At 42.6% G+C, this 72089-nt stretch overlaps 1 protein-coding gene across 1 annotated transcript; it reads left to right on the top strand.

Annotated features, from left to right (window-relative positions):
• Positions 1–35252: 35252 nt before the first annotated feature.
• Positions 35253–61065, top strand: LOC134614486 (cytochrome P450 2U1). The gene is made up of 5 exons (XM_063458369.1): positions 35253–35775; positions 50698–51330; positions 55523–55684; positions 56961–57128; positions 59774–61065. Exons 1-5 carry the CDS (start codon positions 35292–35294, stop codon positions 59950–59952), a joined length of 1626 nt encoding a protein of 541 aa, XP_063314439.1. The 5' UTR covers positions 35253–35291; the 3' UTR covers positions 59953–61065.
• Positions 61066–72089: the final 11024 nt, after the last annotated feature.

The following is a 72089-nucleotide window of genomic DNA, read 5'->3' as shown; positions in this document are numbered from 1 at the left end:
GTGTTGTGCAGAGAGGCACTGAGGCTAGTGGTGTTGTGCAGAGAGGTACTGAGGCTAGTGGTGTTGTGCAGAGAGGCACTGAGGCTAGTGGTGTTGTGAAGAGAGGCACTGAGGCTAGTGGTGTTGTGAAGAGAGGCACTGAGGCTAGTGGTGTTGTGAAGAGAGGCACTGAGGCTAGTGGTGTTGTGAAGAGAGGCACTGAGGCTAGTGGTGTTGTGAAGAGAGGCATTGAGGCTAGTGGTGTTGTGCAGAGAGGCACTGAGGCTAGTGGTGTTGTGCAGAGAGGCTTGAAGACTATGGTGAGGCCGAATAGAAAGCAGTTGTTGGTGGGGGATTCCATCATAAGAGGTGTGGAGATGGACAATGGTGGTCTTGTGAGGTGTCTTCCCGGAGCTACTGCTCACAGAGACAGGAGACGTATCTGTAATATTGTTAAGCAAGCAAAGCAGGAAGGGGAATTGGATGTACTTGTCCATTTAGGGACAAATGACTTGGCTTGCAATGAGGTTTCAGAGGTTAAGGAAGTTTTTAGTGTTTTTGCCAATGATATACGGCAGGTTGCTTCCACATTGTCATTCTCTGAAGTTCTGCCTGTGCATAACACTCAGAATGACAGGCGGATGCGTATTAGGGACTTTAACTTGTGGCTTGGTGAATGGTGTCGGGAGCAAGGATTTGGCTTTATTGCTCATGGTAGCTCTGTTTGGAATGGAAATAAACTGTACAAAAAAGATGGTTTGCATCTTTCTCAAAAGGGAACAAATGTTCTCAGTGAGCAGTTCAGAGGTTTTGCTAGGATGTATTTAAACTAGGAGGGGGGGGCAAAAGGGTGATAAAACATCAATCCAATTGTCCCCCAAAACAAGGACAGAAGGTGCCTGTAGCAAGTGTGTTAAAAAATGCTAAGCTTAGAGTCATGTCTACAAATGCTCGCAGTTTAGGGAATAAGATCCATGAACTTGTGGCAATAATGGCAACTGATAGTGTAGATTTAGTCGCTGTTACTGAGACATGGTATAATGAGAAAAATGACTGGGACATAGCAATACCAGGGTACTCTTTATATAGAAAAGACAGGGAAGGCAAGAAAGGGGGAGGGGTGGCCCTGTATGTAAAGAATAGCATAAAATCTAGCCTAATAAAGGTTAGTGAGGCGAACATAGAGTCAGTTTGGGTTACGTTAGAATTTGGTAATCACACAGTAACTCGTGTAGGTGTGATTTATAGGCCCCCAGGACAAATTGAAGAGTTAGATAATCTACTAGTTGAAGAAATAGCTAAAATGACAATGAAGGGGGAAGTTATCATCATGGGTGACTTTAATCTTCCTGATGTAAATTGGAAAACAAAAATAGCTACTTGTGCCAGGAGCACACATATTCTAAACTCCCTACTGGGATTGTCTCTAAAACAAGTCGTTGAGGAGCCAACTCGTAAAGAGGCCATACTAGATTTAGTGTTAACAAATGGAGATTTGGTATCAGATATTACTGTAGGTGAAAGTTTAGGATCCAGTGATCATCAGTCAGTGTGGTTTAATATAAGAACAGTGACTGAGTCACACCACACAAAAACAAAAGTTTTAGACTTTAGAAAAACAGACTTTTCCAAAATTAGAATATGTGTAAAGGAGTCATTATCAGACTGGAGCAATTTAAATGGAGTCCAAAAGAAATGGGATTATTTAAAAGTTGCACTACTGAAGGCAACAGAAAATTGCATTAGGCTTGTCAGTAAAAGCAAAAAATTCAAGAAACCACTGTGGTACTCCACAGATGTAGCCAAAATAGTAAAAAACAAAAAGTTAGCCTTTAGTAATTATAAAAAAACCCAGAGTGAGGAAGACAGAATGACCTATAAGATTAGGCAGAAAGAGGCTAAGCAAGTTATAAGAGCTTCCAAATCACACACAGAAGAGAAAATAGCACAGTCAGTAAAAAAGGGGGACAAAACCTTTTTTAGATACATAAATGAGAAAAGAAAAGTAAAACAAGGATTAGTTAGATTAAAAACAAAAGAAGGAAGGTATGTAGATGAGGATAAAGGTCTAGCTGACTGCCTCAATGAATATTTTTGTTCGGTATTTACAGATGAAAATGAAGGAAAGGGACCTCAGTTAAGAAAAAGGATAAATGAGTCATTTATTACACGTGAGTTTACAGAGGAAGAGGTTCTATTTCATCTGTCAAAAGTAAAGACAAATAAGTCAATGGGACCTGATGGAATACACCCAAAGCTATTAAAAGAGCTTAGTGGTGTACTAGCAAAACCATTAACAGATTTATTTAACCAATCATTGATAACAGGAGTAGTCCCAGAAGATTGGAAGTTAGCGAATGTTGTGCCCATTCACAAGAAAGGTAATAGGGAGGAGTCGGGCAACTATAGGCCAGTAAGCCTAACTTCAGTAGTGGGGAAAGTGATGGAAACCATGTTAAAGGATAGGATTGTTGAACATCTAAAAACACATGGATTTCAAGATCAGAGACAACATGGGTTTACTTCAGGGAGATCATGCCAAACTAATCTTATTGATTTTTTTGATTGGGTAACTAAAATTATAGATCAGGGTGGTGCAGTAGACATTGCTTACCTCGATTTCAGTAAGGCTTTTGACACTGTTGCACATAGAAGGCTTATCAACAAACTACAATCTTTGAGTTTGGATTCCAATATTGTTGAATGGGTAAGGCAGTGGCTGAGTGACAGGCAACAGAGGGTTGTAGTCAATGGAGTATATTCGAAGCTTGGGCTTGTCACCAGTGGGGTACCTCAGGGATCTGTACTTGGACCCATTCTCTTTAATATTTTTATTAGTGATATTGCAGAAGGTCTTGATGGTAAGGTGTGTCTTTTTGCGGATGATACTAAGATATGTAACAGGGTTGATGTTCCAGGAGGGATAAGCCAAATGGAAAATGATTTAGGTAAACTAGAAAAATGGTCAGAGTTGTGGCAACTGACATTTAATGTGGATAAGTGCAAGATAATGCATCTTGGACGTAAAAACCCAAGGGCAGAGTACAGAATATTTGATAGAGTCCTAACCTCAACATCTGAGGAAAGGGATTTAGGGGTGATTATTTCTGATGACTTAAAGGTAGGCAGACAATGTAATAGAGCAGCAGGAAATGCTAGCAGAATGCTTGGTTGTATAGGGAGAGGTATTAGCAGTAGAAAGAGGGAAGTGCTCATGCCATTGTACAGAACACTGGTGAGACCTCACTTGGAGTACTGTACACAGTACTGGAGACCCTATCTTCAGAAGGATATTGATACCTTAGAGAGAGTTCAAAGAAGGGCTACTAAACTGGTTCATGGATTGCAGGATAAAACTTACCAGGAAAGGTTAAAGGATCTTAACATGTATAGCATGGAGGAAAGACGAGACAGGGGGGATATGATAGAAACATTTAAATACATAAAGGGAATCAACACAGTAAAGGAGGAGACTATATTTAAAAGAAGAAAAACTACCACAACAAGAGGACATAGTCTTAAATTAGAGGGACAAAGGTTTAAAAATAATATCAGGAAGTATTACTTTACTGAGAGGGTAGTGGATGCATGGAATAGCCTTCCAGCTGAAGTGGTAGAGGTTAACACAGTAAAGGAGTTTAAGCATGCGTGGGATAGGCATAAGGCTATCCTAACTATAAGATAAGGCCAGGGACTAATGAAAGTATTTAGAAAACTGGGCAGACTAGATGGGCCGAATGGTTCTTATCTGCCGTCACATTCTATGTTTCTATGTTTCTATGTTTATTCTTATTAATGCCCTGGCGGCATTTTTTGACTTTTTAGTCGTGTCAAATGTTCTACGAAACGCTGTGAGGAAGCTAGTGAAGTCGTGTACCATAGGCCCATTAGCCTCCCAAATAGGATTTGCCCATTCTAGTGCCTTATCCGTAAGCTGGTACATAAGAAAACCCACCTTAGATCTATCAGTGGGAAATGAACGTGGGTACATTTCAAAGTGGAACTCCACTTGATTAAGGAATCCCCTACATGTCTTAGCGTCCCCTCCATACCTAGGTGGCGGGGTTAGATGTGCTGAAGCATTAGGCATATTAGCAGTGTCTGGTATAGGGTTTACAGGAGGCGCAGGCACAGGTACCGGAGCTGATCTGGATAACAGTGTCTGGATGGCTTGAGCCATTTGATCCATACGGTGATCCTGTTCTGCGAATCTAGCCTCATGAGTGGCCATCTGTTGTCCTAAACCTGCGGGGTCCATGGCCCTATCGTAATGTCACGGTAATATACCCCAACACGCAGGAATAGTTCAATAGTCAAGAGACAAGAAACAGAGTTCGTCTTACCGGACCTTAGAATGGCCGGACTAGGACGAGAGAAAGACAGAGTCAGAACAAGCCGAGGTCAAGGGAACTGAGAGACAGCGTAACGTAGAACAAGCCGAGGACTGGTACACAGAGGACAAAACAGCGGATAAGCAAGCAAGGATAAGGAGAGAGCGGAGTCAGGAACAAAGCCAAGGTCAAGCACCAAAAAACCAACTGAACGATACAAGCACTAAAGGGAACTGGACAGAAACCACGATAGGGCAAGGAGCAAGGGAAACAGGTGAGTATAAATACCCTAAGGTTCACTTTGATTGGCCCTTGTCATATCCACGCCCCCAAAACGTGAGTGTATGGGGAATGTGGCCTGACAGGGGCCAATGGGAGACTGATTCTAATTTAGTCTCCCACTGTCCCTTTAAGAGCGCGCCCGAGACGCGCGGCGCGCTCTTAGTGTCGGGCGGGACACGTGAACGCTTCTCGCGGTCACTGCCCGCCTGACTGATCTTATCGTTGGCTGAGCCGCGCGCGGCTCGTGCAGGAGCAGGACCGCGCGCGGCGAGAAGAGAGGACCCCGGCCGGCCCCTGGAGAGGGTAAGTACCGCTACATTATGGTGTTTACAAAGTCACCGCAATACTTACTAATTGTAACCTAATGTCTTTAAAAAACAAAATCTCATCATCAGTTGCGCTAGTTTTACAAATACTGCATAATTATTCACTTATCTTGAATTTCCATATTTTCTTTCTATTTTTGAAGCTGCCGGGACAAATAGGAGTCCATCAAATCCATGGGATACATTAATGGTGAGGAGTCATAGAAAATCCCAGAAAGCATGTGAACATGAAAGCTTTAAATCAACAGAAGATGTACTTATTATAGTTAATGGGTTGCATTTTAAAGCACTTCAGAAGTGTCTGGTGGTTCTTAAAGGAACACTTTAGTGTTAGGAATACCAAAAGAAACATTGTAGACATACATGGATATTGCCCTGCCCACTATTCCAATGCTTTTGATAGAGAAGAATTACACCCTGACTCAGTGTCCGCTATCAGCCTGCTGACACGGGATATCAGACCAATTGGATCTAGCTTGGTCTGAAGTTCCTAGTGTCTGACAGTCAGTAGAAGCGTGGAATCTACAATATGTGTAATTTCTCAGAAATGGCAGTGTTTTCAACAGCAAAGGCTAGAAGGGCAACGTCTGTGCTCTACTGCATGTATTTTGAAAAACACAAACCACATGGAAAAATGAATTGGAGAAAATATACAGTTGGTTATTTTTACCTTATTTGAAAACAGGATTTGCTCCATTTGGGGTCTGGGTTGGTCAATGAGATTCATGGGGCACTAAAGGAAAGGGGCAGAAGATTTTGCTACCAGACAAGAGCCTGCTTCTTTTCAGGTGTCCCGACCACCTATTACCATCACATCCTGAAGAGGTAGTAAAGATATATGAGGTGATTAAACCCTCAGCTAACAAGCTTACTGCAAGTTCCCTGCAACCCTCCCAAGATATGAAGCAAGTATAGTTAAATTAATATATATTTATTCATAAGAAGCAGACCTATTCTGGATAAATACAATTATTAAAAGAAAGAAAAGATTGGAGGTTACATAAAAGTTACAGAATAGCATCCAGTAGTCATTGTTCTTTATGTTTCCACATGTTTTGCAGTGACATGGGTAGTTGATAAACTCACTGAGTTAAGATTATTGGTACAGTGGTTATATCGTAGTGACTAGGACACAGGCACACAGTTCCCTTGGCCATAAACCATTGTGTCCATTGCATGGACAACATATGTAACTCTGACCTTCAGAATCCTTCACACACACACACACACACACACGCAAGGTTCTGGAGGATTTATGTCCCAAGTCTCCTGAAGGCATGTGTGTGTGTGTATTGGGGAAAATGAGATGGAACTGGGATTTAGGGAAATGCATGGGGATACGATGTATTGGGAATGGAAATGGTATTTGGTTGAAATCACATTGTAATGGAAGTTGGTGGACACAGGAATGAGGATAATAGCTGGGGAAAATGCATTGGTACTGGGGACATGATAAAGACGTGTGGAATTATGGCTTGGGAGTAATGAATTGGAGTATGCCTCAAATGTTTTGCACTAGAGGAATGTGATATTAAGCAATTTGCATTTGCCAATGTGTTGTCTTACTCATGCAGAACCAAAGTAAAGAATTGAAAAAAAAAAACTGCACTCTCATTGTCTAGTATCTACTACATGATGTAGTTCCTTTAAGAAAAAAATGCCGTACCCTGATCATTAAACAGCTTTCAACAGTACTAACTGAGACATGACAAGCAGAATTTCCTGCTGCCTTCTAATGCAATTTTGCTAATCTCTTCAACTGCATATTGTACCTGGAGGTTTCATTGTGACATGCATCTGCAGCCAAGAACATGCCGTTTAATGTTCATTATCGGAGAACAGCGCTAAGCACGCTTATCATTTAATGGTGTATTATACATGCATTATTCTTGATGGAGCACTGTGCAGTAAGGATATGGTCTCCTGCTTCCAACATTGCTAATGCTGACCGTCTCGGACTAGAGTTCAGTTTAATTATTACACTGCAATTAAAGTAAAAATGTATTGTTAAAATATACCAGTTGGTATTTATTATATAGATAATGCATTTAAAAAAATAAAAAAAAAGGAAAAAAATAAATCTTACCTTTCAATTCTCGATAAATGCTATAATTAATGGGTATATTCACTATCCAGGAAGAGACGTTTATCCTGTAAACCACTGCCCTGCAAAAGTCATACCACAGATACCAACAAGTTACCTATAGTTCAGTATATTCACTATAGCAGCATTCTTAAAGGGACACTATAGTCACCAAAACAACTTATTGAAGCAGTTTTTGTGTATAGATCGTAATCCTGAAGTTTCACTGCTCAATTCTCTGCCATTTAGGAGTTAAATCACTTTTGTTTTTGTTTCTGCGGCCCTAGCCACACACCGTGGCTGTGACTGACACATCCTGCATGAAAAGAAAATGGGCTCACTTTCAATCAGATGTAACTTACTTTAAAGGTCTTTTTCTCTTGCTCTGCAAATTTTACTTTAATCACATACAGGAGGATCTTGCAGGGTCTAGCAAGCTATTAACAGAGCAGGAGATAGGAAATTCTAAATTGAACAGAATGTGCAATAAAGGAAGTATAAACAATAGATAACTATTTACATGAAGTGTTTAGGGAGGCTGTGTAAGTCACAGGCAGGGAGGTGTGACTAAGGCTGCATAAACAAAGTGATTTAACTCCTAAATGGCAGAGATTGAGCATTGAAATTGCAGGGGCGTGATCTATACACCAAAACTGCTTTATTAAGCGAAAGTTGTTTTGGTGACTACAGTGTCCCTTTAAGTGCTGAGATATGCAAATGTGTTAAGCTCCAGAAGTTGGACAAAATTGATCTTCCCAGCCATGAACATGAATTAAACCTATTTTAAATTGAAAGCCATTGATGACTTAGTAGCGTTACCAGATAAAAACACAGTTCCATAATATTTGAATTGTGATCAAATTAAAAAACACTAATTCACAGTAATTCAGAAGACCTTATCGATTAAATAACGATGCAGGATAGTGATCGGTTCCCTTGTCTGCCATGACAAAGGCGCTGGAGCTCTAAAATATATTTTATGATTTTATAAGGTATACATTTACTTTTTAATTGCACAATAAAAATATTTGATTAAAGCTTGCTGCTTGGAGTCCCGGTTTCATCGCAAGGTGGACACAGTGTTACATCCTTAATAACATGGTGCTGTTGTACTTTGAGTCAGTCCCAGGAGGCTCATCCTCATGTGTGTGTATTTCCGTACCTTATTGTGTGTTTACTACATTACACTATTAGGAGTTCTCTATGTATTTTATTTGTATTCCTGGAGATCAAGAGGTGTGGTGGAACCTCAATGAATCCACTAGATGCCCTTATTTCAGAGCCAGATTTCATTGATCTAGATATTGTGCATGCACATTGTAAAATCACTTTCATTTTAGCATAATAAACAGTACTAATCTATATTATCTCTTATTGTTGTTTGTCTTTTGGGTATCATGTATTATTGAGTTTATCTAGTTAAGATTGTTGTTTAAAAGAGCGTTAAAAGCTAGGTCTCTGCTCACAGGCTGGGCCCTCTTTACCTTTTGTATTGGTCTCTGAATATTGTACTGTCTTATCCCCAATTCTACAAATGTTGTGGCATATGTAAGTGCTTTATAAATGTCAGTGATAATAATAATGCCTAACAATCTCATGTACAGTGCCATGCAAAAGTATTCACCCCCTTGACTTTTTACCTATTTTGTTACATTACAGCCTTAAGTTCAATGTTTTATTAATCTGAATTTTATGTGATGGATCAGAACATAATAGTCTAAGTTGGTGAATTGAAATGAGAAAAATATATACCTAAAACTATTTTTTAGAAATAGAAAACAGAAAATTGGCATGTGCGTATGTATTCATCCCCTTTGTTATGAAGCCTATAAAAAGCTCTGGTGCAACCAATTACCTTCAGAAGTCACATAATTAGTGAAATTATGTCCACCTGTGTGCAATCTAAGTGTCAAATGATCTGTCATTACATATACACACCTTTTTTGAAAGGCCCCAGAGGCTGCAAGAGGCACCACTAACCAATCACTGCCATGAAGACCAAGGAACTCTCCAAACAAGTAAGGAACAATGTTGTTGAGAAGTACAAGTTAGGGTTAGGTTATAAAAAAATATCCAAATCTTTGATTATCCCCAGGAGCACCATCAAATCTATCATAACCAAATGGAAAGAACATGGCACAACAGCAAACCTGCCAAGAGACGGCTGCCCACCAAACCTCATGGACCGGGCAAGGAGGGCATTAATCAGAGAGGCAGCACAGAGACCTAAGGTAACCCTGGAGGAGCTGCAGAGTTCCACAGCAGAGACTGGAGCATCTGTATATAGGACGACAATAAGCTGTATGCACCATAGAGTTGGGATTTATGGCAGAGTGGCCAGAAGAAAGCCATTACTTTCAGCAAAAAACAAAATGGCATGTTTTGAGTTTGTGAAAAGGCATGTGGGAGACTCCCAAAATGTATGGAGGAAGGTGCTCTGGTCTGATAAGACTAAAATGTAACTTTTCGGCCATCAAAGAAAACGCTATGTCTGGCGCAAACCCAACACATCACATCACACAAAGAACACCATTCCCACAGTGAAATATGGTGGTGGCAGCATCATGCTGTGGGGATGTTTTTCAGCAGCCGGGACTGGGAAACTGGTCAGAGTTGAGGGAAAGATGGATGGTGCTAAATACAGGGATATTCTTGAGCAAAACCTGTACCAATCTGTGCGTGATTTGAGGCTAGGACGGAGGTTCACCTTCCAGCAGGACAATGACCCCAAACACAATGCTAAAGCAACACTTGAGTGGTTTAAGGGGAAACTTGTAAATGTGTTGGAATGGCCTAGTCAAAGCCCAGACCTCAATCCAATAGAAAATCTGTGGTCAGACTTAAAGATTGCTGTTCACAAGCGCAAACCATCCAACTTGAAGGAGCTGGAGCAGTTTTGCAAGGAGGAATGGGCAAAAATCCCAGTGGTAAGATGTGGCAAGCTCATAGAGACCTAGGCAAAGCGACTTGGAGCTGTGATTGCCGCAAAAGGTGGCTCTACAAAGTATTGACTTTAGAGGGGTAAATAGTTATGCACATTGACTTTTTCAGTTATTTTGTCCTAATTGATGTTTGCTTCACAATAAAAAAAAAAAAACATCTTCAAAGTTGTGGGCATGTTCTGTAAATTAAATGATGCAAATCCTCAAACAAGCCATGTTAATTCCAGGTTGTTAGGCAACAAAACACAGAAAAAGCTAAAGGGGGTGAATACTTTGCAAGGCACTGTAGGTATTTTTGGCAATATAGTGTAATAACAAGACAGAATATTTTCACAGTTATTTTTAAAGGAACACTATAGTCACCTGAATTACTTTAGCTAAATAAAGCAGTTTTAGTGTATAGATCATTCCACTGCAATTTCAGTGCTCAATTCACTGTCATTTATGAGTTAAATCACTTTGTTTCTGTTTATGCAGCCCTAGCCACACCTTCCCTGGCTATGATTAACCTGCATGAAAAAAAACCTGGTTTCACTTTCAAACAGATGTAATTTACCTTAAATAATTGTATCTCAATCTCTAAATTGAACTTTAATCACATACAGGAGGCTCTTGCAGGGTCTAGCAAGCTATTAACATAGCAGGGGATAAGAAAAACGTAATTAAACAGAACTTGCAATAAAGAAAGCCTAAATAGGGCTCTCTATACAGGAAGTGTTTATGGAAGGCTGTGCAAGTCACATGCAGGAAGGTGTGACTAGGGTTCATAAACAAAGGGATTTAACTCCTAAATGGCAGAGGATTGAGCATTGAGGCTGCAAGGGCATGTTCTATACATCAAAACTGCTTAATTAACCCCTTAACGACAGGTGACGGACGAGGTCCGTCACTCAGGGGATTGCCTTAACGACGAGTGACGGACCTCGTCCGTCACCCGTTAAAATTAACCCCAGATCGCTGCAATCGCGGCGATCGCGGGGTTAATGGTGCTCCGGTCTGCCTCTGTATTAGAGGCAATTCGGGAGCACCGACTTGCGCTGTCCCAGCACATGTGCCCGCTCTGACAGCATGTCAGAGCGAGCACATGTGCTGTGTATACTTACCTTCCGCCTCCCTGCACTTCCGGGTTCACTGTGAAGTGCAGGGAGACGGATCATCAGTGATCCTGCCCCCTGTCAAAAAAAAATAAAGTTTAATTAAAATACCACCCCCCTTTACCCATTTTAATAAAAAAATTAACCCCTTCCCTGCCAATTGATCACTGACTACAGTGATCAATTGGCAGGGATTCCATTTTACTATAATCTGATTTTTTTTTAACCCCTGAGGGTTAATTCTTTTTTTTTTTTAACCCTCAGGGGTTAAATTTATTTTATTAATTAATTTAAATATTTTAAAATTATAAATTTAGCTAGCTGGGGAGGGTGGAAGTTAGTGGGGAATTAGGGGATTTAGTGTTACGCTAACTAGGGGTTAACGTTAAAAAAAGTTTTAAAATAAGCTTTAAAAAGTTAAAAAATTAAGTTAAAAAAAGTTTCAATAACGTTTAAGTAAAAAATAAATAAAAAAATAAACCCTTTACCCAGTCCAAATAAAAATTAACCCCTTCCCTGCCAGTCGATCACTGCCTACAGTGATCAAAATACAGATCACAGTATTATACTGTGATCTAATTTTTTTTTAACCCCTGACGATTAACTTTTATTTATTTTTTAACCCTCAGGGGTTAAATTTATTTAATTAACTAATTTCAATATTGTATAATTAAATATTTTGCTAGCTGGGGTTGGTGGGAGTTATGGGAAAATGGGGAATTTACTGTTAGTGCTGCTTACTGCTAGTTAGGGGTTAACGGTAAAAAAAAAAGCTTAGAAAAATGTTAAATCTGTAAAAAAAAGTTTTACGAACGTTTAGGAAACTTTCAAAAAATTAATAAGCAAAACAAAAGTTTAAAATTTTTTTTAAAAAGTAAAAAAGTTTTAAAAAGTAAAAAAATACATTTAATAACGCTCATTACCACTACACTTGGTACAAGCTAGCGGAAAAATTATCCCACGCTAAGGTTCAAAATATGCCTTTTGAAATACCCTGGGATGTCTTCTTTAAGAAATGGTATGGCTTTATGGGGTATTTGGATTATATAGCCTGGTAAAATACTCTAAAATGGGACATGGGCACAGCGCAAAAATTTAAAGTTTGAAAAAAAAAAGTGTCCCAAATGTGTACCTCCGATGTCCACATATACCAGGCAAAGGTACATACGGGGTATTTTTGTACTCAGCAGACATAGCTGAGCAACATATGAAGTATTATACAGTGATAGTACACATAAGGTTTGCAAAATATACTGTGCAAACTCACTTTGTGTGGCAAAAAGGCAGGAAAAAAACGCTTATTACCACTACACTTGGTACACGCTAGCGGAAAAATGATCCCACGCTAAGGTTCAAAATATGCCTTTTGAAATACCCTGGGGTGTCTACTTTAAGAATGGTAGGCCTTTGTGGGGTAGTTTGAATTTAAAACCTGCGAAGATGCTTGGAAATTGCACATAGGCCCAGCGTCAAAATTCAAAGTTCGGCAAAAACTGATATGGCTTGGTCTCCTATATGGCACTGTAGCTTCACGAAATAGTGCCAAAGACATTCATTGGGGGTGTCTTTTTACTCAGAAGACTTAGCTAAGCATAATTTGGGGGTTTTGAACTTAGTGGCACATATGAAATATACAAAATGGCCAGCAAAAATGCAATCCGTATGTGAAAAAATGGCCAAAATACTTTTTTACCACATACTTTGGCATATATTGGTGGAAAAATGGGGGCATGCTAAGGCACAATATGCACCTTATGAAATACCCTAGAGTGTCTACTTTTACAAATGGTAGGCCTTTGTGGAGTTTTTATGAACAGTCAAACTGTTATAATACCCCAAATGGAAGCATAGGCTCATTAAATCCGTCGCTCAAAACTCTACTGTGAATACTGAGAAGGACAGGTCTCTTATATGGCACTGTAGCTTCACAAAATAGTGCCAAAGACATACAATGGGGGTGTCATTTTACTCAGCAGATGTAACTGAATACAAAATAAAACTTTGTACAGAAATAGCACACACCAACTTTACAAAATACACATGAGAGGTTCTGTGTTATAAGTTTGTGTGCCAAAACCCCCCCAAAATACAATTTGACTCCAATATTTAGCAGAGGTTGGCGGTGAAATGGCTACGTAGAAAGTGTCAAAACAACCTTAGGTAAATAGCCTGTGGTGTCTACTTTATATAAATATATACTTTTGTGTGGCAATTTTGTTTTCTTTTATGGCTATTAAGCTTACAAGACAAACATACCAAATTCTAAAATCGCTCCACATTAAAAGTTTATTTTACTCCTTGTGTTTTGTGACCTGTAACTACCAAAAAAAACTTAAAATCCCAGACACATTATATATTCTGTAAATCAGAACAACTAAATGAATTTATTTTTAATTACTTTCCTTAACCTGCACTAATTGTGCACACATTATTATTGCAAAAACTGTAAAAAAAAAATCAAAATTTTTCATTATTTTTGCATTTTTCTGTATTTTTTTTATAATAAATAAGCATTTATGTACATATATGTTACATCAAATTAAAGCCATTTCTGTCCTTTAAAAAAACGGCATATAATATGCGTCGGTGCAATAAATGAGTAAAATGCAAATTGCAGAGGAACGCAAACAGCAAAAAATGCAAAAAATGCCGTTGTCATTAAGTGAAAGACAAGCTTCTGAAAGCTTAACCCCTTAAGGACCGGACTGTTTTTGCGATGTTGTACATTTGCGACCAGACATCTTTTTACACTTTTGTGGTGTTTGTGTTTAGCTGTAATTTTCCGCTCTCTCATTTACTGTTCCCATACAAATTATATATTGTTTTTTTCAGGACAAAAGGGGCTTTCTTTACATACCATTATTTATATAATCTCATGTAATTTAATTTTTAAAAAATGAAAAAATATGATGAAAAATTGAAAAAATTATGTGAAAAATCTTTTACTCTTCTACAAAAGCGAATGAAAAAAACTGCTAAATAGATTCCAAATTTTGTCCTGAGTTAAAAATACCCAGTATTTACATGCTTTTTTGCTATTTTTTGCATGTTATAGGGCTATAAGTACAAGTAGGATATTGCGGTTTCAAAAGATACATTTTTAAAATGTATCAATAGTGACATTGTAACACTATTATCTGTCATAAATCGCTGAATAACACCCCACATGTACATATTTTTTTAAAGTAGACAACCCAGGGTATTCAATATGGGGTATGTACAGTCTTTTTTAGTGGTCACTTAGTTGCAAACACTGGCCAAAGTTAGCGTTCATATTTGTTTGTGTGTGAAAAAAGTAAAAAACTAAATTGAACGCTAATTTTGGCCAGTGTTTTTGACTAAGTGGTTACTAAAAAAGACTGGACATACCCCATTTGCAATACCTTGGGTTGTCTTCTTTTGCAAATGGTATGCCATCATGGGGGTAATTCTCATTCCTGGGCTACCATACGCTCTCAAAGGCAACGTAACCAACCTGGCCATTTTCAATGTAAAAATATTTGACCCATATATTTGACCCTGTAACTTTCAAAAACGCTATAAATTCTGTACATGAGGGGTACTGTTATACTCAGGAGACTTTGCTAAACACAAATATTAGTGTTTCAAAACTGGAAAATGTATCACAACAATTATATAATCAGTAAAAGTGCTGTTTGTGTGTGAAAAATGCAAAAAAAGTAACTTTCACTGACAGTATCATCGCTGTGATATGTTTTACTGTTTTGAATCACTAATATTTGTGTTCAGCGAAGTCTCCCAAGTAAAACAGTACCCCCATGTACAGGTTTTAGGGTGTCGTAGAACTTTACAGGGTAAAATACAGTGATAGCAAATTAAATTCTCTGGACTTTCGGCCTGGGTTGGCAGGCAGGTCCCTTAAATTGCAATCAATAAAATAACTTAATTATGTAAAAATATTACATAAATACGCAAGTAGAATTTAAATATATATGCATATTTATATATTTGAAGTCTACGTGTATATTTATATAATTATTTATGTAATTTTGTATATGGCCATATGAATAGTTCATATTCTTTTTATTTATTTATTTATACATAGATATATATACAATTTCATTCTAAGTGTATTTTGATATAAATATATATATATATATAAATATCAAAATACAGTTAGAATAAAATTTCATATAGATATATAATTTTTTAAAAAATGTTATTATTATTTTTAGATGTTTAATTTAATTTAAATTACTTATTATTTGTATTTTATAATAATATATATATACAATATATATAGTTATTATATATATTATATATATATATATATATATATACACGTGTGTAATTTAATTATAAGTGTATTTTTATATTAATCTATGTACATATTAATATAAAAATACACTTAGCATGACATATATATGATATATAGACATATATTATATAGATATAATATGTCTATATATCATATATATATATATACACATATATAATTATTATTATTTTTTTAATTAACATTAACTTTTTTTTTTTTTAATGATTTTACAGTTGCAGGGAGACTGCCTGTCAGCACAGATAGTCCCCCTGCAGGCAGACACATGGACACCTATTGTGACCATGTGGTCACACTATTGAGCGATCACATGGCCCCAGGGGTCCTAATCTGCCATGGGGAGACTGTCTGGGCTGCAGGCAGTCTCCCCACACCGGGAGCACCGCCGATCGCCGCCGGGGGAATGACGGCGATCGGGTAAGTACATCTTAAAGTTAGGACGGTTCAGGACCGTCATCGGTCGGCAATGCAAAAATGCTGATGACGGTCCTGAACCGTCCTTCGTCCTTAAGGGGTTAAGGGATTAAGGACTGAGCCAAATGTACACATTGTGAACAAAACAAAACATAAACAAAACCTGGCATTTGCGCTACATGTCTGTCCAACCGTAATTCACCTCTTTCATATTAAATGCACCCACACTTAATATATATATCATTTTATTCAGGGGAAACAGGGCTTTCATTTAATATCAAATATTTAGCTATGAAACATAATTTAATATAAAAAAAATGGGGGAAAATAAGATTTTTTTTTTTTTGGTTCTACATGACATTTTAACTGTCAATGTCATAATACTGTTTGCTTTTACTGCAATAAAATACACATAATTGTATTCTGCAAAGTCTCACGTGTAAAACAGTACCCCCTATGTACAGGTTTTATGGTGTTTTGAGAAGTTACAGGGTCAAATATAGCAAGTTACATTTGAAACTGAAATTCGCCAGATTGGTTACGTTGCCTTTGAGACTGTATAGTAGCCCAGGAATGAAATTTACACCCATAATGGCATACCATTTGCAATAGTAGACAACCCAAGGTATTGCAAATGGGGTATGTCTAGTCTTTTTTAGTAGCCATTTGGTCACAAACACTGGCCAAAGTTAGCGTTAATATTTGTTTGTGTGTAAAAATGCAAAAAACGCCAATTTTGGCCAGTGTTTGTGACTAAGTGTTTGTGACTAAGTGTTTGTGACTAAGCGTTTAGAGCCGCTTAGAATAGGGCGTAATAGTACGCCCTCCGGTTTTAAGGGGTTAAAATGCTAAAATTATATACAAACACCAACTCTACACACCTGCTCCTAAGTACGGTACTACAATCTGCTTATACCCAAAACAAAAAATTGCCAGAAAAGAAAACATTATGCTCTGCTAATTAAAAGGTTTGTGCAATGGCGCAATTTTTTTAGAGGGGTGGGGGGGAGGGGGGGAGAAGGGGATGGTTCCACGATGTTGGTGTTGGTATACTATGTCAAAGGGTTCCACAGGAAAAAATAATTGTGAACCCCTGCACTAGAGAAAAGAGAATGATGAAACACAAATCTCTCTGAATAAGACTTAGACGTATGTAGATTCCTATCTAGTGGTGAAATGTTAAACTTGAAAATGCATAAGATATGTATCTGGATAAACTGCATGTTGTATATATAATCATTCTTATATCTGCCTATATATTTGTTATAGATCTAGATTATGGGAGACTTGGTAATTTTAGAAAAAGTATGGCATATTAGAACATAGGAGAAAGTAGAAGATTTTTTTGAATAGGTAAGTTTCCGGAGTGAATGTAATGCAGTTGTATATTAGGAAATGTCTGGCAGAGCTAGATAAGGAATTCCATTTGATATCTAGCAGTAGGGATGTGCATGGGCAAATAATTGTGTTCAGTTCGGAAATTCGGGTAAGTAAAAAAAATTGTCTGCTTTAGCAATTCGGACCAATGGCATTTGGCTCAGCACTTTGGAACTTCGGCAATTAGGAACTTTGGCAATTCGGTTTGGTTCGGCACTTTGGAAATTCGGCAATTCGAACTTCGGACATTCATAAGCATCCGAATGTCCGAATTTCACGAAATTCGTCCGAACGAAACAAATTGCACATGTCTATTTAGCAGTCAAGGTTAAGAACTTTGAACTAAGTTGCAAAGATTCATAAAGGATTACTGTGTGCGGATTAGCACTTTGGTTGTTTCTGTTGTTAAAAATGAACAGTTGGGGGGCGGAGCTAAGCAACGGAAGAGAGCGGTCGCATGTCGGCTCGGCTCTGAGCGAAGAAAGTGAATTTGACCCAATATACCCACCTCTAAAGGTTCGAATCTCCCCAGAACCATCCCTAAGCCCACACGCTCCCAATGGGGAAGAAAAACAAAAAGCTCAAACCGGAGAAGCCTGCGGCCAGCATGAACATCGACGAGATGTGGCGGCAGGCCCGAGGAGCCGCGGGTTCAAACATGGCGTCCTTACACGGCGGATGCTCGGATTTCTATACCGAGACGTCGGATGAGGAAGGAGGGGAACACATCCAGGCAAGCCGACCTTCGCCGCCAGCGAGGACACAACAGTTGCCAAGCTCGGCACCCACGCCAGTAAGCATGGAGGCCATCAGGGACCTCATGGCAGACCACCATGCCAAAATCTCAGCGGACGTCGCATCGCTTAGGGACACCCTGCGGGGCCTCACTGGACGACTGGGAGCTGTAGAAACCACTTCAAGCACCCACACTGGTCAACTCTGTCAGCTCCAGCAGGAGGTACAAGAGATAAAGCAACAACTGTCTCTGAGTGACATGCGATTTGCAGAACTCGAAGATAAGCGACGACAAAAGCACCTCAAGGTCAGGGGCATCAGTGAAAACATACCCGAAGCAGAGCTGCCTCATGTCGTCAGGCGGCTTCTCACGGCCCTACTACAACCAAAGATGGTAAAAGCTGGAACAATCGACGGCATCTTCCGGGTCCCAAAACCTGCCAAAGCGCCGACTGCTGCCACGAGAGACGTCGTGATACAATTTCAGACCTACAGGGACAGGGCTGCAGTCCTGGCGGCCGTCCGCAACAACTCACCCTACCTCTTCGAAGATATGCATCTTAACTTCTATGCAGACCTATCGGGGGCGACCCTAGCATGGAGAAGGACCCTCCAACAGCTAACTTCCACCCTGCGGGCTCACCACATACGTTACCGCTGGGGCCCGGCACACACCCTGCTGGTCACTAAGGGGGACACAACACTCTCAGCACGCTGTATAACTGAGGCACCGGCACTTCTGAGGCAGCTGGACCTACCCACGGACCCGCTACCTGTACCGGCGGAAAGACCCAAGAACCCACCGTCCTGGGACCCGGCCAGGGCAGCGGAATTCGTACCCAGACTACCGGCCAGAGTGCCTGCCAGCACGGCCAACACGTGAGGAACTGCATATGACTTTCCTTCTGGGCCCGTCTAATCACCACCTGGCTCGATTAGAACTCTTCTTCCTTTTTTATTGTGATTCCTCTTCTGACAGTGGACTGTTTTTTTCTTTTCTTTTTTTTTTTTTTTTTTTTTAAGTTACAACTGCATTATATTACTTTGAATGTGCCACGCTCAGCCCCCATGAGACCACAGCCGTAGGCTAGCACATAAATGTACCTGATAGTTTCAGGCGTTCTTAAAGTGCTGCAATTAGCTGAGCGCCAAGAGACACAAATGCTTATTTAAATTGATTTGTTTTCATGCCTATCTCGTATCCTGTATGCACAGTATACTCCTATCGCAATTTTTACGCCCTACTACCATAGCAGGTTTACCTATAACTCAGATTGCATAAACGTTACCTACTCTTTCACAAAAGCTAAAACTAACATGTATCACTCTGTTCGAAAATTACTTTTTCATAATGCTCAACTAGATGTAAGAATATGATATATGTTATATTATTTTATCATTCAAAGTCTTAACTAGACATTCAGAGATCTAACCAATGTTTTGTAATAGCTTATTTTGTTTCACACCAAATGTCACTGTCTAAAAGCTAAAGCCCTTCGCCTAGCAAACAACGGTTATATGACTTACGCTGGTTTAACTTTAAATCACAATCGTTAATTTTTTTATTTTCTTATTTTTATTAATTCCCAACATGTAACACGCATAGAGAGGCACCTTAGGCTCTCTAGCCCATCACCTCGGTAGCAAGCATTAATTTAGACTGCAATCCTCTATAACGTTGCAATATTGCCATACGTATACTCATCTCCCCCCCTTGCAAATGTAATGTTACTTATCATACCAGATGCTTAAACGTAACAGACATCATTATATGAATCTTTAACTTAGCATGTATACTACACACTACTGATGCCTCACAACCTGTTCTTTTCATGTTAAACAAACAAAAAAAAAATGTGCTGTTTTAACTTGCCACACTTTGTAGTGACGTGAAAATGCGTGCAGCTGCTGTTGTGGCTCTGCACGCTCGTTGTTCCTTCACGCACAAATAAAATAAAGAATTTCAAAAAAAAAAAAAAAAAAAAAAAAAAATGAACAGTTATTGGAGACAGGACTGCCATCAGGGCAGTATGGTCAATGTATGAAGAAGAAAAAAATGCACAAGACAAAAAAATATATATACACAAGTACACCTAACCAACTCAATGGTAGGAATATGCAGAGGTACTTAACTGCGTATAAGATGGATACAGCTTCCCAAGAGGTTTCCCCCAAACGAACCTCAAATACAGATATGTGTATGAACAAAAATGGGATACAGCTGAATAACTAGAAAAAAAAGAATACATAACACATAGTGAAGTACATTAACAATAATTGGATTTAGCCCACAAAGATTGCACTCACGAAATAGTGTAGGGTAATGCGCCTTTAAGCCCACGATGGGCTGAAATGGTATTCGCCTTCCACGGGTAGGTTGCTCTGTCTTTCACAGGAATGGAAGAATGCCAATTGAAATGTAAAAAAATCCTTTATTCAAAAGGCAGTAAATAGCCTTGAAGAATCAATCAATAAAATTTAAAAATAACTGCAATCTAACGCGTTCGTCCATACAACTTGGACTTCATCAGAGAAAATTCTGCAGTTTAAACAATCACATAAAATACAAAGCATGCAGTATGGTCAATGCTATGCTAAAAGTCAAGCTCTGGAGCCCTTTAACGCTATGTGCCTATTTAGTGGATAGAAATATCTTCTAAGACCAGACCAAATTTAGCAGTTGGAACTTGTCCTTTCCCTCATATGGCATAATTGCAGGGCCGGTGCAAGGATTTTGCTGACCTATTTGCCGCCCCCTCCCCCCATATGGTCTTCTCACTCCCCCCTCTCCCCCTTAGTTGTCCTCCCTCTCCCAAACCCTTTAGTGGTCCTCCCTCTCCCAAACCCCTTAGTAGACCTTCCCCTCCTCCCCCACCCCCTTAGTGGTAATCTCTCCCCCCCCCCCCCTCAGTGGTCATTACCCTCTTCCCCCTCCCCCCTTAGTGGTCCTTTCCCTCCTCCCCTCTCCTTAGTGGTCCTCCCTCCTTACCCCCTTTGGTGGTCCTTCCCCCCCTTAGTGGTCCTCCCTCTCCCAAACCCCTTAGTGGTCCTTACTCCCCCCCACCTCCCCCACTGGTCCTTAATCCCCCCTCCCCTCCCCTAGTGGTCCTTACCCCCCCATCCCCTAGTGGACCTTACTCCCCCCCCCCCTAGTGGTCCTTACTCCCCCCCATCCCCTAATGGTCCTTACTCCCCCCCTCCCCTAGTGGTCCTTACTCCCCCCTCCCCTTCCCTAAAGGTCCTTACCCCCCTCCCCTAGTGGTCCTTACTCTCCCCTCCCCTCCCCTAATGGTCCTTACCCCCTCCCCTAATGGTCCTTATTCCCCCCCCCCACCCCTCCCCTAATGGTCCTTACCCCCCTTCCCTAATGGTCCTTACTCCCCCCTCCCCTAGTGGTCCTTACTCCCCCCTCCCCTCCCCTCCCCTAATGGTCCTTACCCCCTTCCCCTAATGGTCCTTACTCCCCCCCCTCCCCTCCCCTAATGGTCCTTACCCCCTCCCCTAATGGTCCTTATTCCCCCGCCCCTCCCCTAATGGTCCTTACCCCCCTCCCCTAATGGTCCTTACTCCCCCCCTCCCCTAGTGGTCCTACCTCCCCTCTCCCCTCCCCTAATGGTCCTTAACCCCCTACCCTAATGGTCTTTACTCCCCTCCTCCCCTGTTGATCCTTACTCCCCCCTCCCCTAATGGTCCTTGCTCCCCCACCCCTCCCCTAATGGTCCTTACTGCCCCTCCCCTAATGGTCTTTACACCCCCCCTCCCCTAATGGTCCTTACTTCCCCCCTCCCGTAATGGTCCTTACTCCCCCCTCCCCTAGTGGTCCTTACTCCCCCCTCCCCTAATGGTCCTTACTCCCCCTCCCCTAGTGGTCCTTACTCCCCCCCCCCTCCCCTAATGGTCCTTACTCCCCCCCCTCCACTAATGGTCCTTACTCCCCCCTCCCTTAATAGTCCTTACCCCCCTCCCCTAAAGGTCTTTACACCCCCCCTGCCCTAGTGGTCATTACTCCCCCGCCTACCCTAATGGTCCTTACTCCCCCCCTCCCCTAGTGGTCCTTACTCCCCCCTCCCCTCCCCTAATGGTCCTTACCACCCCCTCCCCTAATGGTCTTTACACCCCCCCTCCCCTAGTGGTCCTTACTCCCCCCTCCCCTAATGGCCCTTACTCCCCCCCTTCCCTAATGGTCCTTACTCCCCCCCTCCCCTAATGGTCTTTGCACCCCCCTCCCCTAGTGGTCCTTACTCCCCCCTCCCCTAATGGTCCTTACTCCCCCCCCCTAGTGGTCCTTACTCCCCCCCATCCCCTAATGGTCCTTACTCCCCCCCTCCCCTAGTGGTCCTTACTCCCCCCTCCCCTTCCCTAATGGTCCTTACCCCCCTCCCCTAGTGGTCCTTACTCTCCCCTCCCCTCCCCTAATGGTCCTTACCCCCTCCCCTAATGGTCCTTATTCCCCCCCCCACCCCTCCCCTAATGGTCCTTACCCCCCTTCCCTAATGGTCCTTACTCCCCCCTCCCCTAGTGGTCCTTACTCCCCCCTCCCCTCCCCTAATGGTCCTTACCCCCCTCCCCTAATGGTCCTTACTCCCCCCCTCCCCTCCCCTAATGGTCCTTACCCCCTCCCCTAATGGTCCTTATTCCCCCGCCCCTCCCCTAATGGTCCTTACCCCCCCCCTCCCCTAATGGTCCTTACTCCCCCCCTCCCCTAGTGGTCCTTACTCCCCCCTCCCCTCCCCTAATGGTCCTTAACCCCCTACCCTAATGGTCTTTACTCCCCTCCCCCCCTGGTGATCCTTACTCCCCTCCTCCCCTAATGGTCCTTGCTCCCCCACCCCTCCCCTAATGGTCCTTACTGCCCCTCCCCTAATGGTCTTTACACCCCCCCCCTCCCCTAATGGTCCTTACTTCCCCCCTCCCGTAATGGTCCTTACTCCCCCCTCCCCTAGTGGTCCTTACTCCCCCCTCCCCTAATGGTCCTTACTCCCCCTCCCCTAGTGGTCCTTACTCCCCCCCCTCCCCTAATGGTCCTTACTCCCCCCCCTCCACTAATGGTCCTTACTCCCCCCTCCCTTAATAGTCCTTACCCCCTCCCCTAAAGGTCTTTACACCCCCCCTGCCCTAGTGGTCATTACTCCCCCGCCTACCCTAATGGTCCTTACTCCCCCCCTCCCCTAGTGGTCTTTACACCCCCCCTCTCCTAGTGGTCCTTACTCCCCCCTCCCCTAATGGCCCTTACTCCCCCCCTTCCCTAATGGTCCTTACTCCCCCCTCCCCTAATGGTCTTTACACCCCCCCTCCCCTAGTGGTCCTTACTCCCCCCCTCCCCTAATGGTCCTTACTCCCCCCTCCCCTAGTGGTCCTTACTCCCCCCTCCCCTCCCCTAATGGTCATTACCCCCTCTCCCCTAATGGTCTTTACACCCCCCTCCCCTAATGGTCCTTACTCCCCCCCTCCCCTAATGGTCCTTACTCCCCCCTCCCCTAATGGTCTGTTTCTCTGCATGTGTGTCTATATGTGTATCTATTTGCATGTGTATCAGCATATATGTCAGTGTGTACCTCCAGGGCTTGACTAAGAACTAAAAGCAGCCCTGGAAAAAAATTATTTACCAGCCCAATGATGTGTTGCGCCAGCATAGTGTGCAGATACAGCGTTAGAAAAGATAACTTAAAATTAAAAATTACTACTCCAACATGAAAAAAAGCACGCATAGGCTTCAAAATGAAAAAAAGTGCAGATTTATTTTAAGCAGACGTGCCTTTGCATGTAATCAATGTTTCAGTCCATTATGTGTGTCCCCTATGTGAGTCTCTTTCTACCTCTAGCCCCTCTGTGTTCCTCTTTGTCTCCCCCCCAGTCCCTCTGTATGTTTCTTTCTCACCCTCACTGCTCCTCTGTGTCCATGTCTCCCCTCTCCTTCCCAGTTTCTCTCTTCCCCCTCTGTCTCTTTTTCCCCTCGCCCTGTGTCTCTCTCTTCCCCCTGTTTCTTTCTCCCCCTTCCTGTGTGTCTCTCTCCCCCTTCCACTGTGTGTCCCTCTCCTTTCTCCCCCTTCCCTTTGTGTGTCACTCCCTCTGTGTCTCTCTAATCCCCTCTGTCTCTTTCTCCCCCCTTTTCTTGCGTCTCTCTCCCCCACATCTCTCTTCCCATCTGTCTTATTCTCCAAACTCCACCATCTCTCTATTCCCCCTCTTTCATCTTTCACTCTTCCCCCTTTGTCTCTTTCTCCCTCCTTTCCCTGTGTAACTCTCTCTCCCCCTTCTGTCTCCTTCCTTCCCCTCCCCTTGTGTCTCTCTCTATTCTCCCACTGTCTCTTTCTTCCCTCTTCCCCTGTGTCTCTCTATTCCCCCTCTCTGTCTCTTTCTCCCCCTCCCCTTGTGTCTCTTTCTTCCCTTAGTCGCATCTGGCGTTAAGTAGGGTCGGATGCGCGCAATGTTTTTGAGATGGAAGCAGCAGGATTTGGCGACAGACTGAACATGAGGCGTGAAGGAAAGGTCGGAGTCAAAGAGAAATCCTTGGCACCGAGCCTGCACAGAGCTGATGGTAGCACCATTGACTTGGAGGGAGACAGACACAGGAGTAGCAACACTTGAGGGAGGAAAGACCAGAATTTCAGTTTTGCAGTCATCTGCATAGAAATGATAATAGAAGCCAAAAGAGGCGAATCAGTTTACCAAGGGAGGCAGTATAGATAGAGAACAGTAGAGGACCAAGGACTGAACCTTGGGGGATGCCGACAGAGTGGAGTTGGGGAGAAGAAGCAGAGCCATAAAAAGAAACACTGAAGAAGCGCTAAGAGAGGTAGGAGGAACACCAGGAGAGAACAATATCTTGTAGATTGATATTGCGGAGGATAAGAAGAAGCTGTTGATGATCAACAGTGTCAAAAGCTGCAGAAAGGTCAAGGAGAATTAGGATAGAGTAGTGACCACGAGATTTTGCAGCGTGTAGTTCATTGGATACTTTGGTCACAGTTGTTTCAACAGAGTGACGAGCGCGGAATCCAGACTGAAGCGGGTCTAGCAGAGAGTTGGACTCGAGGAAGTCTGTCAATCTCGCGAAGGTGAAGGGCCCTGGATTGGGAGAGACATCACCAGCTGCTAGAAGCAGGAGGAGACAAAGTGACAGGTGGTGTGAATGCAGTGGCGGATCCAGAAGCTAATCTCGGGAGGGGCACTGGCAGATTATTTTAAGAAACAATCCAGGCACAATAACCACTACAGCTCTCTGTAGTGGTTTTGGTGCCAGGAGTTGCTGTGGCTCCCTCCAAGAGTAAGTAGTCAAACTGGTTAAAAAAACTGTTTGATAACTTACCCATGTCTGCCGGGATAGGGGTTGTAGTGTGTATGTGTGTGAGGGGTGCAGTGTGTGTGTGAGGGTCGCAGTATGTGTATGGAGGGGTAGTGCGTGTGTGAGAGGGGTGCAGTGTATGTATGGGGTAGCAATATGTATATTGGGAGCAGTGTGTTTGTGTGTAAATGGTGCAGTGTGTGTATTGGGAGCAGTGTGTTTGTGCGTGAGTGGCGCAGCGTGTTTTTGTGTGAGGGGTGCTTTGTGTGTGTATGGGGGGCAGTGATTGTATTGGGGGCTATGTGTAAGGGGGGGCTGTGTGTGTGTAAGAGGGGCTATGTATGTAAGGGGGAGCTGTGTGTGTAAGGGGGGGCTGTGTGTAAGAGGGGGGCTGTGTATGTAAGGGAGGCTGTGCATGTTAGAGGGGGGCTGTGTGTGTAAGAGGGGGCTGTGTGTGTAAGGGGGGCTGAGTATGTAAGGGGGGCTGAGTATGTAAGGGGGGGCTGTGTGTGTAAAGGGGGTCTGTGTATGTAAGGGGGGCTGTGTGTGTAAGGGGGGGCTGTGTGTGTAAGGGGGGGCTGTGTGTGTAAAGGGGGTCTGTGTATGTAAGGGGGGTCTGTGTATGTAAGGGGGGCTGTGTGTGTGTAAGAGGGTCTGTGTGTAAGGGGGGTCTGTGTGTGTAAGGGGGGCTGTGTGTTTAAGGGGGGGCTGTGTATGTAAGAGGGGGGCTGTGTATGTTAGGGGGGGCTGTGTATGTAAGAGGGGGGCTGTGTATGTAAGGGGGGGCTGTGTAGGTAAGGGGGATTGTGTATGTAAGGGGGGGCTGTGTAGGTAAGGGGGGGGCTGTGTAGGTAAGGGGGGGACTGTGTAGGTAAGGGGGGGCTGTGTAGGTAAGGGGGGGCTGTGTAGGTAAGGGGGGCTGTGTGGTGCAGTGTGTGAGAGGATAGGGGGGCAGATAAAAGATATTTTTTTTGTTTTAATTATTAAATAAATAAAGCTAATGTCCCCCCTCCCTTCTTACCTTTGCTGAGGGAGGGGGAGACATTGCTTTCTCTTCCAGTCCCTGGTGGTTCTAGTGGGGGAGTGAACTCTAACCTGCAGCTCAGGCTAGAGTTCACTCTCACGAGAACGGAGCGTTGCCATGGTAACGCTCCGTGCTCGCGAGAGGAGAACCCGGCGGAGCTGCAGGTAAGAGCTCCCCCGGGTTCTCTCTCCCACTCCCTCCCCTGCCGGCCGCCCAGCAATGTGCCTGTGGGCCGGGGAGGGAGATCACTGATCTCCCCTCCGGTCCGTGCAGGCAATCAGCAGGGCTGGTGCTTGGATAGCACCAGCCCTGCATGGGCTGGCAGGGGAGAGCCTCGGGCAGCAATATTTTCTCGGGGGGGGCAATTGCCCCGTTGCCCCCCCCCTGGATCCGCCAATGTGTGAATGGGGTCTAGGATGAGATTGATTGTGGGTAGGAGATATATATATAGGGAGGCACATAAGATACCACAGACAAAACTGGGGGTGCGGCACTAATAACTTCCACCACTAAATTATACAACTATAAAAATGAAATTTGTGTGTGTGTAAGCGGTGACAGTGTGTGTGTAGGGGGTTACAGTGTGTGTCTAAGGGGTGGCAATATGTGTGTAGGGGGTGACAGTGTGTGTCTAAGGGGTGGCAATATGTGTGTAGGGGGTGACAGTGTGTGTGTAGGGGGTTGAGAGTGTGTGTGTGTGACAGTGAATAGGGGGGTGACAGTATGTGTAGGGGTGACAATGTATTTGTGTGTGTGGGGTAACTGTCTGTGTGGGGGGGCAGTGTATGTGTGGGGGGGAGGATGATGCTGTGTGGAATGACAGGTGGGAGGAGGGTGACACTACAGTGTTTAGGGAGGCTGTTTCGTGTATCTTTGCCCCCAGTGCTTCTCGATTCCTCTTTGTCCCACGAGTCCTTCTGTGTGTCTCTTTGTTCCCCTCTTTGTCTCCTCTCAGCCACTATGTGTGTGTCTTTGTCCCACCTCGGTCCCTCTGTGTGTTTTTGTGTCCCCTAGCCCATATGTGTATCGCTCTGTGCCCCCCAGACCCTATGTGTGCCTTTTTCCACCAGCACCTCTGTGTCTCTTTGTGCTCCCCCTCCTCTACATTGCACTCTTTAGCCTTCCTCCACTCATGTGCCCTCTTTAGCCCCCCTTCCCCTCCTGTGCTCTTATGTAGCCCCCTCCTGTGCTATTATGTACCTCTCCTTCCCTCCTGTACCCTTATGTAGCTCTCCTCCTATGCCCTGATGTAGCTCTCCTTCCCTCCTATGCCCTTTTGTACCTCTCCTTCCCTCCTGTGCCCTTATGTAGCCCCTCTCCTATGGCCTTATGTAGCTCTCCTTCCTTCCTGTGCCCTTATGTAGCACCCTCCTGTGCCTTTATGTAGCTCTCCTTCCCTCCTATGCCCTTATGTAGCTCTCTTCGTATGCCCTGATGTAGTTCTCCTTCCCTCCTATGTCCTTATGTACCTCTTCTTCCCTCCTGTGCCCTTATGTAGCCCCCCACCTATGGCCTTATGTAGCTCTCCTTCCCTCCTGTGCCCTTTTGTAGCCCCATCCTGTGCCCTTATGTAGCTCTCCTTCCCTCCTGTGCCCTTATGTAGCCCCCTACTGTGCCCTTGTGTAGCTCTCCTTCCCTCCTGTGCCCTTATGTAGCCCCCTCCTGTACCCTTATGTAGCCCCCCTCCTGTGCCCTTATGTAGCTCTCCCACCCTGCTGTGCCCTTATGTAGCCCCCACTGACTTGATGTACAGCAATTCTCCACCAACCTCCAAACTCTCCTTTGACGTATCTCAAACCTCACCTGCCCTAGCTCTGCAACCTCCTTTTACAACTCTACCCTCTCTTCTCAACTAGACATCACGGCACCTCCGACACTTAAACACAGCAACTAACCCAGTATAAGTCGAGAAATTCTAGTCCTAAACCTATTTTTAAAACGCAGAGTTGACTTATACACAGGTCAGTGCTAGTTTTGATAGGATTTTGTACATTGAATGCGGGGCAATGTCGACTCCCGAACGCTGTTCGACTCCCAAATGCCATTCTCCTACCTGGTCGAGAAGTCGAACGGGCAGGGGTACAAGTTTCAACGGGGTTCATGGGCCGACTCAGAGATCCATGCCGTCGACTACCATGTACCGATGCGTTCGTGAGACGAACACGTGTGTCCGTACATACGAATGGCGGCCACCAAGGGAATGCTTGTTTGAGGTTAACAGCCAGGGGAGGTCAGTGATTACGAGTTGTTAACAAGAGGGACCACACAGAGTCAGTTCGGTCACCGAACAGAAGGGGAACAATTCCATTTGAAAGTCGCACCCCCGACTTATCCACGAGTCATAGCATATTTCGCAATTGTTGGTCACAAAACTGCACCCGACTTATACACCAGATCAACTTACAGACGAGTATATATACGGTACTTCCTCTAACACCACTTCCACTCCTGTTCTATGCAAATTCACACCCGCTACAGGGGAAGAGGTTTCAGCTCTGCTCCGGTCCTCCCATCTAACCACCTGTTCCCTGGATCCTATTCCCTTGCATCTCATCCGTACTCATTCTCCTTCTCTTGCTCTGTCTCTCACTAAAATTGTCAATCTCTCCCTATGCCTCTGGCATATTTCATTCACCCTTCACATACAGTTGCAAGAAAAAGTATGTGAACCCTTTGGAATGATATGGATTTCTGCACAAATTGGTCATAAAAAAATACGCCTTCTGAAGTGGCCCAGTCAGAGTCCTGACCTGAACCCGATTGAGATGCTGTGGCATGACCTCAAGAAAGCGATTCACACCAGACATCGCAAGAATATTGCTGTAAAGAGGAATGATCAAGAATTACTCCTGACCATTGTGCACGTCTGATCTGCAACTACAGGAAACGTTTGGTTGAAGTTATTGCTGCCAAAGGAGGTTCAACCAGTTATTAAATCCAAGGGTTCACATACTTTTTCCACCTGCACTGTGAATGTTTACATGGTGTGTTCAATAAAAACATGGCAACATTTCATTCTTTGTGTGTTATTAGTTTAAGCAGACTGTGATTTTCTATTGTTGTGACTTAGATGATGATCAGATCACATTTTATGACCAATTTGTGCAGAAATCCATATCATTCCAACGGGTTCACATACTTTTTCTTGCAACTGTATGCAACCATAACTAGTGATGTCCCGAACGGTTCGCATGTGATGTTCGGTCTGCCCCCTATTCTTTATCATTGAGTAAACTTTGACCCTGTACCTCACAGTCAGCAGACACATTCCAGCCAATCAGCAGCACACCCTCCCTAGCAGACCCTCCCACCTACTGGACAGAATCCATTTTAGATTCATTCGGAAGCTGCAACCATTTTATTTTATTTTTTCAATTTATTTTATTTTTTCAATTTATTTTTTCAATTTATTTTTTCAATTTATTTTTTCAATTAATTTTTTGTGTAAAATGACAAAGAGCACTCTGATTGGTGGGCTTGGAATCTAACCAATCAGAGTGTTCTGTGTCATTTTACACAGCGTGGGAAAGTTCTTTGGAATTTTCCCACGCTGTGTAAAATGACAAAGAGCACTCTGATTGGCTTAAACCAGCCAATCAGAGTGTTCTTAGCCTAATTGCAGGGCGTGGCAAGGCTTTATAAGCCTTCCCCCGCCCTGCAGAGCTCATTCTGCGCGGAGCCCTCCATGGGTGAAAATGGATTATTTTTTTTGCGCTCGTTTTTTTTTTTATTGCGTCGGTTCTTATGGCCAGGGCCGGTGCAAGGATTTTTGCCGCCCTAGGCAAAATAAAAATTTGCCGCCCCCCCCCCCATGTGACATCACAATGCCCCACCCATATGATCTGCCATATGAACTAACACCAGTGCTGCACACTGTGTTTACATCAAAAAGCCTGCAGGGACACGCTATAGACACTGGAACCACTTCATTAAGCTGCAGTGGTTCTGGGGACTATAGTGTCCCTTTAATGTGAGGTTAATTAGAGATTAGTGTCACTAATAATATACTAGATTGCCTACTTACAACCAGATGAAGATGGTGATGGGCTCTAGCTGCAGTCTGGCTCCACTGGTCTGGTGTAGAACCGGATCTCTGGAGGCTGTTTGTAACTGCGGTCAGAAAATTCAATGTTCTGGGAGAACAGGAAGCAGCTCCATTTTTTGAGGCCCCTTACACAGCTCAAGGTCTGGGCCCCAGGGTCTGATGGTGAGTATGCCCATAAGGCCCACCCATAAGTCCACCTATATGTTCCACCCATTAAATTCGCTCACAGGGAGTGTAGTGTGTAGGGCATGTGTTGTGTGTTATTGTAGAGGATCTAATGTGTGTGCTTATGGAATGTAGTGTATAGGCATACCAGTTTGTGTAGCTGATGCAGTGTGTTTGTGTGTAGTGGAAGCAGTGTGTGTTTGTGGTTGTCTGTAAGGGATCCATTGTTTGAATCTGTGTTTGTATGCATAAGGGATGCAAGGTGTGTGTCTGTAAGTGTGTGCATTGAGTGTGTGTAAGAAATGCATTGTTTCTGTGTGTATGTAACAGAAGCAGTGTGTGTGTGTGTGTGTGTGTGTGTGTGTGTGTGTTTGCATGTGTGTGTAAGGGATGCATTGTGTGTTTCTGTGTATGTATAGGGATGCATTGTGTGTGTGTGTGTAGTGTGAAAGAGCTCTCCCTTCTGTCCCGTAGAGCTCTCACCTGCCCCTTAGTGGTCTCTCTTCTCCCCCCACCCTCCCCTGGGGGTCTCTTCTCATACCCACCCACCGTCCCTGTGTTTTACTCACCTCCCCTTCTCCTCATCTCCACTTCTCCTCACCCCCTCTCCTGTGTTCTTCTCACCTGCCCCCGTGTCTTCTCACCTCCCCCGTGTTCTCCTCACCCCCCTTTCCCTGTGTTCTTCTCACTCCCCCTCCCTGTGTTCTTCTCACCTCCCCCTCTCCTCACCCCCCCCTCTGTGTTCTTCTCACTCCCCCTCCCTGTGTTCTTCTCACCTCCCCCTCTCCTCACCCCCCCTCCCTGTGTTCTTCTTACCCCCCGTGTTCTTCTTACTCCCCCTCCCCTCTTCTTCTTACCCCCGCTTTCTTCTTACTCCCCCCTTTCTTCTTACTCCCCCTTCCCCCTTCTTCTTACTCCCCCCTCCCCTCTTCTTCTTACTCTCCCCCTCCACTTGTCTTCTTCTTACTCCCCCTCCCCTCTTTCTTCTTACTCCCCCCTCCCCTCTTCTTCTTATTCCCCCCTCCACTTGTCTTCTTCTTACTCCCCCTCCACTTGTCTTCTTCTTACTCCCCCTCCCCCTTTCTTCTTACTCCCCCCTTTCTTCTTACTCCCCCCCCTTTCTTCTTACTCCCCCTCCCTCTTCTTCTTACCCCCCTCCCCTCCCCTCGTTCTTCTTACCTCCACCAGTTCTTCTTAGCCCCCCTCCCCCTAGTCACCTTTGATTGGGGGGGGGGGATTTTTATTTAGGGCCCCCAGACAACAACCAGTCAGGGGTGGGGGCTGGGGGGGGACAGTAGGTCCCCACCTTATTGTTTTTTTTAGGGCCCCCACCGACCGCTCAGGGGTGGGGGCCAAGGGGGGGAGGACAGTAGGTCCCCCCCTCATTATTTTTATGGCCCCCACCCACCGCGCAGGGTTGGGGATGGGGGGAGGACAGTAGGTCCTCCCCCCAGTGTGTATCAGGGTCCCTGAGGACAGGTGTCAATCCATATCTGCCAAGTGACCATATGTAGGGGGAACAGTCCCTATTCTGCTATGTGTCAGTGTGTATCAGGGATCCTTAGGATAGGTGTCAATCCATACCTGCAAAGTGACCCTATGTAGGGGGAACAGTCCCTATTCTGCTCTGTGTCAGTGTGTATCAGGGACAGTAGGTCCCCCCCTCATTATTTTTATGGCCCCCACCCAACGCACAGGGGTGGGGGCCGGGGGGAGGACAGTAGGTCCCCCCCCTGATTATTTTTATGGCCCCACCCACCGCGCAGGGGTGGGGGCCGGGGGGAGGACAGTAGGTCCCCTCTCATTATTTTTATGGCCCCCACCCACCGCGCAGGGGTTGGGGGCGGGGGGAGGACAGTAGGTCCTCCCCCCATTGTGAATTATGGCCCCCACCCACCGTGCAGGGGTGGGGGCCGGGGGGGAGGACAGTAGGTCCCCCCCTCATTATTTTTATGGCCCCCACCCACCGCGCAGGGGTGGGGGCGGGGGGAGGAACGTAGGTCCTCCCCCATTGTGATTTATGGCCCCCACCCACCGCGCAGGGGTGGGGGCTGGGGGGGAGGACAGTAGGTCCCCCCCTCATTATTTTTATGGCCCCCACCCACCGCGCAGGGTTGGGGATGGGGGGAGGACAGTAGGTCCTCCCCCCAGTGTGTATCAGGGTCCCTGAGGACAGGTGTCAATCCATATCTGCCAAGTGACCATATGTAGGGGGAACAGTCCCTATTCTGCTATGTGTCAGTGTGTATCAGGGATCCTTAGGATAGGTGTCAATCCATACCTGCAAAGTGACCCTATGTAGGGGGAACAGTCCCTATTCTGCTCTGTGTCAGTGTGTATCAGGGATCCTTAGGATAGGTGTCAATCCATATCTGCCAAGTGACCCTATGTAGGGGGAACAGTCCCTATTCTGCTCTGTGTCAGTGTGTATCAGGGATCCTTAGTAAAGGTGTCAATCCATATCTGCCAAGTGACCCTATGTAGGGGGAACAGTCCCTATTCTGCTCTGTGTCAGTGTGTATCAGGGTCTCTGAGGACAGGTGTCAATCCATTTGTCAAGGTGTCAATATGTCATATGTCAGGTGTCAATCCATATCCATTGTGATTTAATAATGTTATGTGATTTATGCCCTTTATGAATTAAAACCAGACTCTGCATCAACTGTGTAATTTTCCATGGGAGTTTTGCCATGGATCCCCCTCCGGCATGCCACAGTCCAGTTGTTAGTCCCCTTGAAAAAACTTTTCCATCACTATTGTGGCCAGAAAGAGTCCCTGTGGGTTTTAAAATTCGCCTGCCCATTGAAGTTCACGTCCGCCATTCGCGAACCGAAAATTTTGTGTTCGCGACATCACTAACCATAACTAAGATTCTATAAAAGTCCAAGCTTTTCCCTAACTTCCCATCCAACTACCATTCTGTCTCGCTACTACATCCAAGATCCTTGAGAGAGCTGCGCATGCAAGATTGGCAGACTACCTTGAATCCAACTCTTTGCTCTGACCAAATTGTCCCATGATCTAATTGCTGCAAAACCTTGTGGTCACTATTCTATCTTAATACTCATTGACCTTTCTGCTGCTTTTGACACTTGATCATCAACAGCTTCTTCTCATATACACAAATCTTACTCTCTCCTAGTGCTCCTCCTACCTCTCCCAGTGCTCTTTCAGTGTTTCTTTCTCTGGCTCTGCCTCTCCTCCCTAACCTCTCTTCCCCAACAACACTCGTTTGGCTTCCAATATCATTGCAATGCGGATGACACGCAAATCTATTTGTCCTCTCTGCGTCCCTCTTGACTTGTGTCTCTGATGCCCTATCTGCTATTTCTAACTGGATGACTGCTCACTTTCTTAAACCTAACCTTTCCAAAACAGACCTTCTAGTCTTTCCTCCCTCAAGTGTTGCTAGTCCCGTGTCAGTCTCCCTTTACATTAACGGCGTTACCATCAGCTCTACCTTGCAGGCTCGCTGCCTAGGTGCTCTTTTTGACTCCAACCTCCCTCATGTCCAGTCGATCGCCAAATCCTGCCGCTTCCATCTCAAAAACATTGCGTGCATCTGCCCCTACTTAACACCGGACGCAGCTAAGGTGCTTTGAATAGTATATGTGGAACTGCACTCACTCCCACAAATGTGAGCCAGGGTGCTTGCTGAGCCAGAATCAAACACCAGATTTCCAAACATTAGTAAAGTAATAGAGGTCCAGGCACTCCTTGGTTCAAGACAGGCACTTTATTAGGAACCACAACAGCAATGTCGGGGTCGAAACGTTGCTGTTGTGGTTCCTAATAAAGTGCCTGTCTGGAACCAAGGCGTGCCTGGCAGCTAAGGTGCTGTCCATGCCGCTATTCTCTTTAACCTTGACTACTGCAATCCACTTCTCAGTGGTCTTAAGTGCTCCGAAATTGCCCCGGTACAGTCTGAAATTAATGCGGCGGCAAGGGTTATATTCCTGTATACCTGCACCCACCACGCCTCCCCCCTCTGTCAATGCCTGCATTGGTTTCCTGTAGGATATAGGGCTCAATTTAAAATCCTGGTTCTTGCTTACAATTCTCTACATACTTCTGCTCTTCCCTCCCTCTCCTCATTGATACACAGTCTCCATTCCTTCAAAAATCATTAAAAATGCTCCTCTTCAGGACAGCATATCAATTAAACTGTTAATAGCTTCCCATCCCCCCGCCGCACTAAGTATTCAGTGAATACTATTCTAGCAGTCCAGCACGTTGTGCAGTGCTGTGGATTTTGTTGGCACTTTATAAATAATAATAATGAGGAGATGCTGATTGGCGCAGCGTGGCGTTTTGTCTCCCATGGGTGATAGCCTCCCAATGCTTTCTGAGTTGTTCTGGGAAATTTTATGTAGGTTCACAACTTATTATTTTAAGTAGCTAAATTGTAATTCAGAACAAGAACCCTGTATTTTATTTACAGAGACCGATTTGTAGGCATGTTTATTGTAATTAAAAGATACATGACTGGGTTTTATTGCTGAGGAGCGCTGTTGCACACTCAGACACAGCATGAATACTGAGCTTATAGAAAAGGGGGACATTAACATAGAAGAAAGGGACAGAGGGATTTGTGCCCAAGATAAGGACTGTCTCCATACATCCCAAGTGTCCCTATTTAGAAGGGACAGTCCCTATTTTGTCCTTCTTTTCTAGGAGCTCTAAACTGACATCCAGGCGGGGCAGGGGGCGGTACTAACTGAAAGGGCAGTGGGCGTGGCTTGAAATGCTCCGTTCAGCCAATCAGGGGCTGCGTTTTCTCGGGAACGTGTTGGCGTAGTGTTTGGCAACAAAGTTGTGTCTCGCGGCTGTATATAGCCAACTGTGCAGATCCTGGGTGTCAGTGAGAGCACGGCGTGCGGGCTGTCTCTCAGGGCTGGTAACACGGGCTGTCATGGCTGTGGGTGAGTTCCTGGTGTCCTGGCTCTCTGTGCCCGCTGACATGTCGTGGTGGGCTTTGCCGCTCTATACCTTGCTGTTCCTGGGGCTGTGCTGGCTGATGAGCTCTCTGTGGACCTATTATCGGCTGCTGTCTCTGAACACCCCTCCTGGGCCCACCCCACTGCCCTTCATTGGGAACTTCGCTTTCATGTTGCTGCCAGGGTGGCTGCTGTCTGTCCTAAACCTTGGGCTGGAGATTGACCGGTCCAGAATGGTCCCAGCTGGGGGTAGAAGAAGGGCAGCCTTCCTGCACCCTCACATCATCCTGACCAACATGGCCAAGACCTATGGCAGCATGTACAGCCTGTATATAGGCAACCAGCTCCTGGTTATCCTCAATGACTTCGACACCGTGAAGGATGCCATGGTCAACCACTCTGAGGTCTTCTCCGATCGCCCCAGTGTTCCCATGGTGAACATCATTACCAAGAGGAAAGGTAGGAACTGGATGCCATTTCAATTGATGGTAGAGGAAGCCTTGATAGTGTGTGTGTGTGTGGGTGTTGGGGTTTTAAAAAAATATATATATATTTTTTTTTTTTGTTAGAGCATTACTATCCTATGTGAAGCCATTGTATTTCTTACAATGATCCCTCAATGGGACATATGAGCTTAGTTGGGGACATTTACTTACCTGAACTTGTTTTCCTGTTACGTTTTGCTAAATATCAGGTCTGACTTGAGAAAAAGTAGTCCTCTTGTCGTCCGTAAATAGTCAGTACCTTTTAGACTTTTTCAAAGCAATGTAAAAACATCCTCTTTATGAAAGCGTCAGAAGTGACTGCCGCTTTAAGCCAGGGTTTGTTACATTAGAACTCAAAATTGGGTCCCTATGATGTTTGAGTAGGTCCCCTTTTTTTTTTTTTTATATAGTTGGTATAGGCACATCCCATTCAACAGGTTCCAGGCAACGCACCACAATAAACTGGCAGTACTGTGAGATGAAGTGTTTTGGGTGACTATAGTGTTCCTTCAAAGAAACATTCTGGGCACCAAATAACTAAATCTGAATAATGTTGCTATGGTTCCAGGATGTAAATGGTGCCAGCTTGCCTCTAGGGGTTAAATCATTCACGATCTACAATCAATAGTTCCCCATTCGAAAAACGGCTTTAGAAAAATATAAGTTTCTCAAGTCATTTTGTGAATGGGGAACTACTGATTAGCAATTCAGCAGTACGGCTATGTGAGGCTCTCCATCTTGCTAATAAAGTACACTTATTTCTCTCTTAGATACTGACTCTTATATTTGCATAAGTTGTTGACAGGACAGTATTGGACCAAAGTAAGTGGATAAAATGAACTTGTAAAAAGTGGGTATTGGCATTCATGAAGGCTTGGTAGGGAGACTGACAAAATGAAGAGAAGAGTGGTATGATAAAAAGGGAAACTATATGAAATGCCATAGACGAGGAGCGTGTTTGTATAAAGGAAGGGGATGGTGTTAAAGCGGCACTGTCATGCCGAACTTACCTTTCCTCAATCTCTTCCTCTTCTCCCCCTCTCTCAGGATCTGTTCTCCGTTTCTTCCTGTCTGCTATAGTTTTCTTTAAAATCATAAGACAAAGTAGGGACTCTTTGGCTTATGGAGGTTTCCTCCGCTTGACCAGCTCTGACCAGCGGAGGAGCAAAGTGTGCTTCATTTCCGCTGGTCAGAGCAATTTTCGCATAATTCTTACCTTTCCTCCCTGTTCCCACGATGCTTCCTGTTATTTTAGCCAAAACTGCCGAATTGCGTTCTAACTGAATGAGAACAGTATGTTCGTTTGTTTTAGAACGAAATTGGGCACTTTGTTCGTGTCGGAATTTCATCCGAATGAATGAAACTCAGATCCTATTCGTGCTGTGGCTGCATCTTGCAGCCGCTTAGTAGATAACTCCCTAATTTCCATGGTATTAGGGAGCTATCTACTAAAAGGCTGAAAGACCTACATTTGGTCTTTCAGCCACATTGACTAATACTAGGTAAAGATTACTTAGTATTAGTAAATTCAGCCCCTACTCGCTATACCGCGAGTAGGGGCATGTCTAGTAAACAATGAGCAGCCTGTGGCTGCTCACTGGATAAAAAATAAAAACCTATTGGCCCCCACCCCTAAACGACGGGTGGGGGCCCTAAAGTAAAATAAGGGGGGGGGGAGGAGACCTATTGTCCCCCCGGCCCCCACCCCTGAGCGGTGGGTGGGGGCCATAAAGATAATCACTAGGGGTCCAAGCCCAAGCCCCTAGTCACCCACCCCCCCCCCCCCACCCAAATAAAAAGGCCCCTACCTACCCCCTCACACTAAAAAATAGTGAGGGGGGAATACAATTACTACCCTGTAAAGTAAAATTAAACTTACCATTCAACGTCTTATTTTTTCTAAAATCTTCATTTTTCAGCCCCAAAAAGGCCAAATAAAAATCCATTATACCCGTCAAACTTAAAATAAAATAAAAAACACGAGCGCAAAAAAAAAAATCAATCTTCAAAATGAATTTTCCCACGCTGTGTAAAATGACACAGAGCACTGTGATTGGATGGCTTGGGGACCCCTAGTCACCTTTGATGGGGGGCGCGGTATAGCGAGTAGGGGCATTCGGGAGATTTTAATCTTCTTTATGCTAATATGGGGGTCATATTGACCCCCATAGAGTGAGGGGGGGCATGGGGGTTTTAGGAAGTGGTGGGGAGCACTGCTGCCTGCTGCTTCTATCTTTACATATTACAAGGAGAGAGCTGCAAGCCGGTAGCTCCCTCCTTGTAATAAACTGAACAAACAAACTAACACTGATACTCAGTGTTAGTTTGTTTGTCTGATTTTTCTATTCATTAATTCGTCTGTCTGACGAATGAATGAATGAATAGATGAAATTCCCGATCGCATTTCCAGGTGTTTCACTGGGCATGTGCAGGAATCTCAGCGGAATCTAGTGTGGGCAGATGACGTGTCCCACAGGGACTTCACCTACCCACACAAAGATGGCGGCGCCCTGAATAAAGATCGGGGCAGAAAATAAAGATTAATAGGTAATATGGGGGTGACTTAGGGGTCAATTGGATGTAGTGGAGGGGGGGGGGTAAAAAACATGACCGTGCCGCTTTAAGAGTTAGGAAATATAGCCTGTTGGAGGACAGTATTTTGATGGACTGGCATTTTAGGAAGGATGGTTCAGATGGGGATGTAAGTTTCCATGGAGAATTGGAGTTAAAGGGATACTCCAAAAACAATGACCACGTCTGGTTTTGAAGTGGTTATGGTGGTTGAAGTCTGGATGAGTAATGTTTAAGCATGAACACTACACATCTGGAGTTATTGGCATTTGTGTATATTTTTAAATCTGAAGTCAGCACACACTGCACGCTGGCAATAGAGGTAATCTGCTTCTCATGTCTACCCTCCCCTACTTGGTTGCAGCCATTTGGCTTCCCTATATCATTAGGGTTTTTTGGCAGTTTTTTCACCGCTCTTTCATCTTCTCTTGCCAGCTCAGAGCACATGGATGGGCTCTAAGCCAGTTAAATGGTCCAACCAAAAGCTTCTCTATGAGAAGCCTTTTGATTGGACCTTGTTCTGCTCCTGTGACAAACAGGTAGTGGGCCGATCAACTCCGGAAGCTTCACCTGGCGCTGGATTAAAGTAAGTAAAATCTTCTTTTTAAATGCTTTTTGAGAGTTTATTTTGGGGCAGACTTAAAGAATAATGCCAATACGATTCTAGAAAAATAGGGTTGGAGAATCCCTTTAAAGAGCAGTCTATTCTATAAGAACACACTTATATTCTATACACAACCTAATATTGCCTACTAATACCATGTTTCCTCGAAAATAAGACATACCCCGAAAAAAAGGCCTAGCTTATTTTTAGGGGGATGCTCTTAGTATAAGCTCTACCCTGAAAATAAGCCCCAGTCATTCGCTAATCTATAGTCTATATGGTGGTATAAGTGGAGAACCTACACCTTTAAGTTGAACGCTTAGAAAAGTATATAAGGGGGTGAACTTACCCCACGTGACTGGATAACAAACTTGGTTTGTAATACATGTAAAAGAAATGCAATACAGTGCAGACGGTACATCAAGTAAAATCAGTTGCGATGGTGGTGAAGTAAGTACACTCACATTTGAAGTAGCCTGTGTGTGAAAACTGTCTCCTTAATCAAGTTTTTAAGGCAACATCTCACCTTCAATCCACGGTATCTCAAAGAAAAAACATGGAGAGAAGGGAACCAATGTGCAGTCTCTTTAGAAAGATGGGAAATGTGGAATAAGTAAAATGCTCACCTTTTTCAAAGCCCTGTAATCCTGGCTCTGAGGTATAATAGTTTTGTGTCAATATTTATGGGGATGGCACTACCCCTATGTAGATTCGATAGGCTTCAGGGAACTTCTTTAAAATCATTTTACATGTATTGGTCTGAGGAAGCTCTTCAAGAGTGAAACGCGTTTCAGCATTTTCAGGAATCTATATATATATATATATATATATATATATATATATATATATATATATATATATCATGTTATATGTGTACATTGTACCAATAAATGTAAAAAAAAATGTAAGCAGTCCCCTGGAGCCTATTGAATCTACATAGAGATAGTGCCATGAAATAGCTTAGATCAGCTGACCTTTATCTGCTTAAATGAACCCCCACACCCCCAGGCAGCAAATAATGGGTTACATGACCAGACCACTTAATTTGACTAAGTGGTCTGATCCATAAAGTGTCCCCTTAAATTGTAGATTATGCTAGCTTTAGTGTACCTATAATCTTAATTTTATTAATGACAGGAGGCGAGTATTTGCTTAAGTCTCTCTCTTTACTAGAACTCCACAGCAGCACAGAAAAACAACCAATCAGGAAAAAGTTAGGTAGTATAAAACTCCCCTTCCCATGCATCATTTCCTCTTTCAAGCTGCGACAAGACAGAAACAAATACAGAAAATACAATGGGGAGAAACAAAGTCCTAGATACAATGAAATCCACCTTCCGAGAAGAACTGCCACACCAGATAGTGTTGATGGACTCTAAACTGAAACGAGAGAAAAACAGAATCGAACAGGTTGATTATCCAATGAAATGTACTCTGAACAAACATGTAGTTACCCAATGTAGCAACCAAAATTACACTAATATGCAGAATATCCCAGCCCTACTTATGGAAGAAAAACAAACAAACAAAAAAAAAACAGATGTAAGAAACAATTGACAGGTAGCAGAGACAACAAGCAGAGTTGCATACATACCTGATGAACTCAAACTATAAAATTAAACAAGGGAGGGATAAGAATGGGTGGGAAATACTCGCCTCCTGTCATTAATAAAATTAAGATTATAGGTACACTAAAGCTAGCATAATCTACAATTTTATAACATGACAGGAGGCTTTGTATTTGCTGTTTCAACGCTCAGTTCACCAATCCAACGCTGTTTGTGTCGCTGGTACCCATTCCAGGAGATATCAGAGCAATCCTCATAGGACTTACCAACTGCGATAAACGACAGAAGACGGATCAATGAAGATGCCAGTCGACGCAGCATCTCAAACACGGGGAAAAAAACTGCGCCCTCTAATAACAAATCAGTATCCGGTTCTGTATATGAGAGGGGTTCGCCCTCTGTTCCTGAAAATAAATATACTTGGATCGAGGTGATGGAGGGCCGCACCCTCCTGTGATCCAAACTAGAGTCCCTAGAGACTCAGGGTGACCAACTGCAGGGCTCACCACTTATTAATGTCAGCATAAGGCTGAGTGCAATCTTCGGAAACAACGATGGAAAACTATCAACCGACTATCCGGATCCCGTGCGCGCGCGCAGGGGTCCAGGAAGACCATTGGTAGTCTGGGGAAAGCTGGAGACGTTCTCCGCAAACCACAAGTGCCCGGGAGGTCGGAGGAGGTCAAGTCAGGCCTCTCGACGACCCGAGCAAAAAGGAAAAGGAAGTCATGAAAGAACAAAAAAGCAACAATTAACGTAGATAAGAGTAAATACACCAATTCTATCTCAGATAGAAGGCAAATAGCAGGCCGGAAGGTAATAAAAGTAAGCCCCACTGGACAGGGCCAGGAGCTAACCTAACGCGGGAAAAAACTACCGACACCTATAAGGATTCCGGGAGGCAGATATGGAGTAGTTGTTAAAGACAAGGAAAAACAACGCGTTCTCCTTGGAGATGTGCCGTCGCCGGTTTGGAGTAAACCGTGGATGTGTCCGGGGTCTTTATAAGAAACCTTGCCCTTCAGGCATTAGGTTTAGGGCCTTCACCCTTCCCACCATATTCAGATGGCCATATACTGGTGTCCTTTTGGCTAGTATGGCAATGGTGCTTGTCTGGACACCTGCCTATCTCCATGTCACTGGTGGGCACTGGGTTTTCCTCAGTGATATTCCCCCAGGCCTGCGGCCAAAAAGGGGTTCGGCACCAATAGTGCAGGCCCGTCCGTAGGATGCAGGCCAAACGAATGGACACATAATAGTTGGCCAAGCAAATAGGCACAGACACAGCAGGCCGTTTTAATGGGGCACAGACACAGCAGGCCGTTTTAATGGGGCACAGACACAGCAGGCCGTTTTAATGGGGCACAGACACAGCAGGCCGTTTTAATGGGGCACAGACACAGCAGGCCGTTTTAATGGGGCACAGACACAGCAGGCCGTTTTAATGGGGCACAGACACAGCAGGCCGTTTTAATGGGGCACAGACACAGCAGGCCGTTTTAATGGGGCACAGACACAGCAGGCCGTTTTAATGGGGCACAGACACAGCAGGCCAATCCATGGGGTACCGTGAAATCCCCCACAGTATCCAAATCCCCGTAAACTTTCTAGGTTCGCGGCCAAAGGGGATTTATGTACGTCCAGGAGTCGGCTTTTCAATAGAGCACTGGTAAGGCAGGCCAGACAGAGGGCACAGACCTAAAAGGCTAGGTCATATATAAATGTAGTAAGAGAATAGCCCTAAGTGTCAGCGCTAGGGAAGCTTTCCCTATATGTGAAATATAACTCCTGGTAATATGCAATGTCCAATGATCTGAATCCCTGTGAATCAGGTATATCATGTATAGTGCAGCACACTATGTGGGACGGTCCCAATCTGTCCAGTAATGTAGAGATAAAGGGACAGCATCCAGGTAACGATATAATGTAAAGTGCAGCACACTATGTGGGACAGACCCCAAACTGTCACAGCATGTAATACTGATATAATGTATAATGCAGCACACTTTATGAGACAGTCTCAAACTGTTCAGCAATGCCGATCAATGTCACCGCATGCAATACTGATATAATGGAAATATAAATAATAAGGGGACAGACAGAGGAAAGAGCCCCAAAGGGAAAAGGGAGCCAGAAGGAAAACAAAACTCCCCACCAAGCCCAGTGCCGCATAAGGCAGTGGGGCAAGCCAGTTATACCAAACATGTCCCCAAATAATAAAACATGTTAAACACAGAAATATAAATAAATCCCAAAGCCACCAACTATAAGCAGGAGGCAGTGGTACTCTGACCTGTACTGTCTGCGGAGCAGCAAAGAAAGAGGAAATGATGCATGGGAAGGGGAGTTTTATAGTACCTAACTTTTTCCTGATTGGTTGTTTTTCTGTGCTGCTGTGGAGTTCTAGTAAAGAGAGACTTAAGCAAATACGAAGCCTCCTGTCATGTTATAAAATTATTTGTGATTAGAAGAGATTGGTAAAACCCATTATATGTGGGGAAAACTATCCTGTAATTGAGTGTAGTTTAAATGTTTAGGAAATTATAACTGTGCAAAAGTTGGTGAATAATAGTATAGTGAGTATTGCATTTGACTTTCTTGGAAAAATGACAGGTAAATTACACAAGTCTTCTAAAACAAACAATTTTCAGGAATTTCAGCATAACATTTTTAACACTGTTATGAATCAAGGGTCATGGTAACATTTTTGCTACTTGTCAAAACACAGGGCTTACAGATCCCTCCCCCAACTAATGACCTTCTGTTCACAAAGTGGATCATTGCAAAGTGACCACTAGAACTGAGAAAATTGACAGGTTTTGACTTTAACCCCTTAAGGACCAAACGTCTGGAATAAAAGGGAATCATGACATGTCACACACGTCATGTGTCCTTAAGGGGTTAAACTAAATTCGATCGTGTTCTATGTATTGCTGTTTCTATTCGGGATTGGATACTATTCCATTTATATTTAGAATGGCTGAACAGTTTCTGTTCCTGCAAACCCTGCACGCAATTCACATTTTAATGAATTTCACTGGCATGTGCCATGCCACAGTTTTCCCCTTAAGGTAGTTTCATTTTGTGCGTAGGCTTTGTTTTGAGAATTAAAATGTTTTCTCTTTACCTCTGCTTGTCATAAAGACAATACAACTTTATCTTTACATCATGCTAGCAAAATCTGTAGTTAAAATGTATTCAACTCTACACTAATTTGACTAACCGTCGTTAGCAGCAATCCAAACATGAATTCACATGCTGTTTATTAAAATTTTGTCCCAACATGTGGGTATTAAAGGAAGACCATAACCGCGAGAGCTGTTTTCAAATGGTTTGACTTCTTACCTGCGTTATGCCTGACCATGCTCCCTATCTCCACTAATAATCCTGCAGATGTATGTTCCTAAGAACTAACTTCTGTTCACTCTTGTTGGCTAAGCCAAGCACTTCTAGCTCATTGGCTGACATCATCCAATGCTTAGGAACTTCCTACGCATGTTAAAAAGGGAGGCGAGCGTGGCGCACAATGGATCCCATGATAGAAGCAAAATTGAACCTGAAACAGACCGGTTCTCCCTGCGTGCCATTTTGATTGGTGCTGGTCTTTGGCAGTTGCCCAGCATAGATTAGTGTAATGGCAAATTCAGCATGATAGAGAATCGTCAGTCAAGCTGAAAACAGACAGTAGATGATGGCAAAATACCGCTCTCTAATGTTTTTGCTTAGAATTCCTTTCTTAATCTTACTACTGATATTAGCAAAGGGAAACCCTTGGGATTATAATATAAGGATTAGCTGCAGGATTGGCATTAGTTGTAGGATTAGGATTATGGCCAGCAAGGGAATCATCTTGATTGCAAATCCCTACAGGAATAGCAGGACCTTTTTCGGGTAGGTTGAGTTGATAACCCAGTGGTTGCTGCCTAATTGGAGGGCCGGTGCAAGGATTTTTGGCTACACATACAAAGATGCATTTTGCTGTCTCTTCCCCCCCCCCCCCCTATAAAATAAAATGTGATTCTCTTTTTTTCTCTCCCTGTTTAGTGTATTTTATCACCCTTTACTATATTTTACACCCTCTTGTTTGTCTCTTATAACCCCCCCTTGTGTATCTTTCTTTCCCCAAACAAATACAGACACACAGCCAATCTACACATACAGGTACAATTTCATACATAAAGACACCGGCATACAAAGACATTCATACAGATGCAGGCATACAGAACAGGGGCAGATTAAGAGCCCAATCTCAGGAATGGCACTGGTAGTGGGTTGTAGTGGCTGTAATTGAAAAGTTAGGGGATGTAGTAGGGGTCATGGGGCTGTAGTGGGGGGATAGGGGCTGAATTAGGTTGGTGGCTACAATTTTGGAAAGGGGCTGTGGTGTGGGTGATATGGGTTGCAATTGGGTGAGTGGGGCTGTGGTGGTGGGGGGCATGGGGATAAGGGGGCAGTGGTGGTGGGGGGCATAAGGGGATAGGGGCTGTGGTGGGGCTACTTAACCCCTTAAGGACACCTGTCATGATTCCCTTTTATTCCAGAAGATTGGTCCTTAAGGGGTTAAACAGGTAGATTATTTAATAAAAACAACCCCCCCCTTGGGGCTTACCTTGGGCCAGGGAGGGGTGGCACAAAGTCTGGAGCCAGAACAGAGCAGCCAGGGAAGTCGGCCAGCCTCTTCTGATGATGTCAGGAGGAGGCATGACTTCCTCTGCTCCTCTCTTAAACTCCCCAGCTGTCCTGGGAGGAGAGCAGTGGATGTCACTCCCCCTCCTGAAATCATCAGGAGAGGCCAGCCGACTTCCCTGGCTGCTCTGTTCTCGCTGGCTGCAGGGAGACAGGTCATTTGAAAAATCTGAGTCACCAGCCAGAGGCAGGGGATTTGGATTTTTGCGTCCCCTTGCTCTGGCGCTCTAAGGTAGCCACTTGTGCTGTCTTATGGACGTGCTGGCCCTGCCTGATTGATGAAGGGTGGAGTGGTCTCTTTGTCCCAAAGGTGTTACAGAGCAGAAGTCATGGCATCCCTAGGGCTTCAATAATTTTGTCTCATTCTCCACTGACCACAATCCAGAATGCTGGAAAGGTACAAGAGAAATAAGCACCTTACATCACATTTGGTGGTCTTGGCATTCAACAATTATGTAAAGATATTCATGCAGTGATAATCACAATTACAGACATAAAGATTGTGTTCACCCCATCGTTCTGTCTCTTACACTACCTCCCTCTTTCAATTTCTGCATACCAAAAGTTGGTGCTTCCACACTGAATCAACGCACCTCAAAGCCTCATTACCCTGTTCTGGAAGCGACAAGCAATGCCCAAGATCAGTTTGCACTCAGAGAATCTAAGACTGTTCCAAACCATGGAGGAATCAGTATTGTTGGCTGTGGACAAATGCTAAAATAACACTATGTTCCACTGGACGTGGTGGCTGACCTCCAGGTGGGTGGGTGCCAGCCCATGACTCTAAGAGGTGCCGTTGGACACATTCCCACAAGTCTACAACATATATAGATTCATAAGGAGGGGGGGGGGGTGTGTGAGATGTATACATGTTGTTTTTGTTTTTCTCATCCACTCTGCTTCCCTCCTTCCCGTCACTCTTTTCCATTTCTGCTCACTTACCATATCTAAATCCATCCCCTAAAATGTTCATATAAACAGATTATGTTCAGATTTTTCTTTTCTTCTTAACATCATTTTATTTATGTGACTGATCTGTACACATTGTTCCAACATCAATGGGGGGGTGGGGATGGGGAAACTCATATCTACCTTTTTTTAGTTGCACCTTGGGACAGCCAGCGTTTGAAAACAGACAGCCTCTGTGGTCTTCTTTTTTTTTTTTTTTTTTTTTTTGCAATTGAGAAGACCAGAAAGACTGTGTTGGGTTTTTAAACACTGGGTTTTTATTTCCTTTGCCTTTTTGTGTGTGTGTGTGTGTGTGTGTGTGTGTGTGTGTGTGTGTGTGTGTATGTGTATATATATATATATATATATATATATATATATATATATATATATATATTCTCCTTTTTAACCACTTGAGGAAAGTTTGGAAGCCATGTTGCGCCAATCAGCCTCCGCATGCAGAGCGTGGAGACTGAACGACTAGAAAACACCTCTACCACTAGAGGTGTTTATAGGCACCAATATTTACATTGAAAAGCCTGTAGAAACAGGTTGTAGACAACAGAACACGTTAAGCTGTAGCGATTATGGTGACTACAGTGTCCCTTTTTAATGTTATTTGTGTAGTTGGAAATAAAGATTTGTTAGTTTATAAAAACAAAAACTGGCTCCTAACTTGTTTAGCTGCCTCCTAGGGTCAAAGCAAATTTGTCAAGACCTGGTCTAATAACATAGTCAGCCACAATGTAGTGTGTATAAAATTAAAAAGACATTACTGTACTATAAAGTACCCGGGTAACTGATTTTAGTTTTCAGATATCTTAGTGTTACTTATCAAACAGATTAGATAATACAGATACTAGGCATCATAATATATTTGTTTTTCAAGCCCTGTGTCCTTCAGAAGTGAACTTCCTCCTCTGAGATTGCCAGGAATGAGCACTTGGCCACAGCAGTTGAGCAATATGGTGATCAATGATCCTGTGCAATCTGCAATTATTTAATCTATAGAACCAATTATGCTTTTGAGATAAAAAGCTATTATAATTTATCAGTGTAAGATTAAAAATATATATTGCCCCAGCCTGTTGTGTAGCAAAGACTGTGTACTGAAACTTTGGACTGTCGGGTTGATGCCAAATTCTGTACAATTCTGATTCCTACAAAAAGTAATTACCCAAAGCCAGCACTTCAGTCATGGCTCACAAACAAGGATGTAGTGTTTGGAGTCTCAGTCCTAGGCTCACTAGTTCGTATAGGGAAAATAAATGAACTCTGCAACACCAAGAATTCACAGTTACTGCTTATATTTGTTGAGCCACACAAGTGAGATTTTTGCCCTAAAACCTGTCTTTGTTAAATCTTGATTTATGTCCATTTCAATGTTGCTCTATGGTGTTCTCAACAAAATCAAGAAAATAAAATTAAAGCATTTCCAGTGCTGTCCCCTTCACTGGGGCAGGTTTATATCTTGTCCGTTCTAGGGCACCACTCACACAATTGTGCATTACATATTTTGCCCACTACGCAAAAAAAAAATGCAAATATTATATTGAAACATGTCCTTAATGGACCACTCTAGTGCCAGGAAAACATACTCGTTTTCCTGGCACTAGAGTACCCTGAGGGTGCCCCCACCCTCAGGGACCCCCTCCCGCCGGGCTCTGGAGAGAGGAAGGGGTTAAACTTACCTCTTTTTCCAGCGCCAGGCTGGGAGCTTTCCTCCTCCTCTCCATCTTGATCGCGACGTCATCGGCTGAATGCGCATGCGCGGCAGGAGCCGCGCTTGCATTCAGCCGGTCGCATAGGAAAGCATTTACAATGCTTTCCTATGGACGCTTGCGTGCTCTCACTGTGATTTTCACAGTGAGAAGCACGCAAGCGCCTCTAGCGGCTGTCAATGAGACAGCCACTAGAGGATTTAGAGGCTGGATTAACCCTCATTATAAACATAGCAGTTTCTCTGAAACTGCTATGTTTATAAAAAAAAGGGTTAATCCTAGAGGTACCTGGCACCCAGACCACTTCATTAAGCTGAAGTCGTCTGGGTGCCTAGAGTGGTCCTTTAATGTGGGGGGGGGGGAAATGGTAGGTGCACCTGTAGCCAACTGCCATTTTTTTTGGATTTGCATATTCTGCTGTTTTTGCAGCTCAGGTGACTTAGAAAATGCTTCTGGTTTGGCTATTTTACCCCAAATTTTCAATTCACATTTAATTCTCACTTTAGTGAATAACCCTTTAAGTGAATTACATTTGTAATGGATGCTGGCGCCAGACACTGTATGATCGCATAGAGAAATGTTAAATGGACACTATAGTCACCTGAACAACTTCAGCTTAATGAGATTGTTCAGGTGAGAACTATAGCTCCCTGCAGCCTTTCTCATGTAAACACTGTATTTTCTGAGAAAATACAGTGTTTACATTGGAAGATAGGAACACATCCAGTTGCAGTCACTCAGACTGCCACCAGAGAGACTTCCGAGTTCATGAATGCCTAATTCGCATTCATCACGTTTGACGTCTTCACGCTTGGGCGACGACAACAAACGTGTGCAGACAGGAGATAGCGGGCACTGTGAACGTTCCTCCTATGTCTTGTAGTAACCCCGGATCCTGTCGGCAATGAGAGCCGACAGTGGGGAGATAAGATCTCCTGCACACAGAATCTACTCGAGCTGAAGACCTAGCAGCCGGATGCAAGATGTTAGCAGGAACTGCATACACGGAGAGGACACAACCAAGCTGATGGGATTTTGTATCGAAACATCTGCACAGAATATGGATTACACCTTCCGAAGTCCAGATGGGAGATACCACAAATGGTAGTTGAGAATGACAGGGCTAAGATCCTGTGGCTCTTCAAGACCCAGGCAGACAAGCAAGTGCTGGCCAACCAACCCAACATTGTGGTGGTAGACAAGGAACGGAAGACTGCAGTCGTAATGGATGTGGCAATACCCAGTGACTATAACATCATGAAGAAGGAACATGAGAAGGTGGAGAAATACCAAGGACTGAAAGAAGAACTAGAAAGGATGTGGAAAGTGAAGGCAGTAGTAGTCCTAGTTGTGATAGGAGCACTCTGGGTTGTGACTCCCAAGTTGGGGGAGTGGCTTCAAAAGATTCCAGGTGGGACATCTGAGATCCAGAAGCGTGCAGTTCTAGGAACAGCTAAGATACTGCGCAGAACCCTCAAACTCCCAGGCCTCTGGTAGAGGACCCAAGAATGAGGAATAAACATACCACCTAAGAGGCGTGAGAAAATCCATTATTTATTATGTTTCTGTGTTTATATATTACTCAATCATCTGGGGTGGCAAGACATAGCCTTACATACTACATGTGATAATACATGGCACAATGACTTATGGGGCTGGCACATTCAAGTAATTCAGCTGGCGTGCACTACAATCAGATAAAACAGGGTTTTTATACTTTTTGAATATGTCCCAGTAATGCGTTTAAACCAATCCAAGTTTCTGCACGTTCTCCAACTCTGAGTTTCTTTATCTCTGCCTCACAGGTCTTGGGTGGCTGAATTTGCATTTGAGAGTTAATTTTTTCACACAAACAGAATAGATGAACAAAGCAGATGTGACTTTTAAGCATCACTTTGATATTAAGCACAGGGCAAGATATGGGCAGTTAATATTTTCTTTAACACACCTTTTTTAGTGTGTGCATTATACTCTTTTATTTTCTTGCAAACAGTTATGGCCCCAGAAGAGCTACATGCAGCATTTAAAGTACGTTCTGCTCTAAATACCGCGGCTGTGTGATTGCGCTCACCTGCAATAAATGTATGGGTTGGGGGGTTGGGGTGCGTCCATGTCCATTTTGCTTGGGGCCTCCAAATTCCTTCAAACGGCCCTGACTATAGTCCCCAGCAGTGCAGCCGTCAGAAATGTTGTGGCCCCTGATGCAGCCCAAAGTCTTGGCCCCCGGGCCCACCCCTAAGCCTGCCTACATGGCCCGCCCACAACAGGAACCATCCAAAGGCCCACAAGGATGAAGTGTGTGTACTTAATTTGGTGTGTGTAGAATGTGTGTAGTGGATGCAAAGTGCTTGAGTACAGTGGGTTGCAGATGCAGTGTTTATAGTGGATGCAGATGGTGTGTTTGTGTTGTGGATAGAGTGGATGATTGTATAGTGGATGTAGTGTGTATATAGAGAATACAGAGTGTGTGTGTGTGTGTATAGTGACTGCAGAGTGTGTGTGTGTGTGTGTGTGTGTGTATAGTGACTGCAGAGTGTGTGCTTTTGTAGTGGATGTAGCATGCATAGTGAATGCAGAGTGTTTGTGTTGTGGATGTAGTGTTTGTGTGTATTAGATGCAGTGTGTATAGTGACTGCAGAGTGTGTGTTTGTGTAGTGAATGCAGTTTGTGTGTATCTGTAGTAGATGCTGTGTGTGTTTGATTTGTCTTTATGTGTATATATATATATGCATATATGCATGTCCAGCTGATACATTTTATTTATTTATTTATTTATTTATTTATTTTTCTGTTTCTAGGTATTGTGTTTGCAAAATATGGACCGATATGGAGGCAACAACGGAGATTCTCTCATACAACCCTTAGACATTTTGGACTTGGCAAGCTTAGTCTGGAACCCAAAATTATTGAAGAGTTTAAATATGTGAAGGAAGAGCTGTTGAATTTTGGGGGAGAACCCTTCAGCCCATTTCAGATCATTAATAATGCGGTTTCGAATGTTATCTGTTCCATAAGTTTTGGAAAGCGCTTCAACTATGAAGATGAAGAGTTCAAAACAATGCTGAGGCTGATGTCCCGCGGATTAGAAATCTGTTTAAACAGTGAGGCTGTCATGAGCAATATATGCTCATGGCTGTATTATTTACCCTTTGGACCATTTAAGGAATTGAGGCAGATTGTGATAGACATCACTGCCTTTCTGAAGAAAATCATTGAAGAGCACAAGGCTACTTTGGACCCAGACAACCCCAGAGATTTTATTGACATGTACTTGCTTCATGTAGAGGAGCAAAAAGCACAGAAGGATAGCAGTTTTGACACAGAATATCTGTTCTACATTATTGGTGACCTCTTCATTGCAGGCACTGACACAACTACAAACACACTGCTTTGGTCTTTATTATACATGTGTCTCCATACAGATATTCAAAGTAAGTTTCTTTGATTTTGAGAACAGTCAGAGGAACACTTCAAGCACCATAACCACTGAAGCTGGCTATAGTGGTTATGATGCCATGAGTGTCCTGACACCCTCGCAAGGTAAGTAGTCAAACCATTTGCTAATGGTTTTACAACATACCTGGGTTCTGTTGGTCACATCATTTTTCTGAAGCCAGAAGCTCCTTCTAGGAGCTCCCATTATCTTTATTGAGATAATGCTGTGCAGGACCAGCTCATTGGCTGAGAGCATCAGCTGAGTGTTCTTAGTCAGTGAGATAAGCCCTTCAACACCAGGCTTGGCTCAATGCAGGAGCTTCTGGGCCGCAATGGAGAAGGTGATTAGTGGACCCCAGGTTAATTGTTAGACCATTTGCAAAAGGGTTGACCATTTACCCTTAGAGGATGCCAGGGTACTACTGACCCTATAACTAGTACTGTAGCCTATAGTGGTTATAGTGCCTGGAGTGTTTGTTTTCAAGACAATTTTTGTTTTGAACCTTTTTTAGGGATGAAAAAAGCACTTACAATATATGTTTTCCATACTGATAGCAGTGGTACAACAGGAGAGATGTTCCTTCCGACTTTATATAGGTAAGGCAGCATTGACCCTATAAATATATTTGCATATGCCCACCCAGAATTCTTAGCAGTAGTAACATCACTGAAACTTTTGAGATTTCTGTGGGAAAAGCAAGTCGTGTGTGTGTGTGTGTTTGCACACCTGCTGGTACCAACCTTACCTTCTCCTTAAGGGCATAAAACCAGCCCTTCCCCCTTCTTAAAAACATGAATCCCCTGAATAACGAGAGTCAAAGCTATTTCTAAAACAAAACATTTATGTTGTTCCACAATATTTTACTCTCTGATGGCTGTAAGAAAAATCCTTGCATTAAGTATTCTTTTCAGCTTAAAGGGACACTCCAGTGCCAGGAAAACACATTTGTTTTCCTGGCACTGCAGGTCCCCTCTCCCTCCCACCCCCCCATTCCATGTTGCTGAAGGGGTGAAAACCCCTTCAGTGACTTACCTGAGACCACCGCCGATGTCCCTCGGCAGGGGTTTAGGGTCCGCCCATGGGAGACCGATTGCAAAATGCTTTCCTATGGTGATTTTTAGCGACGCTGGAGGTCCTCACGTAGCGTGAGGACGTCCAGCAATGCTATAGCACAGAAAACCTGTGCTATAGACCAGGAAGTGCCCTCTAGTGGCTGTCTAATAGACAGCCACTAGAGGAGGAGTTAACCCTGCAATGTAATTATTGCAGTTTATGAAAACTGCAATATTTACAGTTGCATGGTTAAGGGTAGTGGGAGTTGGCACCCAGACCACTCCAATGGGCAGAAGTGGTCTGGGTGCCTGGAGTGTCCCTTTAAGGAAGCTGCAGAGGCAGCTAACAAAAAAAGCCGAAATGTTGTAATTCCTAAACCAGTTCCAACAGACTTTGCACGTAACAAAAATGTTTTTTTATTTACATTATATCCTTCGGCGTGTCAGTCCTACCGTTGCTGTTAATCCTCCCCTTGCAATACTCATCTCAGCCAATCTAATGCCCCATAGGGAAGCATTGGGGGACTAGTGAGAATGTGCGGCATTCACTATACAAACAGAAGATCAATCGCTAAAACAGTCCTTTTGGTGTGTGGCAACAACATTCCTTCCAATGGTCTTTCCTCCTGGCTAGAGAAATGTTTCATGTAGTGGCGAGTACGAACATATAGTACAAGAAGATCTCCTATATCCTTAGGTGGGTATTGTTCTGCCCAGGTCCAAGATATTAGCTGTTGTAAAACTCCACCTAATGTAAGTGCCACTCCATCCCTATTCCTGTCCTGAAATAGGGAACTATTCCAAAATGGTGCCTTTTCATTTTATTTATTTTTTACATATATATCGATCTGAAGCGCAACCATCCATCTACTGTGAATTATTACCAAATCGCTGAGCTGCGCCAATCAGCATCTCCTCCGAGAGATATATTGAGTAAATGCATTGAGGGTCTTATAATTCACCATAAAGGAAGAAAACATTGTACTTAATTTCCAATTCAAAGCGCTTCCTTTCTGACTCTCTCTCCTTCACCATGAATCTTCACCTAAGCAATGGTGACTTTAACTGGAATTTTAAGAAAAAAGGGGATCTGTATCATTCCATATCTAGACGATTATTGTGGTAAGGATAGTCGATCTTTTAAGAAATATTTTATAAACCGTATCTCTATTTCTCAAGAAACACACCAGAGAATAGTCAAAATACCAGCAGAGGTCAGGAGCACAGAACGAAACACAGTTGCAAGGAATAGCCAAAAGACAGGGATACCAGAAATTAGGGAATTCACAATAAAGCTATGACAGGCTAGAAGGCCTCAGCTGAACTGAGCCCGCAAGGCCTATAGATACCCCAAGCAGTTCTGTATTTCGCTCAAGGTAAACTAAGCGTTTGCTTTGCGCGGCAAAAAATGCAGCCTCCATATGCCCGCTCTGACGTCCCCGGTTTTCCCTGCGGTTCTTTCTCCTGTCATTGAGGGGCCCAAGAGCTGGCTGGCTGGTCAGCTTATGAAGCCCCCAGGTCCATACTGTCTGATTGTTGTACTGGCGCCGCCCCCCCACAATCACATTTAAAAAAAAAATCTCTTTTAATTCTATTAAAATTGTTGTTGATTACACAGGTCTATGACAATATCATAAATGATGGCAGAACACCTCTTTCTGCTATACTGATGGGGGAATGGCATAGAGTAAGATAAATTACTGCCATCAAAGCAGTTATCTTGCTTACAGTGATTGTCTCTGTAATTATCTTTTGGATAAAGGTTAAGAGTTTACAAGAATTACAAGGTGCATTTTAACATTGGCGTTAAAAAATTGATTCTCCTCCAGCTTCGTTGTTGTCATGTGCTTTTTTTTTTTTTTTTTTTGATCCTTCTAGAAGGTCAGGTAGATATCAATTTGATTACTTTGAATTCATCATGTTTTAATATCACACAGGGCAAAGATTAGAAATGAAAGCCACGTACTTAATATGAATCATAAATGTAGCAATTTAAGGGGATCAGGACAAAACTATTTTAACAAAAAGAAACTGATTACATTTGGCAGAGATACAGCTTTTTGTAAATAGCAACACGTGGTTCAAACTTGCATGTATATATCTCAACAGTGTAGCGTCTCTAAGTGAATGTAATGCTCACCAAACCATCCCAGCAATCTTAGGCATTCATTTGTAATGGGGAAGTGTAAATTCTGCTGTATCAAAGCAGTTTAGAAGGACCGTCTCCAGGTGTAGGGCAAGAGCCCCATTTTTTTTGTTAAATGCTCCTATATGGTTTGATTAAAAATCTGTTAAACGATATCTAGACCATGAGATGTAGTGATTGGATTGCTTAGAGTACAATTGTAATGACCAGTTCCCTTTTACATTGCTCTCATCCTTTCTTTACTACTGCTTTTCTTACTATGGTTTCCTCTCTTTCACATTATTTCCACCAATTCTCCATTTTTTTATTCTGTTCTTTTCTATGCTCTCCTAATTGAATTTCCCAATTTTCCCCCCCTACTCCTCTTTTACATGCTGTTGCTGCCTTACCACTCTTCAGGACTTGATCATTGATTGCCATGCAAATATGGATAGAATTGATATTGCTTTTGCTGACGTAGAAACCCATGGTATGACCCAGAACTAGTAAATGTACACCACCATGGCTGCTTCATATAGCAATTATGGTGCTTCGACTATCCCATAAATGGCTACTTAGTTTTTCTATGTATTTAATCTATTATATTTATTCATTCATTCATTCATTCATTCAGGGGTTCAGATTAATACTTCAAGAGCTAGTGAACTTCTAAAATAGAATATATCCTAACATTACCAAGTTATGGTATATTTTGATTGCAACTTGACTGATATTTTTTGAATAGATTCAATATGCATTAAATGTGGCATGCTCTCTAACAGACTCTGTCTGCCCTAAACTGAACCTTTAGATTGAGATCTAATGAGATTGCCTCCTCGGTACATGGCCACATTTTATATTTTAATCTGTTTAGACTATTATTCCAGAATTTTGCAGCGATGTACATGTTTATAGCTAAATGTCGTGCTGAAGTGTATGGTGCTGTTATAGCTTATTTTCATAAAGTAGCTGGTGTACAAAATTGTTTTCGTGCCTTGTGCTTTGAACAGAGAAGGTCCAGGATGAAATTGATACCGTCATAGGAAGAGACCGGCCTCCATCACTGACGGACAAAACTCATATGCCTTTCACAGAAGCTACTATAATGGAGGTGCAGAGAATGACTGTGGTTGTCCCTCTCTCCGTTCCCCACATGACTTCAGAATCTACAGGTATTAAGTTTATCACTGAAGATTTAGGCGCAGCAATGTGACATTTACATGGTTATTTGCTAAAGTGAATTGTCAGGACTGCAAAATTTTAATCTTAGGCCAAAATAGTTCAACCGAAAACAGAGCATTCAATTCCAAACAAATTTACACTTCAGTAAATAATCCTTTTTAGATATAAATATTTTACGGTTGATATGTTTACTGACTACTTTAGAATCTATTGCAGTTGATAAATGCATGTTTTTATATGCTATTATTCTAATTTGTTTTTACTTTATTTTTAGCTCCCACCAGTATACCATCATATATGTGCTTAGCTAATCTGTATATAGCCTGATTTCATTTGTTGTTAATAGTTTATTGTTCTTCTTGCAGGGCAAGTTTGGGAAGTTTGTTGTCTTTAATTTATACAGGTTTTTATTTTGAAAAACTGCAATGTTTACTTTGCAGCACTAAGACGGCCTCTAGTAACTGTATACCAAACAGCCACTAGAGGCGCTTCCTGCTTGCTAGGCAACTTTAGGTGCTCTGCAAGAGGACATCCAGCATCAGTTAAATCCCAATAGGAAAGCATTGCAGCAATGCCTTGTTATTGGGAGGGCCTAATGCGCTTGACATGAATGTGCATTAGTGCCCCCCCCCCCACCGGATCATGTCAGAGGAGGCAGAGTGCTGACGCAGCACCCGAGGGACATCGGCACTAGGAGTGCATAAGTAAATAAAGGGATTTCAAACATTTTGTTGTTGGAGGGGGCACAGAGGGAGCTATAATGCTAGTAATATAGCTTTGTATTCCTATCACTTTAGTAACCCTTTAACAATTTAATATATACAAACTTTAATTGAGATTTTAAAATAACTTGAACAGAATATGCATATATTAAGTATTTATATTTGACTGTTATATTAATGGTCAAATTTTTTTTTATTTTTTTTGGTTTTGTATTATCATATAAAAGTTAAAAAAATGTTTTTAAAAATGCCAAAACTTACAAAGTGGGGGAAAAAAATTGTTCATCAAATATTCCAAATCATATACTTGGACCATAAAAGGATTTCAATGTATGGCTCTTACAGGTTCTAAATAAACATAGCATTAGGAACGTCATCCTTGTTACCTCCCTTTTTTAGGCAATAATTCATCTATTCCTAATGTTGTTTTGATCATGAAACCTTTTCACTAGATTATGGATTTCATAATCACTTGCAGCTAAATAGGACTTTGGTTTGTCACCAGAAGAAACATATCTGATCAAGTTTATTTGCCTTTTGATAGAGTTCCAAGGATATCACATTCCAAAGGGAGCTGTGGTGCTTGCCAATCTGTGGGCTCTTCATAGAGATCCAAAGGTGTGGAAAAATCCAAATGATTTTAACCCCAGCAGATTTCTAGATGAAAATGGACAAGTCCTCAAACAAGAAGAATTCATTCCTTTTGGAATTGGTAACAGAAAAAAAACTTTCTTTTATGAGTATTTACGTTTAAATTCCATGTTAGGTTTTATTTTTGTTTTCATAATATGAATATGTATGGGGACTTGTCTCTCATTCTTCCACAATGTTGATACACTATGTCAAAGGGTTCCACTGGAAAAAATAATTGGGAAACCCTGGTATAGACAGATTTATAGGTCAGGTTTTTGGTAGTCCGTATTTGTTTCAATTCACTAGCTCAAAAAACTAAGCATGATCTTATCAGGGGCTTTTGGATGTTGCTTATGAAATCTGTCCTGGGCTGCTACATTAAGAAACAGAATGTCTTTTTGTTGTAAAAGATAATTGAAAGTTTGTTTGCTACACTGGCATTTCACTGTGTTTCAATAAAAGTACCGTATATACTCGAGTATAAGCAGAGTTTTTCAGCACATTTTTTGTGCTGAAAAACCACAACTCGGCTTATACTCGAGTCAGAGTCTGTATTATGGCAATTTGCATTGCCATAATACAGACCGGGGGAGAGGGGGGCTGGCAGAGCTGTACTTACCTGTCCTGCAGCTGCTGTCAGCTCTCTCCTCCTCCGCGCCGTCCGTTCAGCACCTCGGTCAGCTCCCAGTGTAAGTCTCGCGAGAGCCACGGCTCTCGCGAGACTTACACTGGGAGCTGACAGAGGGAGCTGCACAGACCGCGCGGAGGAGGAGAGAGCTGACAGGAGCTGCAGGACAGGTAAGTACAGCTCTGCCAGCCCCCCTCTCCCCCCCACTGAACTGCCAATGACCCTGGACCACCAGGGAAGGAGCCCCCCTCCCTGCTATGTATCAAGCAGGGAGGGGGGACGAAAAAAAAAAATAATAAAAAAAAAAAAAAAAAATTAATAATAATTCCATTAAATAATAAATAATAATAATAAAAATATAATATAAAAAAATAAAAAAAATAATAAAATAATTAATAATATATCAAAATGCTCACACACACTGCACTCACACACACACACACACACTGCATTCACTATATACACACACTGGAAATAAATATTCAATTAATATATACACACACACACACTGCACTCATATACACGCACTGCACTCATACAATGCACTCATACGCACACACTGCATTCATTATATACACACACTGTAAATAAATATTCAATTAATATAATTTTTTTAGGATTTAATTTTATTTAGAAATTTACCAGTAGCTGCTGCATTTCCCACCCTAGTCTTATACTCGAGTCAATAAGTTTTCCCAGTTTTTTGGGGTAAAATTAGGGGCCTCGGCTTATATTCGGGTTGGCTTATACTCGAGTATATACGGTATGTGGATGGTGAGAAAACTCTGCATACTCTCAAATACCTGAGGGTTTTTTCACTAAACAATAGATTGTGGTTATTGGAAAAATGAACGGCTAAATTCAGGCAAAACCAGCCAAGCTGTGATCACTTTGGAGAAATCAGCAGGTTTTCCCTAACATTATAATTTACATATATTTGTTATATTTAAAATTGTAGGAATTTTAAGTTTGACAAGATTTAGAAAATCTAGCTGATTTTGAGTCATTCTGTTGTGACAGACCACCCAGGATCGTTACATGGCTCCTAGCCATCACCTTCCCCAAAAAGATTATTTTTACACACTATTCATCCTCCAGAGTCCAGACCATGCCTCCCAGCTCAATGATCCTATCCAATGTCCTGGAGGACTTCAGAGATTGTTGGGGGAACTTGCAGAGACATAGAGCGCCTGACAGGGAGCCAGTCACAAATCTTCTGGAACTCCAGATCAGATCACGGAGTTGCCGCGATCTGGTCAAACTTTATCAAGGTCGCTCTTGGTCCCAAGACCACCAAAACAGAGCACTGTTTGGAGGGGTGATAGAGGAGGTGGTGAGGCATTGAACAACTTCAAGAACTTAAGGCAGCTCAATGTACCAACTAAAGGCGTAGTCATCAAAAGTGACCGGGACTTTCCACCCAGTGTTATGGAGCCCTGCGTCAGATTGGTGGTCTCTCACAGCCCGGTTAAAATTTATCGTCCGTACTATTTAGGCTAGGCACCTCCAATCTGACTGTTTTTTGAACTGAACATCTGTCTCAGGGGGACCTATCTGGGAGTGGCACTAGTTTGGAGATGTGGGCACAGTGACCTATGGTTTTTGGGTGAATTGTTGTTTGGTGCCCTCGTGTCTGGCCATTAATAAAGTTAACTTGTCAGGTACAGATACCGATACCAAGACAACAGGTATTGCGAAATATCATGGTTCTCTTGGTGACCACCTGTTGGAGACCCAGGTAATAAAATGCAACATTCACAACAATAAAACACACTTGTATCACCCTTACATTAAGCCTCTAATATCTAGGGATGGACTATATTCACGCAGGAGCTAATCACTAAGGAGGAAAGGTAGTCCTTGGCAGCAACACTCGCCTAGGAGTAGTCTGCCACATCAGTCATGGTCACAGCTTGGCTATTTTAGCCTATATTTTGCCATTTGAATAAAATTCCTCTGTTAATGAATAAACCCCAAGGTGTATTTTTGTATTCTATTGTACTGATAATGTTTGTTTGTACCCCAAAAATAAGGATTTTTGTTTTAATTCTTGCAAAAGTTCACAGCTCTGTCTTTCTTGTTATTTATTTAATCAGGTCGGCGTGTTTGCATGGGGGAGCAGCTGGCCAAGATGGAATTGTTCCTAATGTTCGTCAACCTTCTCCAAATGTTTACTTTTAATTTTGCTGATGATACATTTGCACCAGCGCTGGAAGGACGGTTTGGACTGACACTCGCTCCCTATCCGTTTGACATTAGAATTGCCAAGAGATAATACTGTAATATATCATTAACTGATTGCAAAATATTATTAATGCTTTAAACTAGTGCTTGGGACAAGTGCCCTGGGGGGGAGGGGGAACTGGGGAGGGTTCACACATAATATTGAAACGGAGTAGGCCTGCCCAGAGAAGTCGTGGCTGCCCATGCACACTGCAGACTGTGCATAGAGAACTGCTGAAGCATTCTCTGCATGGCTTGGCTAGTTCCCTCTTGTACAACTAACGATGCTCTTGCATTGTGCTGGCTAGGTGGCAGTTCCCTGGTGTCCCCCAATATTCAGCACTAGGAAATCAACCAAGAGTGGCATGATAAGACCATGAGATAGGGGACCATTGGGTGTCCATTTCATTTTAACCTGACTTCTGCATTGTGTTTAGCATAGTTAATATGCTACTAGCAGTGGATGCTTTGTAAATGTTAACAGGGATGGACTATAGATGAAAAAGAGGAATACCGCACACTTAATAAAATCCTGGTGCATCCAGACCTGGGGTTGACTACCCCTCCTGTAGTGGTTAAAAAAATTGTGGTCCAGGCACTCAAGGATCAAAAAACATAATTGCATTAAATGGCAAAACTTTGGCCAAAATAGCTGATATGGAAGCATTCTCCAACTCTCTGTAAACAACGGTGCAGGGGCAGGGCCAAATACTGGCTTGGCAAATCAGCATCTCTTCATAGAGAGATGCAATGAATCAATGAATAGCTGATATGGAAGCATTCTCCAACTCTCTGTAAACAACGTGTGGGTCTTTTAGCTGGACTTTTGTGGACTGGGTTTTAAATTCACTATGCGAAGTGAATCTTGTGAATTCGCCATATAGTTATTCTGCAATACATATCGGACAATTGACAAATAATTGACCGTTGTATTCTGCAAAAGCCAAACTAGAAAATAAGGGGAGTTGTAGAATGTTCCCAGTTCAGCTGTTTTGGCCTGTATTATTCACATTTCAGTTCCCCAAAACTACAAACTTATTGAATAGCCATAAATAATATGTTTGTGCATATAGTGTGAAGGCATGTCTATGAATGCTGTTTGAGTGTGTGTATTGTCAAAGTGAATGTTGGTGCTTTTTCGTGTATCTAGAGCCAGTATGTGTGAATTCTGGGGAAGCATTTTAATGTGAAAATGCAAGACGTTATGTGCTAGTAGTGCAAATAATAATTTGTAAATGCATACTTTATTTGTATATAACTTTATATTGTGTAAATTCTAGAGTCTATGAATGCAAAGGCAAGTCACTGAGTGTGTGAATGACAGGGTGCATTTGTAAGGTAGGTCTGTATGTTTGTAAGTCTTTGTGAATAAAAGCAAAGGTGTGTGTGTGTGTAAGGCAAGTAAGTGAGTGCAGGTAAATTCCATGGTGTGTGTGTGTGTGTGTGTGTCTGTCTGGGTATGTTTTGTAAGGCAAGTCGGGATCCTCTTCAGCTCCAGGCGCTTCATTTGCCAGGAGCCCATGTCAGTGTAATCTCGCACATGTGTTCGAGTAGAACATTAAGCAAGTTATAAGAGCTTCCAAATCACACACAGAAGAGAAAATAGCACAGTCAGTAAAAAAGGGGGACAAAACTTTTTTTAGATGCATAAATGAGAAAAGAAAAGTAAAACAAGGATTAGTTAGATTAAAAACCAAAAGAAGGAAGGCCTCAATGAATATTTTTGTTTGGTATTTACAGCTGAAAATGAAGGAAAGGGACCTCCGTTAAAAAAAAGGATAAATGAGTCATTTATTACACGTGAGTTTACAGAGGAAGAGGTTCTATTTCAACTGTCAAAAGTAAAGACAAATAAGTCAATGTGACCTGATGGAATACACCCAAAGCTATTAAAAGAGCTTAGTGGTGTACTAGCAAAACCATTAACAGATTTATTTAACCAATCATTGTTAACAGGAGTAGTCCCAGAAGATTGGAAGTTAGCGAATGTTGTGTGCCCATTCACAAGAAAGGTAATAGGGAGGAGTCGGGCAACTATAGGCCAGTAAGCCTTACTTCAGTAGTGGGGAAAGTGATGGAAACCATGTTAAAGGATAGGATTGTTGAACATCTAAAAACACATGGATTTCAAGATCAGAGACAACATGGGTTTACTTCAGGGAGATCATGCCAAACTAATCTTATTGATTTTTTTGATTGGGTAACTAAAATTATAGATCAGGGTGGTGCAGTAGACATTGCTTACCTCGATTTCAGTAAGGCTTTTGACACTGTTGCACATAGAAGGCTTATCAATAAACTGCAATCTTTGAGTTTGGATTCCAATATTGTTGAATGGGTAAGGCAGTGGCTGAGTGACAGGCAACAGAGGGTTGTAGTCAATGGAGAATATTCGAAGCTTGGGCTTGTCACCAGTGGGGTACCTCAGGGATCTGTACTTGGACCCATTCTCTTTAATATTTTTATTAGTGATATTGCAGAAGGTCTTGATGGTAAGGTGTGTCTTTTTGCGGATGATACTAAGATATGTAACAGGGTTGATGTTCCAGGAGGGATAAGCCAAATGGCAAATGATTTAGGTAAACTAGAAAAATGGTCAGAGTTGTGGCAACTGACATTTAATGTGGATAAGTGCAAGATAATGCATCTTGGACGTAAAAACCCAAGGGCAGAGTACAGAATATTTGATCAAGTCCTAACCTCAACATCTGAGGAAAGGGATTTAGGGGTGATTATTTCTGATGACTTAAAGGTAGGCAGACAATGTAATAGAGCAGCAGGAAATGCTAGCAGAATGCTTGGTTGTATAGGGAGAGGTATTAGCAGTAGAAAGAGGGGAAGTGCTCATGCCATTGTACAGAACACCTGGTGAGACCTCACTTGGAGTACTGTACACAGTACTGGAGACCATATCTTCAGAAGGATATTGATACCTTAGAGAGAGTTCAAAGAAGGGCTACTAAACTGGTTCATGGATTGCAGGATAAAACTTACCAGGAAAGGTTAAAGGATCTTAACATGTATAGCTTGGTGGAAAGACGAGACAGGGGGGATATGATAGAAACATTTAAATACATAAAGGGAATCAACACAGTAAAGGAGGAGACTATATTTAAAAGAAGAAACTACCACAACAAGAGGACAGTCTTAAATTAGAGGGACAAAGGTTTAAAAATAATACCAGGAAGTATTACTTTACTGAGAGGGTAGTGGATGCATGGAATAGCCTTCCAGCTGAAGTGGTAGAGGTTAACAAAGTAAAGGAGTTTAAGCATGCGTGGGATAGGCATAAGGCTATCCTAACTATAAGATAATGCCAGGGACTAATGAAAGTATTTAGAAAACTGGGCAGACTAGATGGGCCGAATGGTTCTTATCTGCCGTCACATTCTATAACAAACTCATCTATAACAACTCTATAACATTGATATGTATGGTCAGGGTGACCAGATCAACCATGTTTTCTGGGACATATTGATGGGCAGCACATGAAAAGGGTAGCCTTGTAGTATGTAGAATTCAGAAGAAGGTTCATTAGATTAAGCAATTAGGCAGTAGGCAATAATGCAGAATATGCATTGTACATATTGCAGGGCAACCATTTTCATGAGTTTTCATAAATATGAGAAACTTATTTGTCCCTGTAAACATGGTGGATCTGGTCACCGTGTGAATGGAGGATCCTGCAAGGCCACGGGAGTTTCTATAGACAATCGCTTTTCCTCACAACCATCACTAATGACAGCTGGAGGAAATGACAAAATGTGACGGCGATAGCTTTGTCAGTTGTACTAAAAATGCATAAGACAAAGTAGTCTCTACTTTGTCTCAGTATATCTTTTGAATGTGTTGCAATTTCTGTGAAATTCTAGCATAGTCAATGTGAGTACTTCTTCATAAAGATTTTCTTTTATGGAAGGCGGGGAATGCTTTAACCCCTTAATGACCAAACTTCTGGAATTAAAGGGAATCATGACATGTCACACATGTCATGTGTCCTTAAGGGGTTAAAGGTGAACTGTCACCTCAGCACTTTTCCCATAGGAAAAGCATTGGATTGGCTGAGATTGGTGCGGGGGTAGGGCCAACCACTGGCTTGGCAAATCAGCATCTCTTCATAGAGATGCATTGAATCAATGAATCTCTATGGGGAAAGTTCAGCATCTCAATGCAGAGCATGCAGGAAGCACCTCCAGTAGCTATCTGAACTTGTTCCTAGGGAGCAATGTAAACACTGCCTTTTTCTGAAAAGGCAGTGTTTACAGCAAAAATGCTGCAGGGACTGACAATATTCACCAGAACAACTACATTAAGCTGTAGTTGTTCTTGTGACTAGAGTGTCCCTTTAACCCCTTAAGGACACATGACATGTCTGACACGTCATGATTCCCTTTTATTCCAGAAGTTTGGTCCCTAAGGGGTTAAGTATCTCAGTTCTTCCTATTTTTTTTTTGCCCCCTCGTTCCCAGCTCCATTTCTTCCTCTATTCATCACTTAACCCCCTTTACGCTCCTCCTATCTCATCTCCCAATTTTGTCCCTCCTTCCACTGCCACTTTTAATTTTTTTTTCTCTCATCCCCTTTCACGCTTTCGTTTTTTATTGAATTTAACCTGTTCTGTTCATGGCTAGCCAGATGGGCTGCTGCTGCCTCTTCTTCTTCTGCCATCACGGCAGACCGTTCTCATAGTCTAGATCCTGCTTAGTTCTGCTTTTTTTGTCTGGAGAGGACTTGGATACAATGTCAGATACTATCCCTATCTTTCAGGACACAGAGCTTCATGTTTCCTGACAGGTCGAGAGAGCAGAGCCCTTTATTCCACAGGTTCCTACATTTTTTATTACTGCTAAATACTATTGCTACTACTATACTACAAACTATTGTGAGCCTTTTTTCGTGATGATAAGTTGATCTCGCCTCCAAAAGGCCTGTGGCTGTATAGCTGCAGCCAGAAGCCAGAGAGACCCAGCCCTCAGTGCATGTCCAAAATGTCCAAGTCGTCAGTCTGTCCCTGAATGTTAATGAAATGATAAGATACATGTTATGCTTCCCTGTCTTATTTAACAAACAGGCAATGTTTTAACTAGTAGACATTCATTTATTTTATGCATAGGAAACTTGATATAATTGTCATCCTAGCATTTATTATAGAATTTTTCTCTAAAGGTGCACCACTTTGCTATGGCAGTGTAAAGCCCTTTACCTTTTTAATGTTGTGACGGTTTTCCACGTTTAGTTTCATAAATTTGTTCTTATTATCATGACTATGCATTGAAGTTTAAATTACTTAAACCAAGCTTAAATTTAATGAACTAAAAAAAAAAAAACCTAATTTAAAGGGATACACTAGGCACCAAAACATCTTGTTATATATGTATAGTTTTTGCAAAAAATATATATATTTTGCAGAAATCTGCACAATAATGTCTAACTGCTTAGCCATGCACCTTTTATTATACAAGTTATCATGGAGTGGAGGGAGTAGAAGGCAGAGAGTTAGCTCTTTACCGAGAGCATTGACATTGCAATGGTAGCACAGTGTGGGATAACTTCTACATTCACTTGCCTCTTAATACCTTGGAGAGGAGATGCAATATGGATGAAGAGAGGACGCAGCTTGTGGGCACTTGGAAAGTTTAGGGAACAATCATGATGTCATAGTATTTGACTAATGATTCTTTTTACTAATTTGATTTCAGCCAGCTTCCAAAAATATTTAACCATAAGTGACAGGCACATGCTAGCAGTTAGCCAGGTGTTGCTCTTCAGAAAAGGGAGAGAAAAAAATGATATTTAGAAGAAAAAAAAAGAATTTTGTGATCCTGACAGGCTACAAAGCCACAGCAGACGATTAAGGGATTAAGTGCATATCTTGAATATAAATATATAATTAGGAATTGTAGCCATATTCGTTAAGTGATACACATGTAATATAACAGATGAAATTGGTTATCTTTATCTTTAATTGCTAAATTGTATAATTATCTTGTAATTCTTTTTTTTATTCTCTCGAAACCTTGTCATTCCAAAATTCTGTTAGTCCAATAAAAATGTGTGACAAGGTACTAAATAAATAAATATATATATATATATATATATATATATATATATATATATATATATATATATATATATATATATATATATGTGTGTATATATGTATACTTGCATGTGAAGAACCTACAGAACCAGGATTCATATATCCAGAACCTAATCTTGGGAGTGGCACTGGTAGATTATTTAAAGAAACAATCCAGGCACAATAACCACTATAGGCCTTTGTAGTGGTTATGGTGCCAGTAGTGCTCTCCCAGAGTAAGTGGTCAAACTGTTTAAGAACTAGCTATGAGATGTAATGAAACTTTTCAATGCCAAAGAGGGTAGCAACATACAAAGCTAATATTTTTTTTAATAGATAATACTAGTGAAATTTCCCAAATTCACATTTATATTATACACCAATTTTTATTATTATTTTAATAAACTAGAAAATCATCACACATTACTGAGCCTGATAATAATTAATATACTAAAAGGCCCATTTTAGCACCATTTTGATTTGTCAGAATTGTATTTCAAAAAAGGATCAAATGGACTAAATTTGTCCAAACCCTATGGACGACACCATTTGTCTCAACCAAGGTGTTTTTATTTTTTCCGATTCATATGAATTGATTTTTTTTTTTTTTTAGCTGTGCACAAGTCTAAAAGTAATACTATATTGGAATGGTTATGATAAGATTGGAAATAAATAGCTTGTTCCAGCCTTGACTGACTGGATTATTTACAGCAATAAAGCACTAAGTGCAAATGCTGCAATCATGTCATATTTTCTGTTTCATAATATTTTTTTTCATTTTTTTTTTTTTTTAACAAAGCTGTTTTGGCTTTTTTTTTTTTTTTTTTCTTATTTACTATTTTATTAAGGCATTTATGAACGGTACAGAATAAAGAAAGGGAAATGCAAGGGTGTTCCACTTAAAGGGTTAATACAGCGATAACAGTGTTATGTACATTTCCGGAGTGTTAATGCCTAATTTTTCTTTTGTATAAGTCGTTCAACAAAAACATATTTTACACATTAGAGAGGAGCTTAGAGCATGATACCAGAGACTGGTGTAGTAAACAGGCAAATTACATTTTAGAATTTTAGCGACAACGTTAATAGCAAATAAGATGTGGCCAAGCCAGACAATTGATTTCAGGCAGAGATACAATATAATGCATGAGCTTGTGCTAAGCAGATTCATTTTGGCTAGACAGTTAAGGAAGTTAAGTATCTAGTGTGTAAGTGCCACTTGTTTTTTTTTTTTTTTGAACATTTGCAGCAATACTAGTGTTTTACTGTCATGTTAAATTACATTAAACTCCATTAAGGTACTACAGGGTACGCTATGCCTATGCCATGCAAGTCCAACAGCGAAAAGGTATGGTTTATACTAAGCGGACTAGTCTACCAGCTCACTGCTACTCTTCGTGTGACCTGTGTGTTATAATGTATAGGTCAGCGATTAAGGTACATGCTAGGTACATTCTAACTTTAATGTTCAAGCAGGTCTGGCTAGTTCAGTGTTGGTAGTGCTGGTTGGGTAGGTTAAGCTATGAACAGGTTATGACATATTTGAAAAGTGTGAGCATATGTTTGCTACCAACTTCGTTAAATGGTCGACATGACTAACTGAATAACACATCTAGGAACAAAACATTTAAGCTGAGATTGGTTAAAACACCGTTGAATACTATCCTAGGTCTATGCCCGTGGCAACCCGGCTGGGTGAAGATTATGTAGCAGGGTCCTGGTCGGATAGTAAGCTTATCAGGCAGTCATCAGGTGCGTCGTGGAATACAGGCAGTATTAGAAAAAGTCTTGCATTTGTGGGTCACCCAAATGCCCTCTCTTACCACAATGGTCCCGCTGCTAGTCCCAAGTCCTGTTTTTCGAACAGGTCCAGCGAAACAAACCTCCCAGATCTTGCCTCTTGGTGTTCGTGGGCTCCATTCTTCGTGGGTACCGCCTGTACTCTTCACATGTCGCGAGCAGTCCGGTAGGCTGTTCAGCCTATGCCCTGTAGTGGGAAGCTGTAGGCGTACGGGTGTCTGTCCCCCCTGCGTACCTGTGTTTCGAGGATTGCAGCCTGCAGCTGTGTATCTCGCTGGTTCTTTCCCGAGGCCCGTATGTTTTGTTCTCCGTTCCGGTGAGTCTCGCTGTCGTGGGCTGGTGCTCGGGGGTTGGTGTGTTTGGCAGGGTGATCTGAGGTTCCCGAGGTCTTCGTGTGCTGGCCCGATTGGGTATTTTGTTTGTTCCCGCTTTGTCGTGGCTGGGGGTCAATGCGGTTGCACGCGGGGTATGTCATCTTTGTTCGCCCCCTTGTTAGTTGGCGCCGTCTCCTTCGGGAGGCCGCTCTGGCGGTTCCTGGCGGGAATCCGCACAGGTGTCGCCGGATTACCGGGCGAATCCATGCTGCCGCGATTCTCCTTGCCAGCCTGTAGGCCCGATCCCTGTCCTGGAGCTTCTCCCAGATGCTTGCACAGAGCTGGCCAAAGAAGTCCAAGGTATGTTTGGGTGGCCTGATGAGAATACCTTGCGTCGCCATTTTGCTAGTGTTCTGGCTATGTCGTCTCTCCACAGTTTTTGTCGCTTGTGCCTTTCGCTTTACTGGGGTGGTCGCCCCCAGTGCGGACCGGGATATCCCCCGCCGGTCCAGAGGGGGGGGTAGCAGGGCAGCGGTGGAAGCATGCTTGCGAGTGGTTCCCATGCCGGGCGATCGGCCGCCTCCCCCAGGCTTTGGGCTCCGCTCCATTTGAGGCCTCGTGGTCGGTTCCAACTCTTGTGACCTGATTGTATTCGAGACAGGTATCTGCGTGATCTGTGCAGTGTCCCGCATTCTTTTCCGGGCACCTTGTGCTGCTGGCATAGCTTGGTTGTCGTAGATTGTCGTTTTTATGCCAGTCAGTGCCGGAGCTTTTAGAAAGCGCGTCCAGCCATCTTGGCAGTCAGGCCCCGCCCCCTGTTTTGGCTTTTTTATCATGAAAAATGCATTTGCACTAATGGAACAAAATCCCACTCTGAAAGGTACTGTAATGCAAGTATCATAATTTAAAGTGCAAGGACAGTATGCTCAAAATAAATATTTTAGCACCGCATTTCAAACCACATTTATTCAGTTAAAGAAGCTTAATAATGGTTTATACATTTTGCATAGCAAAATCTTTTGTGCTTTTCCTTTATGCTTTGTAAAAGTTTGGTTAAAGTTCATAATGATATATTGTTTGAAATAGAGAAAATAAAGTTTAATCCTCAAGACCAGGGCTTTTTGGAGATGCAGTATACTTTGCCATGTGTTCAGTTGAGGTTTTTATTTTTACTACATGTCAGAAGGGATTTAAATTGCAAATAATGCTGCAAAACTAACATAATATAGTTTTGTTCTACATGACAAAAAATGCAATACAGCTTCCATCATCTCAATATGATTTTTTTTTTCATTATGTTTTATGTCAGCCCTATTCAATATAATAATTTGCAAGGCTAGTTTAATAAACAATGTTTTTTTTTTTCTTTTGTATATTTTATTTGCATGCTTCATTCCTAATAATGGTGTGGGGCAGAGATGAAATGCTAGTGCACAATGCAATGCAAATTACTGACCAAAGTACTGATGCTTTTATACCATTAAAGTGCTTATTCTAAAACGGTGATGTACACAAAACTACTAACAACTTGACTGTCTATGTTATGTATGTTGTTTATATTCAATATATTATGTTGTGATAACGAAGAACAAGATTAAAGTGACCAAAAAAGTCTTCCAGAAATATTGTCCGTGTGATTTTATTCTAGATCAATGACTACAATTTCACTTTCAAATGGAAAATTATTTTAAACAGATTTTAAAATCTACAGTTCAGCAAAGGATTTTGCTTGCCATAAGGGTAAGGAGCTTAACTGTAGGTAATGGCATGACACGATCCATTGTGTAAGGCAACCTACTGCCACATAGAAGGCTAGATCCTGCAAGTAATAGGTGGTGCATTAACCAAACATCAGGTCTTTAATTATAAACCTCCTTATTTAAAGCAGCACTCTTGGTTGGAAATTACTCGTTATTTTTAAACCCTTATACAAAGCAGTGATTTCCAACCCAGTCCTCACACAAATAGTGATCTAATGGAGATACTAAGAAAACGTGGACTATTAGTGAGCCTTAAGAACTGTGTTGAGAACCACTGGTGTAGACCATGTGTTAACCCCTTAAGGACCAATGATTGAATTATTCTGTCATGGTTACCACAGGGAAAACCAATGTACCATTAGATTCCTGTGGCTCCCCTCTGTCAGCTGGGGCCAAAAATGACTGATGAGCTGTATGTAGCACCCATTAATCGTGCTAGGGTCAAGATTAAGGTTAGGCATAGGATTAGGGTGAGTTTTAGGATTAGGACCAGCAATAGAATTTTTCTTCCAACAGGCTAGGATTATGTTTGAGTATGGTTAGGTTTAGGATCTGTATTTGGTATAAGATGAGGATTAGGATTGTTGCTTTTCAAAAATATACATATGGAGTATTGTTGTTCTCATGAGATGTTGTGCAGTTTAGGACCTATTATTACAGTGTCCTACATGAGATTTATAAAAAGCCAGAAAAATACAAAGTGTATGAAAATATTATAAATGAACCACAAACGTGAAAAAAAATAGTACCTTATGGTGTCCACATTTGCAAATGGTATGGTATGCATTTGATATGAGCTAAAAAAAATCCTCAAAATGCACCATTTTCAATTTGCCATTAAATTGTGTTGTGTGTTTTTTTTTTTTTTAAATTCAGCCCTGCCCAGTAATTTTACAGGGTATGTGAAGGTGGTTATTCTGTACTCATGACCTATAGAGCACACTTTAGTAATTTGTATTATGGTAGACCCGATTTTACAAAATAAAATGCTAAATTGTAATGTGCAAATAAACACAAAAAATTATAAAGTTTGAAAGAAATTGGTGAAAAGGCTCAAAATATAGCATATGACATGTTCATGGTGTCTACTTTCACAAATGGTATGCATTTACCAGGTCATTTCAACAGTCAAACTGATAGGCTGCCCCAAAATGAAACATAGGCCCATCAAATCTAGCTATCAAAATTGTAAAAATGTCAAAAATTGCTTTGGTCCTTAAAGCATTACTTCACAATTAAAAAAAAAAATTAATAAAAAAAATTTAAACCAGCAAACAAACACTTTTACACATGTATACAAACTAATATAATGCAATAAATTGTTGAAAAGTGTATAATAAATGTTTATAAACTTAATCCGTTTGCAGTCTCTGGCACGTCTCTTAGCTTCGCAGCTAGGGGACTGTCTTTTAGCTTCTCACCCCCCACACCACCTCTTACCTTTTCATTTCCCTGCCTATATCCCATCAAGATGAAAGCCAAATGCACTATGGGGGAAAAAAGGCAGACTGGTGGAGGGGGAGCAGCATGCAACTGGCACTGGAAGAGAGTGTCTGTGAGCATGTGTAGATGTGTCTGGGAGGGTGCGTGGTGAAGCTGCTTGGAATGTGTTGTGTGTGTAAGTGTCACGTAAAAATGTGGTTAATGGCATTTACTGTCCTGACAGGAAAAGTTGTGCCAAGCAGCAATTATGCACATGGAAACCTGGTAATTACTTTTGGGGTCAAAGGCCGGTCATGGCCAATCAAATCCACAAGAGGGTTTGTGCTGAGCAGCAATCATGCACACCTGGTAATTGCCTTTGGGGTCAAAAGCCAGTTACAGCCAATAGGATCTACAGGAGGGGTATTTCAACCCAATTCTCCTCTTGCTCATTGCCCTGTCATGGTTTCATGCGTATGGTTATCTGAGAGTGCATCCCAATCTTGATTTTCTGGTATTTGGCTTTGTTTTGACTTCCCTGATATCTGGTATCCTTGACTTTTTTGGCTTTCGCTCATACTTAAATCATCCTCACCTGCTGGTGCAGGGTTCTTTTTTTTTTTTTTTTTTTTGTAGCTAAGAAACATGGAGAATTGCGACCTTGCATAGACTACAGGACATTAAACAAGATTACTATCAAAAATGCCTATCCTATTCCCCTTATATCAGAATTGTTTGATTGATTCCAGGGTGCTAAGATCTTCATGAAGCTTGGAGTGCGTACAATTTGGTGAGAATTAGGGAGGATCATGAA

Source organism: Pelobates fuscus, chromosome 6, assembly GCF_036172605.1.
Source record: "Pelobates fuscus isolate aPelFus1 chromosome 6, aPelFus1.pri, whole genome shotgun sequence".
Classification (NCBI taxonomy): domain Eukaryota; kingdom Metazoa; phylum Chordata; class Amphibia; order Anura; family Pelobatidae; genus Pelobates; species Pelobates fuscus.
Note: the sequence above shows the minus strand (reverse complement) of the source record. Positions and strands in the feature narration are given on the sequence as shown.

Excerpts from the sequence above, each read along its gene's own strand:
- LOC134614486 (XM_063458369.1), top strand. The coding sequence starts at position 35,292 with ATGGCTGTGGGTGAGTTCCTGGTGTCCTGGCTCTCTGTGCCCGCTGAC. Across the intron at positions 51,331-55,522 it reads TCTCCATACAGATATTCAAA|AGAAGGTCCAGGATGAAATT; the intron begins GTAAGTTTCTTT and ends TGCTTTGAACAG. Across the intron at positions 55,685-56,960 it reads CATGACTTCAGAATCTACAG|AGTTCCAAGGATATCACATT; the intron begins GTATTAAGTTTA and ends GCCTTTTGATAG.